General features: G+C 33.7%; 7 protein-coding genes, 1 non-coding gene and 1 pseudogene across 12 annotated transcripts; 6 read left to right on the top strand and 3 right to left on the bottom strand.

Annotated features, from left to right (window-relative positions):
- Positions 1 to 2,663: 2,663 nt before the first annotated feature.
- Positions 2,664 to 5,336, top strand: LOC130811535 (H/ACA ribonucleoprotein complex subunit 4). The gene has a single exon (XM_057677864.1). The coding sequence runs from the start codon at positions 2,767 to 2,769 to the stop codon at positions 4,498 to 4,500; it is 1,734 nt and encodes a 577-aa protein (XP_057533847.1). The 5' UTR covers positions 2,664 to 2,766; the 3' UTR covers positions 4,501 to 5,336.
- Positions 5,337 to 9,298: 3,962 nt separating this feature from the next.
- LOC130811553 (uncharacterized) lies at positions 9,299 to 9,830 on the top strand (annotated as a pseudogene).
- Positions 9,831 to 10,280: 450 nt separating this feature from the next.
- LOC130811545 (katanin p60 ATPase-containing subunit A1) lies at positions 10,281 to 17,337 on the bottom strand. The gene is made up of 7 exons (XM_057677876.1): positions 17,028 to 17,337; positions 14,437 to 14,905; positions 13,291 to 13,485; positions 12,621 to 12,865; positions 12,053 to 12,205; positions 11,843 to 11,930; positions 10,281 to 10,916 (listed from the first exon to the last, which is right to left on the bottom strand). The coding sequence occupies exons 1-7, from the start codon at positions 17,147 to 17,149 to the stop codon at positions 10,635 to 10,637; spliced, it is 1,554 nt and encodes a 517-aa protein (XP_057533859.1). The 5' UTR covers positions 17,150 to 17,337; the 3' UTR covers positions 10,281 to 10,634.
- Positions 17,338 to 18,239: 902 nt separating this feature from the next.
- On the bottom strand, positions 18,240 to 26,828 carry LOC130821590 (aromatic aminotransferase ISS1). 2 transcript variants are annotated; one of them, XM_057687379.1, is made up of 9 exons: positions 26,370 to 26,828; positions 26,158 to 26,205; positions 23,145 to 23,273; positions 21,595 to 21,654; positions 20,864 to 21,020; positions 19,899 to 20,002; positions 19,612 to 19,670; positions 19,037 to 19,145; positions 18,240 to 18,932 (listed from the first exon to the last, which is right to left on the bottom strand). In XM_057687379.1, the coding sequence occupies exons 1-9, from the start codon at positions 26,430 to 26,432 to the stop codon at positions 18,477 to 18,479; spliced, it is 1,185 nt and encodes a 394-aa protein (XP_057543362.1). In that variant the 5' UTR covers positions 26,433 to 26,828; the 3' UTR covers positions 18,240 to 18,476. The 2 variants fall into 2 exon arrangements, with proteins under 2 accessions (XP_057543362.1, XP_057543368.1); XM_057687385.1 differs by having other exon boundaries at positions 23,145 to 23,331; positions 26,370 to 26,773.
- A 3,511-nt stretch (positions 26,829 to 30,339) lies between these two features.
- LOC130818421 (D-glycerate 3-kinase, chloroplastic) lies at positions 30,340 to 39,107 on the top strand. Of its 4 annotated transcripts, none has more exons than XM_057684602.1 (13): positions 30,340 to 30,677; positions 33,956 to 34,344; positions 34,959 to 35,038; positions 35,143 to 35,194; positions 35,293 to 35,334; positions 35,419 to 35,497; positions 35,727 to 35,758; positions 35,836 to 35,904; positions 37,639 to 37,713; positions 37,798 to 37,914; positions 38,003 to 38,053; positions 38,189 to 38,363; positions 38,464 to 39,107. In XM_057684602.1, the coding sequence occupies exons 1-12, from the start codon at positions 30,350 to 30,352 to the stop codon at positions 38,330 to 38,332; spliced, it is 1,458 nt and encodes a 485-aa protein (XP_057540585.1). In that variant the 5' UTR covers positions 30,340 to 30,349; the 3' UTR covers positions 38,333 to 38,363; positions 38,464 to 39,107. The 4 variants fall into 4 exon arrangements, with proteins under 4 accessions (XP_057540585.1, XP_057540580.1, XP_057540576.1 ...); XM_057684597.1 differs by having other exon boundaries at positions 33,947 to 34,344; XM_057684593.1 differs by having other exon boundaries at positions 33,947 to 34,344; positions 35,836 to 35,952.
- A 3,090-nt stretch (positions 39,108 to 42,197) lies between these two features.
- On the top strand, positions 42,198 to 43,527 carry LOC130826047 (protein CDI). Its single transcript, XM_057691531.1, has 2 exons — positions 42,198 to 42,362; positions 42,472 to 43,527. The coding sequence occupies exon 2, from the start codon at positions 42,496 to 42,498 to the stop codon at positions 43,264 to 43,266; it is 771 nt and encodes a 256-aa protein (XP_057547514.1). The 5' UTR covers positions 42,198 to 42,362; positions 42,472 to 42,495; the 3' UTR covers positions 43,267 to 43,527.
- Positions 43,528 to 43,662: 135 nt separating this feature from the next.
- LOC130826039 (zinc transporter 7-like) lies at positions 43,663 to 47,906 on the top strand. Its single transcript, XM_057691518.1, has 3 exons — positions 43,663 to 46,012; positions 46,777 to 46,926; positions 47,508 to 47,906. The coding sequence occupies exons 1-3, from the start codon at positions 45,479 to 45,481 to the stop codon at positions 47,811 to 47,813; spliced, it is 990 nt and encodes a 329-aa protein (XP_057547501.1). The 5' UTR covers positions 43,663 to 45,478; the 3' UTR covers positions 47,814 to 47,906.
- A 931-nt stretch (positions 47,907 to 48,837) lies between these two features.
- TRNAD-GUC (transfer RNA aspartic acid (anticodon GUC)) lies at positions 48,838 to 48,909 on the top strand. The gene has a single exon. It is a non-coding gene; the product is annotated as a tRNA-Asp (tRNA).
- Positions 48,910 to 49,500: 591 nt separating this feature from the next.
- On the bottom strand, positions 49,501 to 59,466 carry LOC130814636 (pleiotropic drug resistance protein 1). Its single transcript, XM_057680767.1, has 21 exons — positions 58,941 to 59,466; positions 58,284 to 58,493; positions 58,030 to 58,114; positions 57,307 to 57,466; positions 57,143 to 57,219; positions 56,333 to 56,386; positions 56,137 to 56,227; positions 55,436 to 55,737; positions 55,077 to 55,355; positions 54,505 to 54,821; positions 54,243 to 54,403; positions 53,876 to 54,133; positions 53,563 to 53,771; positions 53,051 to 53,383; positions 52,675 to 52,965; positions 52,489 to 52,572; positions 51,806 to 51,939; positions 51,485 to 51,712; positions 51,222 to 51,393; positions 50,758 to 51,012; positions 49,501 to 50,027 (listed from the first exon to the last, which is right to left on the bottom strand). The coding sequence occupies exons 1-21, from the start codon at positions 59,264 to 59,266 to the stop codon at positions 49,758 to 49,760; spliced, it is 4,296 nt and encodes a 1,431-aa protein (XP_057536750.1). The 5' UTR covers positions 59,267 to 59,466; the 3' UTR covers positions 49,501 to 49,757.
- Between the last annotated feature and the right edge of the window lie 1,482 nt (positions 59,467 to 60,948).

Below are 60,948 nucleotides of genomic sequence, written 5' to 3'. Positions count from 1 at the left end.
AATTGACCAATTTCTCTAATTGGTTATTTTGAGTTTGTAAGTGGTCATTTTATGGTTATAACTTATAAGCGATCACTATATATGTTATAAGTGATCATTACAAGACTATAAAAAATGATCACTTTAAAATTATGAGTGGTTATAATATCAACTTCAATAGGTCATAACACCAACTTCAAATAGAATTACACAGCACAATCTCAAATAAGAATTAGTGTAAAATTATATTCATAAATAATCACTTTAGAACAATAAATATATATTAATTCTTTCAATCCAATAAAAAATTGTTTCACTATGAAACAATCTTGTTTGAGAATTTTTGATAACTTAACAATGTCCTAAAGTCCGAATCAAACGCAAAAGGGCCATATTTAAGAAGAGCCCACGGAACACCTGCTACCGCCTTTTGGATTTCTGGAGGGTGAAAATTAACGTGATCCAAGAAACATACGAGTACACAAAAGAAAAACACAAAAATTGTTGTGAGAGACGGTCTCTTTAAGAGACTATTTTAATTGGGCCAATTCATTTTATATTTTTTAGAATATTGTAAGTAGATATTAAGAATGATGTAAGTAAACATTTAAAATATTAAAAGTAGGCATTAAGGATAAGGTAAGTAAGCATTACAAATACGATAAGTAGATATTAATCTTTAATAGGCTTTAAAAATACGATAATTAGACATTAATGTTAAATAGGCTGAACTTGAAATAAGTCTCTCAAAAAAATGTTTTATTTCTCAATCAACTTGATTTCCTGATCAATATTTTCGAATTATTAGTTTTTAAATAATTATAACTTTAGTAATCGTACTTGGATGCACTAATAAAAGAAGAATAACTATTCAAAATTGTAAAAATTGTGGTTGCTTGGTTGCATTTTATTTCTATTGACATTTTAAATTTTAGGAAATGGGCTAAATAATGTATGTTTATTGACAAAATAATTAGTAAGTTGTAAAAATTTAATCATCATGATTCATGACACTCTTTTGGTTGTTGAAAATTTATGTATCCATTGTAATTTTTTATGTGCAAACAAAACATAAAAATAGTAATTTCTTAAAAAAATTTTCATTGACAATTAAATTTTAATGTCAACCAAGCGAATTCTAATTTATATTAATTTTTTTTACTTTAACAAAAATTTCCTTGCCGTCAAGGAGACAACAAAGTAAATCAATCAAAACGATGAATTTTTAAGTAACATAGCCTAAAATAAAATCGATCAATCAAAACGATGAATTTATAAACGATGAATAATTCCTTTAGTTTATTTCCTACTATCATTTCTTTTTATTTGACTCTTTTTATCACAGGGGTCGCCCTAATATTGACATATATGTTTCCATACAAATTTGGTAAATTCATTTAAAAATATAACGCCAATATTGTATTACTTTTTATTTTATTATATTTGCAATCAATAGTGACAAGTTAAGTGAGAATGCCACTATTTGTGGTAAGTATAATGGAGTAGAGAAGATATAAGACAATATCATAATCTAAGTTTGTTTATTTTTATAAATAATTGTTAGATTGATTTAACCAGTTGAAAATGATGGATGATTTGTTAAATGTTAAAACAAATATTTTATGGAAATGTTAAATAATAATTGGTTGTAGATTGTTTATAAGAGAAAAAGTGGGCTAAATAGTCAAAAAGCCAATGCAAAATTTATTGGAGGTGTTTGGCAATTGGCTGTTGGTTGTTGGCTATTGACTTTTTTAGTTAGCTTCTTTGATTAGGTGAAAATATTGGTTGTTTTTATTGGCTTTTTAGTTAGCTAAAAAAGCTAGCTATTAGTTGAGATATTTGGTAAATTTAAATATTAGTTGTTAGCTATTTATTAGAGAAAAAGTGGGCCAACAAGCCAAAAGCCAACCAAAAAAGTTAGCTGGATTAGCTTTTTCATTTAGGCTTAAAAACAAACTTTTCAACTGTTTTAAAAGTCATTTACCAAACATGTTTTTTGGCTGTTTGACCAACTAACAAACCAAAAGCCAACTAAAAAGCTAAGAACTAAACACCTCCAATATAAGTAGTTTTTGATTAAGTTAAAAAAGCTTATAAAAATTTTTCAGCTAATTTAAAAATTATTTATCAAAATTTTTTTAACCATTTGAGCAATTATAAACCCAAAAATAAAAAGTCAACCAAAATCTAGGAAAAAAAATATTTAACATCACCGATTCATGACATTACTAAACCTTGAAATATTGAATAAAATGAGTTTTTTTTTTTTTTTAAAAAAAAACAATTATCAAAATAAGCTTAGAAAAATTTTAATTGTCAAATTAATTATTTTCATGTCCGAGCTTAAGGCTAGGGCTTATTCACTCTTACTAACACCAAACAAAAGAAAGACAAAGTTATAAGTTTTAATAGAAGAAAAAAAAAATAGAGTAGTTCATTGTTATAAATAGCAAATCAAGCAATTACTCATTGATTTTTTTTTCCTTTTAAATTATGACTTTGTTTTCCTTTGGGAATTAAAGTTTTCCAAACCTTATTTTGAATTTCTTCTTTAAAAAAAAGTTCATTTTTCAATTTTTTGTGTATCACTAAACCTCACTCTACACTCCAGAGTCCAGCCCATTTTAGCTTTAGCCCAATAGTTAAAACCCTAAAACCCCTTCTTACTTCAACTCAAAAAAATCATAAACCCTAAACTCCCAGTTTTAAGGCCTCCACCATTTCCAGTTTCCCGCAAACCCTGAACAAAACCCTAAATTCGCCTCTCTTCAAGAAACCTCATCAATGGCGGACGTCGAAATTCCTCGTTCCGAGAAGAAGAAGAAGAAGAGTTCCACCAAAACGACGGATTCCGAACCCCAAGCCGAAACTGATACTACGGAATTCTTTATCAAACCCCAATCTGTCACCCCAAAAACCGATTCTTCACAGTGGCCAATCCTCCTAAAAAACTACGATCGTCTCAATGTAAGAACAGCTCATTTCACACCAATTCCAGCAGGTTATTCTCCATTAACTCGTCCTATTGTTGAATACATAAGGTATGGAATTCTTAATTTAGATAAACCTGCAAATCCATCTTCTCATGAAGTTGTTGCTTGGATTAAAAGGATTTTAAGGGTTGAAAAAACGGGTCATTCAGGTACGTTAGACCCAAAAGTTACTGGAAATTTAATTGTTTGTATTGAAAGAGCAACTCGTTTAGTTAAATCTCAACAAGGTGCTGGAAAGGAGTATGTTTGCATTGCTAGATTACATTCTGCTGTTCCTGACGTTGCTAAAGTTTCTAGAGCATTAGAAACTTTAACTGGGTCTTGTTTTCAAAGACCACCGTTGATATCTGCTGTTAAAAGACAACTTAGAATAAGGACAATTTATGAAAGTAAGTTGCTTGAATACGATGCTGATAAACATTTGGTTGTTTTTTGGATTAGTTGTGAGGCGGGTACTTATGTTAGGACATTATGTGTTCATTTAGGGTTGTTGTTGGGTGTTGGTGGACATATGCAAGAGCTTAGGAGAGTGAGGTCTGGGATATTAGGTGAGAAGGATAATATGGTGACAATGCATGATGTGATGGATGCTCAATGGATGTATGATAATTTTAGGGATGAGAGTTATTTGAGGCGAGTTATTATGCCTTTAGAGGTTGTTTTGACTAGTTATAAGAGGCTTGTTGTGAAGGATACAACTGTGAATGCGATCTGTTATGGTGCGAAGTTGATGATTCCAGGGTTGCTTAGATTTGAGAATGATATTGATGTAGGTAATGAGGTTGTTTTGATGACTACTAAAGGGGAGGCGATTGCGTTGGGGATTGCGGAGATGACTACGGCTGTTATGGCTACTTGTGATCACGGGGTGGTTGCGAAGATTAAGAGGGTGATAATGGATAGAGATACTTATCCAAGGAAATGGGGGCTTGGGCCAAGGGCTTCGATGAAGAAGAAGTTGATTGCTTCAGGGATGTTGGATAAGCATGGAAAACCAAATGAGAAGACTCCGGCTGAATGGATGAGAAATGTTCCGATTGTTTCTGATGCTATGATTGCTGGTATTGCTGCTTCAGCTGAGCCTGTGACAAGTGTGGAAGTGGTGGAGGAGAAGAAGGAGAAGAAACATAAAAGGAAATTGGAGGAAGTTGATGCTAGCCCTGCCACCGATGGTGTGAAGAAGTTGAAAGTTAAAGAGGAGGAAGTTGTGGAGGTGAAAGAAAAAGTGAAGGTGAAGGGCGAAGAGGTTGAAGTTGAGAAATCCGAGAAGAAAGAGAAGAAAAAGAAGAAGAAAGAAGCAGAAGAAGCTGCTTCTCCTGATGTAGAGAAATCAAAGTCCAAGAAGGATAAGAAAAAGAAGGAGAAAGCCGAGTCTTTAGATGAGGAGAAGTCCGAGAAGAAGAAAAAGAAGAAGAGCAAGGATGTTGAAAATGGTCTTGCAGATGCTGAGGAGGAACACCGAAGTGAAAAGAAGGAGAAGAAGGATAAGAAGAAAAAGAAGGATAAAGATGCTGCCGAAGAATAAAGGAGTAGTCTCCTTGTTGATTCTATAGCTTGATAGGAAATCGCAGTTAGAATTTGTATGCTGTTGTTCTCTTTAGTTCTCCGAAGCTGGTTGATTTTGTACTCTCTGAATGTTTTTTTTGCGGATCTATGTTGAAGCTTTAGAGTTCTATTCACTTGGCTCTCTGTCAATCCTTTGGCCTTGAGTTGGGATTTCTTTACTTGTTTAGGTCGGTCGTACCAATGGTTGATCCCCGTAATCTTATGGTTAGAGGTTCAACTTCGCGACCATCAATACACCAGGGTAGCTTGGTGAATATTAGCTTTCTTTACTAGTTGAAATGATAATTTTGGATTTTCTTCATGCTCCCTTGTACTAGTACTTTGAAGTAATGGATAAAAATTTTTGAATTTGGTGTGCTTGATGAGATACTTGAAGCAAGTTGCCCTGATCATCTTCACTTCATTGTTACATAAGTAGGTTTCTGGCTTGAGCTTGTCGTGTTCATTACGTTGGTGATATAAGCTCAAGGTGAAGACAGTTGCTTATATATAGGCTTTTGAACTGAGTTTGCTGGATGCAGATAGAGATGAACTGAGCTTGGTTATCTCCTTATGGTCTTGTACTCTTGTATTGGTTGTGATGCCTGTACTTCATATACTGTTTCAATTTGTGTTTTCATCTGTTATTGTATGCTGCCCGCCTGTGCTATTTGCACTATGTACTTGTTTCATTTTATGTTGGCCATTTTTGAAGTTATTATTTGTTCTTTCTTGGGTTATTTGTTGGCACTTGGCAGCAGCTTGATGAAAAACTTAACCCAAAATAAGTGAAGAACCAAAATATCTACTTTGTCAGTTTGAAATTGTCATTCTTTTCATTTTAGTCTGTCATTTAACTTACTAATATTCTTATTTTAAATTGTGTTTTTACTACTTTTAATCTAACTTAACAACCCATTTACCCATATATTTTTGTCATTATTTTTGGATGATGATGGTATTTTGATATCTATAATTCATTTTTTAATACTGTATCAAACCAAAATGGTGCACATTATTACCAAATATTCATATTTTCTCTTAAAAACACTCTATTTTCTCTTTAATGCTAAATTAAAGGGACATGTGTATCCATATATTCTAAAAACACTTATTCTTTCCTTTGATGTTATTTGTTAATTATTTAGACACGAAAGCAGGCTGGCCGTCAAATTTGACTGCTGCACTGGGCATAAGTTGCTGAATGATAAAATTGATGCTGTAACATTAAGACTATCTTAGACAGATTAGGATAAATGTATGGAGAGAAAGGGGAGAAAATTAGAAGGATGAAATATTTCTTGTTTGAATATCAAAGAGGGAGAAGAAAGATTTGAAGAGGAAGAGTTTGAAGGGAAAATATGAATTAATTTTATTAACAATACAATACTCCCTCACTCCCTACCAGCTAGATTGCAATAAATGAATTTTGCACAATAATTGACGGAGAAGCCTTCCAAGAATCTCTGGCCTTTCAACGGTCAATTCTCAGCCCCTCCCCTTCGAATCTCAGGCCCTTTCTTTCGAATCTCTGGCCAGCCTGCAACGGTGACCGGCCATCTCCTTCGAAGCTTCACAGTGCTTGGAAGGATCATTCTGAATGCACGAACATTAGAAGCCTTCCAACGGTCAATTCCTACAAGTTATTTTAGTCTACTGACCACCGTCTACCTACCGACGCGGTTGCTGCCACTCTTCTATACTGCTGCTGCACTGCTGTTGCTTCTTCCATATTTCATTCTTCAAAAATGCATAATTGGTGACGGTGCTACAGTTTTAGTCTTAATTTGATCTTCTTTTACACTTATCCACCAATTTGTCACTGTTTCCTCATCTTTATCCTCTTTTCCTTCAAAGTAAGTAGGTTTTTTTGCAACTGTTTTTGGTTTAGTACTTTATCCTCTTTTCCTGCAAGTAAGTAGGTTTGCAATTTTCTGTATGTGTTATTTTGTGTTGATTTCTGTTAGTGATCTAATTATTTTTGGTGGTGTCCTTATTGTGGGTTCTAGTTTTTGCTGTTGTTTGAAATTGTCTAACTGTGATTATAAGAATAAATAAAAAATAATTAATTAATTACTCAGGAAATATACCTTCAAAATTGAACCTTCTACAAACCTGCTTTTTTGTCTCTTTTGTTATTTGACACAATTAGATAATCGTTTACTATACCGTTTGTTTTTTTCGTGAACTTTGTTGTTTATATTATTTTGTCGAAGTTATTTATATCAGTTTCAGACTTAGTGGTCTTGAGTTGTTTTTTTGATTTGTTGTTGCTTTAGCTAGTGTTCCCTCTCTAAGTTTGTTGATAACTTTTTTTACCTTAATCCTAAGTTGCTGAATATTGAGTTAGGAAGTAATTATGGTAACCTGAGGTCAAGTCCAAGGAAAGGTGGTCAGGGAGGGCAACGTAAGCAGTATCTAGAACTAAGAGTAGGGACTTAGAACATAGGTACTCTAGAAGCCAAGTCGTTGGAGTTGGCCAATGAGCTTTCTAAATACAAGATTCATGTATCATGTGTTCAAGAGACTAGGTGGAAGGGGCAAAAAGCAAAAGGTATAAAGGGATATAAGTTGTGGTATGCAGGTTTGGACGACAAACGTAGCGGGGTTAGCATCCTAGTGTCTAATGATATCCTAAAGCAATTAGTTGAAGTAAGGAGGTGTAATGACAGGATTATGCTAGTTAGGATAGTAGTGGGGGAAGAGATTACATCCATTGTCAGTGTGTACGGGCCCCAAGTTGGGCTTGATGAGCAGGTGAAGCGTGAGTTTTGGGATAACCTAAGAGACCTCATGAGAACTATCTCGGAAGATGAGAAAGTTTTCTTAGGAGGAGACTTTAACCGACATATAGGCAGAGATGCAGGCAACTATAACTCGGTACATAGAAGGTTTTGTTTGGGGGCAAGGAATGAGAGTGGGGAGAATTTGCTGGAGTTTGCACTAGCAAAAGAATTGGTTATAGCAAACTCGATCTTTAGAAAGAAAGATGAGCATTTGATCACATATAAGAGCGGCGGGCATGCAACCCAAATTGACTTTTTCTTAGTGCGCAAGGGAGATCGGGCCTCATGCTTGGATTGTAAGGTGGTGCTGGGTATAGAGATGTCCACCCAACACAGGCTTTTAGTACTGTTTTTTTGGATGAGGAAGAAAATCTTAGAATAGAAGGTCAGTCCAGGAGAAATATCATGTTGGGGAGACTCAAATGGGATATGGTCACAACCCTATCAAGCAAGATAAGTTTATTGGGCTTCCCAAGTCAGTTAGAGGATGCGAATGAAATGTGGACGAACATGGCAAAAACCATTAGAAAAGTGGCAAAAGAGACCTTAGGGGTGTCGTCGGATAAACCAAAAGGTTTCAAAGAGTCATGGTGGTGGAACGAGGAGGTGGAAAAGAAGATAAAGGATAAAAACAAGAGATTTAAAGAACTTATGGCATGCACGGAAGAGGAGGATAGGATAGAAAAGAGAGTGAGCTATAAAGCGGCAAAGAAAGCGGTAGCGGAGGCAAAAAATCGTGGGTATGAGGACTTTTATCGGAAGCTTGATACCAAAGAGGGGGAGAAGCAGATTTTTAAGTTGGCGAGGACTAGGTCCAGGCAGCGGCAAGACTTAGAGACAATGAAACATATCAAGGATGAGGGAGGACGAGTTCTCCTGAGACAAGAGGACATCAAAACCAGATGACTCCAGTATTTCTCTCAGCTACTCAATGAGTATAGGGGGCCAAAGGAGGAGGATAATCAAATTTCTGACGTCCAAATACCACTGGAAGATGGGTCAACAAGTGATATTACTACAAAAGAAGTAGGAGACCACTGGAAGATGGGTCAACAAGTGATATTACTACAAAAGAAGTAGGAGAAGCTCTCAAAAAGATGGGGGAGAACGAAGGCAGTCAGGCCAGATAACATCCCAATTGAGTTGTGGAGGAGTTTAGGAGAAGAGGGCATTCGTTGGCTGACTAACCTCTTTAATACAATTTTGAGGACACATAAGATGTTAGAAGAATGGAGGAACAACGCAATAATACCTCTGTTTAAAAACAAAGGCGATGTGCAAGTATACTGGAGTTATAAAGGTATCAAACTTCTAAGCCACACCATAAAATTGTGGGAAAGAGTGATAGAGAGGAGAATTAGATAGAAAACCGTGATTAGAGAGAATCAATTCGGTTTTATACCAGGAAGGTCAACCATTGAGGCAATTCATGTTTTGAGGAGACTGATGAAGAAATATAGAGAGAGAAAGAAGGATCTGCATATGGTGTTCATTGACTTGGAGAAAGCGTATGATAGCATACCACGACGTGTCATCTGGGATAGCCTCAAGGCTAGAGATATTTCTTCAGTGTACATTGAGGCTATAGGGGATATGTACAACAGAGTGTCGACTAACATTCCAACATCGGTGAGGATAACAGAGCCTTTCCCAGTTAAAGTTGGGCTACATCAGGAATCGGCTCTAAGTCCTTTCATTTTTACTGTCATTATGGAAGATATTTTTAAATCTATTTGGGAGATGGTACCGTGGTGCATGCTATTCGCTGACGACATAGTGTCGGTAGCAGAAACTAGAGAGGAGATTAGTAATAAATTGGATGAGTGGAGGGAAGCTTTAGAAAGTAAAGGGTTGCACATTAGTTGTACGAAGACCGAGTATTTGCGCTGTGACTTTAGTGGGACATCACCGATAGGTGAACCAGAGGTGTCCAATGGTGAAGCAATTGTTAAAGGCACGACCAAGTACAAGTATTTGTGATCGACCATTCAAATGGATGGAGAGATTGACGGAGATGTAAATCATCGTATACATGTGGGTTGGATCAAGTGGCGAACAGCCACCGCGGTGCTATGTGATAGGATATTCCCAAGCAAGTTAAAAGGAAAATTCTACAGGGTGGCAATCAGACCTGCTTTGCTATATGGGATCGAATGTTGGCCCATAAAGAAGATTTTTAAACATAAGATGGAAGTTACAGAAATGCATATGCTGAGGTGGATGTGTGGGCACACATTGATGGATCGAATTAGAAACCAAGAGTTTAGGGAAAAACTAGGTGTAACCCCTATTTCTGGAAAAATACGCGAGAATAGATTGAGGTGGTTTGGATATGTGCAGAGAAAGACTTTCGACGCCCCTGTGAGGAGGGTAGAAAGCATTATAGTAGAGGGTAAGAGGATAAAGACCCAGGAGAACTAGGAATAAGCAAATTAAAGTTGACTTGCATGAGTTAAACCTCTCTAAGGACTTGACTAAGGATAGGGGTAGTTGGAGGCGCCATATCCATGTTTTAGACTACTGATTTCCTCTTAGATTACCTTTTGGTGTTCTTGCCCTCTTACTTCTCTTGTTTCTTTTATTATTAGTATTATTGTTTTCTTTTTATTTTGTAGTGGTTCTAATTATTTATCTTATTTATAGGCATTTAATTTATTTTTCCCGTGTAGATACGTCTTTTTATCTTTCTCGAGCTGGGAGACTCCTTTGGCCGCGCTCTCCTTTATAGGCATGAATTGCCGTCGTCCTTCCTTCCCCAAACCCTGTCCATAGTTTTCTATGAAGAGGATACACTGGGTAAGATGATGATGATGATGATGATAATGAATGATACAATATATTCTAAAGTAAAAAGATAAGGCTTCTATATAAATAAGATGCACTCTCCCTTCTTACTCCTCCCCTTTCTTTCTCTTTCTTTTTCCTTCCTTTCCTTTCATTTCTCTTCTAATTTGCTATCCAAACATAATATAAGTGAAAAGTGAATAACACTAAACTACATATAAGATATCAAGATACAGAAATACACAATGGATGAATCAGGAGATTCGACACAAGGGCTGGAACAATAGAGGATGCAACAAATGTTCAAAGAAACTTCAACGATACAAGCAAGCACACAAAAAAGGTTGGAATTTGCTAAGGCTATCGAATGTTCAGATTTACATAGAGTTGGATCAACAGAAAATACATAACACATGGTGTATGAAATTGTTAGGATTAAGACTCTAGCATAGTTGTATGGTGCACTGAATATGACTACAAATACAAAGAACACAAGTTTCATACTTTCATATATAAAATTTGTGCTTACTACTGTAAACAATTCTTATGCTGAACCGAATTCGGTGAACCATTTTTCATGGCGCTCAATATCGGCAGCAGAGACACTAGGTTGGACTTTCCGTAACGCTTCTTCAAAATCACACATTGCAACAGGGTCATTTGAGATCTCATCCTTCGACATGTTTTTGATCTCATCTCTAGTTTTGCCTGCTATTTTACGCCTCATACCGTTCAATGAAGCGTCCCTGCAAACATTTGTTAGATCATCTCCACTATATCCCTCCGTGCGTCGAGCCACTTCATCAATATCCACATCAGTAGCCACCTAACGAAAATTCCATGGCCTTGTTAGGAATTATAACCCACCAACTAAAGGAATTATAGCCCAGGTTTAGAGCAAAATAATCAAAACAGAAAATAGCATTTTAGAACAGCGGCTCAACAAAAAAAAAGTGATCAAAAACTAAACCAAAAGCTAATAAGCTTCATGAACTTCATTCGCTTACTTCGCTTTCTACCTCATATAGTAGACAACTAGTTTGAGCTGGCTAGGCACATGACATTACTTTTCGAAAAACATAAGCCTTCCTCTTCTCAGATAAAATTAAATGATAAAATAATCAAATAGAATAAGTAGAAATTTTATTATGATAAGGATAAAGGTAAGGGCAAATCAAATATCAACGGTCTTTTACAGTTAAACTTCATGTAAGACTCCACAGTCCCTTAACTTGGTATAACAAGCTGGAACTATCATACAACTTTCCTCATCTTTTTACTAGCACCATAGACCCACCATTTTGCAAGAGAAATTGGTAGATCCATGGTGCAAGTAAATATATAAGAAGGAAGTACATCCCAAGATTCTACACATAGCAAAGATTATATTGTTTGATGGAGAACAAAATATAATACTCGGAATGAAGTGACACAGCAAATGGTAAACTTTAGACGCGTTGTTCTTACACACGAGATTTATTCAATTTTCCACTTTTTCATCACATGCTAGTAAGCTAAATTCGGGAAATCCTTAGAAGTAAAAGTTAACCCAATTGCAGTCTTATCGTGTCAAGGCAAGCAGGAAAATAGTGTGTGCGTCCTGCACAATATAGCTAATCTAAGCTAATAAGGTTTGTTCCCGCACATGCTATACAGATGAGTAAGATAATCCAATATCCCAAATAAACTGCAGAATAGACAATAGAGTAAGTGAGCGTTTAGCAGAAACTAAGAGAGAAGTCTGCTGCTAACCTCAACAGTTCTCAAGTTGATCTTTATAAGCTCTTTTCGGCTCTCAAAATTTGGAAGAGGAATGTATATACGCTTTTCCAATCTCCTCCTGTGTAGCAATCACAACCATCGAGTCAGATAAACTGAGTTTAAATTTTGAATCTTGGACACAAGCTATGCTTGATCAAAGAGAATTTTGAGCAATACACAAAGCCTGTAGTTTAGAAAGACCTGAGTGCCTCATCAATATCCCATGGAAAATTGGTTGCCGCCAGAACCATGACTATCTTCCGGTCTTCACCAGAAGAGCTTACATTGACACCATCAACTTGAACAAGCAACTCAGATTTAACTCTTCTAGATGATTCATGCTCTCCTGAAGCCCTGAAGAACAAGGCAAGAGGAAGTATTAGGGATTATAAAAATGGGCACAAGTGTAAACATCTACATATAGTATAGCTTAAGCCTCAAAAATTACAAAGTCCGAGCCTTATTGATGAAAAAGACAGGAGCAGCAAACTTCACTTCAAATACAAGTGAAGCATAAAAGAGATAAGAAAAGTTCAAAAAATGTACAATGAGCATCCATAAGCAGAAGCATGACGAAACATTGGGGAGTAGTGACGGAAAGGACAGGTAAACGGAGGTCCTAGTTTATGGCTAGATAAAATCCAATGAGCCAAACATTTAGAAGAAATCAATTAAGTTGACACGCAAGATGCATTAAAATATTGAAAGTTAACAAACAACCAAGCAAACATGCAGAATATACTTCCATCAAACAAAGACATGAACCTACCCTCTAGCATTGCAAAGGGAATCAATCTCATCAATGAAGATTGTGCTAGGTGCATAAGCTCTAGCAAGATCAAACAAGCAACGAACCATACGTTCACTCTCTCCACGCCATTTTGAAGCCAACGTAGCAGAGGAGACATTGAAAAAGGTTGTTCCACATTCAGTGGCGACAGCTTTAGCCAGGAGTGTTTTTCCTGTACCAGGGGGTCCGAACATGAGTACACCTTTCCAAGGTCTTCTAATTCCCTGTAGAATAGAATACAGTTTCAAATATTTTTTTATCTTTATCTTGGAACTGAAGGGTACTATAAAGTGCTAAAATACATACTAGATACTACATATAACGTAAATGAACAGGGAAAGGGGAGAAGATTTTAAACTTTGGTTAAAAGAGTTAATCTGAGGTGGGTGTTTAAAGTTTGGCTTCGCAGCAACTAATGGCTTCTTATATATACAAGTACTAACAAAGTGAGGACTGCCTTGGCAACTTGGAAAGGCAATAAAGATCACAAAGGACTCAGTTTACTGGTCAGAAACCCCACACGACCCTAATATCAAATTTTACAGTCACAATAGTGAAACTTAACTATCTAGGGGAAAAAATATAAATTCTGATAAAAAAAATTTCCTTTCAAACTCATACAGGTGTAACAGAAAAAATGGTAACATACTTGAAAATACTCGGGCATCCATAAAGGAAGAACGACAGCTTCCTCAAGAAGTCTCTTAGCCTCAGTTAATCCTGCTACATCATCCCATCTCACTCCCGGGGTAGAGTCTAAGACATCCCTTTCAAGCATAGCAGCCAAGTCCGCATCAGGGCCTTCATATTGCCGTTTTGGTTTTCCATCTTCAGAATCAGCACCCTGGAAATTCTTCAAATTAGCACAGACTGTAAAGTAATATCAAACCTTAATCCAATAACCAAAGTCGGAAAAGATCAAATTGAGGAAGAGAAACTTAGAAAATGATACAGGATACGAGTCTACTATCAAGTACCAATCCAATTGTGAGTTGAAACTTGAATCAAGCAAAGTGGTCAACTTCAAGACGTTGGTATTTAGTACATAAAGAAAAGTGACTCAATCCACAAAGATGATTGAAACTTAATTTTTTCTATTCGAACAAAAAACAGTTATCAAAATGTAATCTTCTTTAAAGTTGAGGCTGAGACCGACATAAGAGAATTCACATGTCCATTGTCCTCTAAAGCAAAATGCATATGAAACATTTCCTCATTGACCAATTTGGTTCAACTTGAATCTTTAAGCAAAATGGAATATGTATTAGTTTCCATAGCTCATGGTAAAAGAATATTTTTTCATGCAGAGCCCCTGTTTAGTAGTTTCAAAGTCCCATAAGGGAAATGAAGTTCTGATTTCAACTCTGTATGTTAAACCAAAGACTTTTCAGTATCCTTCACCAAGTTTACTGCCGAATTATCCACAGCAACGTTTCATTTCTTCAATGCCACAAATTGACTCCCACTAGGCTCTCACCTAGATGGTTTTTGGGAATGTCGGGTATATGTGGTCTTATCCTTGTAAAAACAAAGATGTTCTCATTTTCTCTCACTTTTTATCCTATCCACACAAATTAATTGTCTCCACTATATTTTAAATACTTGTAATTGTCTATTGCATTATCAAATATATATATATATATATATATATATATATATATATATATATATATATATATATATATATATATATATATATATGTATGTATAAAGGTAAAAAAGATGAAAAGTACCAGAAGTTGCAGCTCAATATAGAAAAATGTGAATTGATAGAAAAACATAAATCAAGACTTACTACTGCATCTCCCTTGATTGATTTTCCAGCTCCAACTCCCTTTTTACCATTAGCAGATGAACGAGCTCCAGGCCCAGGCTTTGTAGAACCACCTGGTTTTGACCCACGGCCAGTAGCACCAGGTTTTGCTGGGCCACGACCACCCCAAGACCCGTCTGCAGTTGACTTTCTCATGTTCATTTGACCTGGCCTTGTAGGCCTCCGGTTTGAATCACGGCTTGGGGGTCTCCAAACATCAGGATCATCCATTGAAGCAGCAGAAGATGTAGGATACTCATCCAATGGTTGAAAGACAAAGGATGACTTAGTAGAAATCGGTGGTGAAGCAGGACGCCGACCTACAGGAGTATCCTTGAAAGACTTTCTCTCCGCATCCAACTGCTTTACAACTTCAGTTTCTTCAGTGATAGCTTTCTTTACATTCATCCACTTTGAGCGAAGTAAAGGATCATCAAGGGTGTTCATATGCCTGTAGTTATTCAAAAGTTTTCAAATTATGTCCAGATCCAAAAATCATCGAAATAGAGATTAATATTTCATAAATGAACAACTCTTGAATAAGATTTACTCATGGTGCAACATCCATACAGTTCAAAAATGAGTGTTTTAATATTCAAAGTGTAATTTTAACATCTAAAATGACGTGCTACATTTTATATGTGATCATCAATGTACAAGCTTATAATACCCTAACTAGGATATATGTGATAATCAGTACCTTCACCCCGTCCAATTCTCCAAGACGTCTAGTTTAACCAAATAATTTAGCACAAATCACTTTACGTCGGTCCTTTCCAATGTATCTCGCAAAGATTTCAAATCATCAACTTAACTACTTCGACATGTAGAACAATAGCACAGGATAGTAATTTGTGACTTCCGAAGCTATGCAACAGTTGGACCGCTACTAACTTAATCAGTTGTTGAAAAACTCATACTGTCATATAGTGGAACTTGCAATATCTTAATTGTTAACTCAAATCACCAAGCCTAACAAGTAATATATCAAATATCAAAGTACTAAACCAAAAAAAATGGAATTTTTTAATAAAGCTAGGTAAATGAGATACATAAGGATCCCACATCATGGACTATAAAAAAAATATTCTAGAATATCTTAGAACACAACTTCTTGTCCAATCTTATCTTGATCTTTGTGGATTCCTTGTAATGTTTGAAGTCATTATTACTTTGGAGTAGTTATCTTTGTCCCAAGTTTGTGCGCGCATTGATCACTTTGCATGGGTTTAACTTAACATAGCTTGATTAATAGGGACAGTATAATCATGTTTTGTAGGATGAAGTCAATGAACCAAGAATCAGCATCATGTCATATTGTCATGTTGGTGCGAGCACCTAAAGTTATGTTTCATGTCAGGTAACAGTATCTTATCTTGTCGCATAGATACCCAAATAAATAAAGAACCCTTGCAATGGATGACTAAACCCAAATACTTGAATAATTTCCTCTTTGTTATGTCAAACCAAACAATTGAAGCATACAATGATATCAAACAGACATAAACAAAAGCTACTACCAAATGCCTCCCCCAAGACACCGTAACCTGATCAAGGTTTGCATGCTAAAAGCTTCTTCAGAAAAAATTCTTCAATAAAAACTCATACATTCTTGAAAATTGTTCTCAGCATCAAAGATGCTCTTTAAGTAAATTTTTATTCAATTTGTAACCAACTAGTTTTTTTCTTTTAAATTAGTTTGCAATCAACTTGTTAACCATCCCTACGCTTACGATTTACCATATACAACATTGGTTTACAAGCATCACATCTTATCCTTATGTGTAATTTTTCATCCAACATGATAAATTTCCCTCAAAACTTCATCTTAGAGAAACAACTCTTCCAACAAAGCTTTGTTGCTTTTAGCATGATCTTTCTACACCACACGAAACAATTTTAAGACTCTCCAAAGGTATAAAGCACATCCAACAACAAGATGAACTATACGTCCCATTACAGAGAATAGGAACATAACTGCCTCTCAACTCTGGAACTTCTATCTATAAAACAAAAAGTACACAGCTCTTCCCAATCTTAGGCTTCAAATTCCATCAAATGCATACCACAATCGACATCATCAAATCCTTACACAACTTTTCAAACGCTCATTCTCTCCAATTAATTTGATTTTCAGTCAAATTCAGCTCATTTTTTCCGATATTTCACCCACATTTTCAATTTTTAAAATGTTCAGCTCAGTTGTAGCATAAGTAGGTCAGAACAAACCCTAAGTTGAGGTAGAGATCAAAATCCAGATTAACACGTCATATATACCAGATAAAAAGATTATAGCAAGTAATTATTCGCCTAGCAAAAACGCGTACAAAGATTTCTAAACCTAAATAAACTAAATTGACGAACTTGAGAAACTCATGTTAACTCATCAATCACCATTTCTACAAATAATCAACATTTATAACTAACAATAAGTAAACATGCCCAACACAATACATAATTATAGAGGAAACCTTACTACAACCACTACAAATTCAAACCATCAATGAAAATCAAAGAAAAAAGCCTCAAAATCATATTATTCAAAGCAGAAAAAAGAGAGATATAAAATTTACTTGTTGATTTGAGCAATGGCGCCATCGAAGAAGATAACGGAGGTATCGTAGAGACCTTCAAGCGCATATTCCCTTGCCAATTTCAGATGATCTTGTAGTCCATTCAATGAAGTTTCCACCATTTTTTCTCTACTTTAAACTTAGAATCTTCAATGTTCGGGAAGCTCGGAATTAGGGTTTACTGGATTTGAAGATGAAATTGGGGAGTGGAAAATGGAGGAGAGAGAAATGAGGATGATGGTGGGAGGGCTGTGTGAGTCTGTTAGATTATCTGGGAATTTGAAGAGAAAATGTTAGTATTTGAAAATTGAAATGGTTTAAAAAGGGGATTATGATTTATGATTAGTTTTAATGGTTTATAATTGTGTGGGGCCAAATCCAACTAATGCTACTTGTTCAAGCAATGTTTCAAGTGTTTGAGTAATTAAGGTGGGAATTTGTATTCTTGTTTGGAAATTAATTAATAATAAAGTAATACTTCTACTACTTTTATTTTTGTTATAATTTAAAACTATGGAATAATTGATAATTATTAGTCATGATAAATCTATCACTTTCTTAATTCAACTCAAAATTAATTTGAATTTAATTGAAAAAAAAATAGTCAACATGAGATTATCAAAAAAAAAATGAAAAAAAATTGGTCAATGAGACCATCACTTTCAAGTCATGATCCATCATATTTGAGTTTAATTTTTGTATTATGTGTCTCTATTTTATCCGTTAAGTTTATTTTTTTTAATTAACTGCTTTAACTATAAAACTCTATTTTAAGACTTAAAATTCCCACTTCAAACTTTAAGATTCCTTCACCATGACTCATCTTGCATTAGAATGTCTCGCTATGAAACGAACTCATATAATTAGTCAATTTCTCTGATTGATCACTTTAAAATTATAAATAGTCACTTTAACATACTAAATATACACGAATCTATTTAGAGATGATTTCACCATAAAACCGTCTCATTAAGAAATTTGTAAAACTTAAAAAATTAGAATGCATATTTAAAGACGTAAAAAAAATTTTATTTGTTGTGTGATGAGCTAACCTGGTCACACGTGTAAAGCCGTCTTGCAAGAGACTTGTTGAATCAATTTTGAGATCTTTAAAGTGTAACTTCCCTCTAAAATTTCACTAATTGTAATGAAAAAAAATGCCCTAATACAAATATTAATGCTTATACTCAAACCAGATGTTAGATCTCAATATATCTCAAAAGAAGCTATTATTTCAAGTTGCCTAAACACAGTGTGGTTGCAAAATGGAGTTTTTTTTTCCCAAGAAGGTTAAGTTTTAGTCATTCTATACAAGTCATTACATTTACAGCAATAACTTGCCTTTCTTCATACAAATGTACTACAATGATAATTGTATAATTATTCAATTCAACCTTCCTATAAATTTCAGTTTATCCCCAAAAAAGAGAATAAGCTAGACATCTTCAATCATTCCTCCACCATTCCATCTATCAACAATTCTTCCATGCCCTTTCTAAGCCTCTCGGCAGCAACAGCAGTTTCAGCCTCCGGCAAACCACCAAATGATATCCGAAGGTGTCCAGGGCATCCACAGGCGCTCCCTGGAATCAAGATCAACTTATGTCGACGAGCAAGCCAACGGATAATCTTAAAGTCGTCTTGGAACTCGTCGGGAAGCTTTACCCATAGATAGATAGCACCTTCTCCCCCTTTCACAGCGTTCTTGCCTAGAATGGAAAGTGCATCCTTTATAAGCTCCCGGTTCTTGACTAAGTCCTTAACTTGCTCTTTTACCCAATCTGTTCCTACCTCCATAGAATGAAAGGCTAAGTACTGAGAGATTATGGATGCGCAAATCGGAATATTGTCTTGCACCTTCAGGAGCTGATCTAAGAACCCGTCTACTCCAGCAGGGTATGCTATCTGCATGATTGAGAGCTTTCATCTATTGTTCGACAAATAAAAAAGGAGATTATTTGGATTATTGGGTGTGGATGAAACGCGTGAAAAAACAAGTTGTTGCTTACATATCCAACACGCCATCCCATCATCCCGTAAGCTTTTGAGAAGGAAAAAAGGTTGACGATGTGATCTCCTTCTACACACGAGTGCTTCCGGCCATCATACATGAAATATCTGCATGGGATTATTTTAAGAAATAGTATCGACAATTATAGAACAACAATATTCCATCACCCCAACGCCATCAGATAGCTCCCACCTAGGCAGGGTTTGGATGGTCAGATGTAAGCAACGTTAAACTTGTTTTGTTAACAAAAAAGGTTTTTCTATTTGATCTTTGATAGCACACAACATTTGTAACTTTACATAAAAAAGTAGTGAACGTGATTTTTCTGAGGCATATTATACAGGATTTCAAAGACGGGAAAGCACTGAACATTTTAGTTGGGCATATCACCCTGATTGCCTGATTTAGTAACATGTTACAGCAAATAGCAAAGCTAGGCAAGTAGATTCAAAAGACATTTTGATGCATTCTTGATGGCCACTAATGATTAAAGCACTAAACATTTTACAATTGTTGAGCATAATGAAAGTAGTTCAATAACTGCTAAAAAAAAAGAAAACATAACCAACTTACTCATAGGTATTATCTACAATGAGCCAAGAGCCAGCACCTTTACAAAGATCGGAAATTCTCTAAACGAAAAAGAAGCAGAAACAATCATCAGGACAAAATGAAGTGCTCAAACAAACCAAATCATTCCACTTGAATATCTGTCACGTAGATAAACTAGCATATACTCCGTCTGTCGCATATTTTAGCCAAGTTGAGATAGCATCAAGAGACAGACGGAGTAACTGCTGAAGGAAAAGAATAAAAAAAATTGTGATAGTTAGAGGGGTCATAGAGAGAGAAAAGAGGACCTTGAGGAGAGGTTCGGGTATGTAGGTCCCAGATGGATTACCCGGATTAACAACTGTGACCACCTTCGGTGGAGGGTTTGTCTTGAGAGTATTCTCAAGCCAGTCTGACAAACATAAAAATCAGGCGTCAACTATGATCTCAACTAAAACACTGGGAAACTACTGTTGAGAAACATAACGACTGGAAAAAAAATCTTATATGGTTAAAACCTCCTGTAATGAGAATTACAAACATGATAACAATACCTTAGAATGAATAAATTTGAGAACTTGTATGTTCGCAAGTTAAAACGATGTTTTAGGGATATGTAACCGGCCAAGACCCGCAACCAAAACTGGATAGTAAAAACACATTAATGGGCAATTCGAGTCTGCCCCATAACTCCCAAAAGGATTATTCCTTATTATTCAATATTCAATTGCCCTCTTATTATTACAAAGCTGGCTCTTTATATAGCCTAAGCCCAACAAACAATAAAAATAACAGCTATCCTAACTACCAAAATAGAAAGACTTAACTAATAGTAAAATGTCAATAATGCCCTTGGTCCCTTTGACCCAATTCATAACAGAATTTCGAAGATAATTTCATGTTTAGAATGGAAATGATAGATAAACATGAACAAAGCTACAAGTCCAGATGGAATAAGGTCCAATCACAATAAAGCAAAAACAAGAGCGCCACTGACAAGTCAGAAATCAGACTTAAGCTGCACTTACATGGTACGATAGTTAACTTGCAAAACCGTTAACTGTAAATACAAATATGTAATGATGACATTGAAGTATTTGACCTGAATAACTCCAGTACCCACCAACAAGAAAACTTTTTGTATCAAAACTCCAGCAGTACATAATAAAGACACTAATGGAGTGCCAGTAAAGTCTATAAGTATAGGATGAGCTACAGTACTAGACAACTATAAGCATTTCACTGACAATTCATAGATGATAATCGTTCTAACCTGCATTTGGATACAGCGTCTCTGGATCACCAGGACCAACTAGTATGTTACTAACACCAGTCATTTGGAAAGACATGTATGCATTGAAGTAATATGGTGCAAACATAACCACAGAATCCCCAGCATCGCATAGAGCAAGAACAAGATTCACGAATCCCTGGAATTGAAGAAATGAGGGAAGTCATTAAAAAGCTACAAACATATGCTCGGATATCAATTCAGTGACCTTAACTTCCTGACAAGTGACATGTAAAGTTTCTTAAAAGAAACATGTCACTAAAAAAGAGTCGCCAATAGCCAACTTGAACCTAAATCTAGGTCAGCTCAACTAGTCAAACTTTAATGGTGTTAATCGCAAGTAGTTCTTGAGATTGTTTTTTTCTTCATACATCATCTATTATCTGTCTTGCATTTTGCAATCAGATAATGGAAGACAAATATCAAAATCCTCAAAAAAAATTATGATTGTTCAAAATTGACTTTAAGCCAGCCCAGCAGAATTAGGGGGGGAAAAACAATCATAACTCAGAAAAAATCCAACACTGCGAAATCTGGATGTGTCTAACTTGCTAGTCTAACTTAAGTGATTGATTTTGACAAAAATTGGCGAATGGAAGTGATAGGTGAAACTCAGAAGGAAATATACAATCAAACAAAATTGTGCACTTATTTGTGAGCTTTACAAATCACATATGTTACTCAATATAAAGTACAGAACCAGTTCAACTAACCTGATTTGCACCAGCTGTAACCATGATCTTTGATTTGGTCAACTTGTTCTCTGTTCGTAACTGCAAACAAGAGCATCCCAGAACAGTTTATGTTAAACTCTATAGACAATATGTACAAGAAACAGAATTCCAAATTCCAAAGTTAAGACCTGAATTCTTTATACTGCATATTAATAAAAGGTGAGGATGCAACTAAATCACATAATGAAGACTCATAGAAAATGGGTCACAAAAAAATGCAATAACACAACAGCTTAACAATTACGAACATACGGACAGCAGTCGTTCAAAATCCAGAAAGGGCCCAAAAGGGGGTGAAATTTAAGCATCAAGTTATCAGAAAAAACACACTGCTAAGTGCTAACAGACTGAAAATTATGTAGTTTGGAAGTACCAAATTTTTTTGAAGTTTTTTTAATCCGAAAAGGATATTAGCAAGAAACTAAAAAGCCTAACTTCTTTTCTGTATTTCCCTGTCAGGCAAGGAGGTTATATGTAGATGGTGCTTGACCAAGCACAACACATCTAGGGGTTTGAACATTAATGTCAGGGGAGAGGAAATCAAGGCCCACCTAAATCAAAAGACCTTAACTCCCTGAAAGCATACGTAACAGCAACTAAACCGAGTTTACTAGTGTTGTAATGTGACTTGAGTCAAACTTGTTTGGAATCTTGGTTATGGGGTGATTTCCCATGAAATTGAGAATAGACATTAATTGAACTATGCAATTCTAGATAAATACTTGAAACTATTCTTTATGGTCAAGCTTTTTGTGTATTGGTGATTGAGCTTTGCAATTTAACCAAGCATGGTTTACTTCCCCAAAGCACTCTTGAAGAGCTATTGTCAAAGCTTGGGAATGAAGAAAAGATGCTTGATTTTTCTTGGAGCATTTGGCATTTGGAAAAACATTGGACTCTGAAGCATGTGACGCACCACTTTGCCTTTCCTCTATTGCTCTTATTTCCCTATATATATGGGCACTGGAGTGGATGTAAAAGTAAGCCAAGGAAAGCCAAGCCAAGCTAAAGGCTTTAGCAGCTATTCATATCTTTAGTCTCTTCCTTGCTTATTCCAAGTCCCACTACTTATCTTCCTCACACATTATCTCAATTGATGTAATTCCTTCATTGTATTTGTCTGAGCTTTAAGCTCCATTATCTTTTAAAACCAAAATACAAAACACTAGCCTAGGAAGTAGGAAGAGAATGTAGCCAAGTTGGTGAACCTTATTAGATTTCATGCTATTGTTTGACATTTAATTTCTAGCTAATTTCATTTTATTACTTGCAATATTTGTCATGTTCATTAGTACACCTTCAAACTACAATATTCGACCGTTATTAGGCTTAAGCTCCTAGCTTCAGCTACTTATATATTCATAACTACAAAGCAAAATCATATCCTAAAAATGTAAAGCTAACATATCAGTAGATACTAACTCAAATTAAGCACCATCAAAGTGCCTATACATCAATGAGAACAACGCTAAAGCCTTGATCCCAACAATATAAGTAAAAGCTTCATTTTCCAAATATAAAATTTTTACCTTCTGCATCAGGGCATCTCTTAACTCAGGGATACCTTCATCAGCACCATACCGACTGATTTTAGGGTCAAACACAAGATCCTTTACTTTGGTCAATGCTTGCTTTGGTGGTTGCCAATACACCACGCCCTACACAAAAAGTTAGATGTGAGGGCGGTCAGCACAGGAGCCTTCTACAGAAGCAAAACTACAAAACAAATAAAAAGAGCAAGTGTAACTCTCTCCAGAACCTACACACGAGCATCCAGGAATGAAATTTATTGCACTAAGCTAAAAATATCATGATTTATGTTGCAAAATTAACAAGAAACTTGGGAATTACTTCGGAACTAAAAACAATAAGCTGCAGCCAGAAGGGCAATCATAGATATACACTATAAAAATGACAAGCACTAGAATTCAAAAACCTTTCATGCGATGACACATTTCGTACTTGATTTCGATGGATAGAAACCAAGTTCATCCAGCGACAACATCTTGATTGCAAGAAGTCCAAGAACATTTTACATGGGTTACCAAGCTCATGAGTAATCTCAGGAGTTAGGTCTCAATCTGAAGAGTTAAAGAACACTTTTACTTTTACTACTCAGACCTCTACATACTGTATATGTGTAACCTTTTCCATTATGATTTGCTCTGCTAGAGATGCTTAACAATTTTAAGTCTATGTATCTCAAAACGATATAAACCAACAAACACTTAACCACTAAAGAGGCCGCAGCCATCTACATGTTGACATGAGTTCAATGAATGCAACCCAAGAAAGCAGCAAAGTCTTTCCTATTTTAACACCAGCTTTCAGCTATCTTAAATAACTCTTCAATTCTTTGAGAGGGAAACCACATTCCCATCATACTAAAGACAGATAAAGTCTTTCGTGATAGTTGTAAAATTTCCACAACTCCTCATCAATAAGAAAATAGCACAATGCCACAATCTAACAAGAGAACCCTTTTATAATTGTAGTGTATGAATTCTATAATTTATAATCCTTCAACAACTTAAATACTAGCATATAAGAAATCCAACCATATCTCAATACTATTTTAAAGAGGGCAACAGTCTGGACATCCTTAAGAACGTATTAACAGTTGTAGTTGGAGAAATTAGTCCACTACCATATACACAAAAAATTGTGGACCAAAGAATATTAAATTAAAAAGAAGGGAGCATAATTGATTCCAAGAAACTCCAAGTCAAAGGTAAGGGACAAATTTGGACAAAGTTTGCAACAAGAATAGGTCATTGCATAGAAGAAAATGTGGGAACAACCAACCCCGTTAAGTTATTGCACTAGCTAGATATTATGATCAATATTGCAAACTGACGGGGAAACTTATAATCAGTTTGGAACAATAAATGATTGAGATAGAAGGTATCTGAAAACAATTGAGCAATACAAGAAAAGGTATAACAAGTGTTCATCATTTCAAAGTAGGTAGTCTAGTTTGGGTATGTCTTCGAAAGAAAAGCTTTCACGCCAAGTGCAAGCACGGGTTAATACCTCTAGATACACGTCCATTTTGAATTTGTTGTGCCAAGCACCAAATCTCACAATGGTCAAGCCAAGGCTCGAGGTGATGATGATAACTTGAGCAAGGAAGCAGCAGCACAAATGAAGCAGCAGGTCACTGATCAGTGCTCGTCAAGTCGAGCAACCTGGAACCAGTCGAGCAAGGGTGTCGAGCTGTGATCCAGAAGCAAGACAGTAGAAGCACTCGACTGGTCGAGCAAGCATCAGGGGCCAAAATCTGCGGGTTTCTGTTTTTGTGCCGGTTTGTTTGGGGTTTAAGCCCACTTGTGTTTAGGGCTTCTAATATGTGCTAGGCTATATAAGAGAGGCTTACAAAATTACAAGAAGTAAGTGGTAAGGCTAATACACATTAGAAAGACTAGGGTTTGAGAACCAAGAGAGTTCCTTCTTCTATGTATTAGATTGTTGGTGATCTCCATTGTTGAATGGAATCACTATCTTGAGAGCTTGTTCTCAAGTGTGTTTGGTTTGTCATTAGTGATTGTTGAATATATTAATGAAAGGAATCATCTTTTGAGGGAAGGTATCATTAGATACCTTATAAACACATTGTGTTGATTGTAGTTGTGTCTCTTGTTTATTACTCTGTTTTTCTACTCATTTCTACTCATAGTTCTACCATTATTGGGCCCGAGTTCTTCTCTTTCAGAATTCTAGGGAAGTGTGGAGGAAGTGTGGAGATCATGCTTACTAAGTAGACTTGCACGATGCAAGGACTAGGCCCCTTCCTGTCCTTCCCTTCCAATTCATCCAAACATAGTGTATAATTCCCCAATTAATCTAAAAAATTATTGAGTCTAGAGTTACAGAGAAGATCCTTCTATTAGATACAAACATAATTAATCTTTTAGGATTTCCCAAAACAATATAAACCAATGTACTCTTAGACAGTGTTTGGATTGAGAAAATAGAGGTAAAGGAAGGAGAGAGATTTGAAAGGATGGAGAAACCCTTGTTTGGATAACAAAAAGGGGAGAACGTGGACAAATTTGTTAAGAATACAATCTTTCTGAAATGATTTGGAGGGAAAACACTCTCATTTTCCTACGTTCTCCTACCCTTCTCTTCTAAACAAACAAGAAGCTCTCCCACCTCACCCCTCCCCTTCTTTTCCCTTCCGCCCCTTCCCCTCCCTTCCCTTCCCTTCCCTTCCCTTCCTCCCTTTCCCTACCTCCTCACCAAGAAATAGTATTCCAAAACAAAGCAAGCATCACTGATACAAAGTCAAATTCAATGCACAGACTTTGACAAACTTCACTACAGAAATAATTTATTGTTTAGGAATACATATGGGAAACAACCAACCCACTTAAAAACTATAGCCCCAAATAATAGAATCAGGATAAATTTATCCATCATTTGAATGATCACAAGCTAAATCCTTAAAATAGGACAAATTTCTAAACAATTCTATCAATTTGAATCAATCAATAATCAATCCCCACAAAAATTACAGGAAGTGAAGAACCAAACACAAACCTGAGCCAAAGACACAGCATCTTTGGTAGACCTGTACAATTCTTGTATCTGCAAATCATCAAACAGTAGAAATTTGAGTCAAAATCATGATAATACACCAAAATTATCCCTTTTTCAGATAAAATAACACATACTCATTTCGAAATTTGCAATTTTTGAGAAAATAAAAGTAAATAAAATTAAATAAAAATTAAATCTTCTCGATTTCTTACCTGAACCATAACTGGTGATTCAGTCTCCAAAGCCCTTCTTGCAAGTTTCCCAAAAGAACCCATTATTGTGCCCTCTTTTAGTTTCTCTTTCTCCAATGTATTGTCAACAAAACTCCCAAAATCCCAAGTTCCAAGACTTCAGTTTTCAATGTAGGAAGTATACCTTAAAAATTGGAAACCTTACCAAATACCAACCCACAAAACAGTTTTCAACCAGACAATTTGGACCGAAATGAATTACTACTTCTTAATTAATTTAATTTCTGGTAAAGTGTGAATAAACCAATATAAGAAATTTGTCTTATATTTCTCATGTTTTTTTCTTTTTGTATTGTACTGCCAATAAAATAAGCTAATTCTAATTTAGCAAACGATTCTTTGCATCAACATTTCATTTCTTTATTTTTTGTGGAATTGTATGTATACTCTCCCCTTTCATCTGTTTTCTTAATTTACGGATTTTGTATCAAACCTCGAATATGATTTGATTTTCCATTGATGAAAATATATTTAAGTAAGATTTCAATACATTTAACTTATTTTTTAGAATTTTTTAAAAATCATAATTAAAATTATTTAACTTTTTAGTTTGCATTATAATTTGCGCAAAAAATAAATGAAAAAACAAAAAAACAAAGGAAATATTATTATTACTGTAGTCTTCTTAAGAAATCGTCTCTTTGAAAGACGGCTCTCAAAGTTAGCCCAATTTATAAAAACACTTATTACGCCCAAACTCAGCTCACTACGAAAAGTTCTGTTACACACTCATTTCACATAAACACCTACTATAATTTTAAGTAGGAATTTTGAACTAATTTTAGTAGACATTTAAACTATTGTTAATAGGTATTTTTGCATACTAAAATATGCATTTTGAATAGTTGATAATGGCATTTTAAACTAGTTATAGTAAGCATTTTTGCATACTGAAATATACATATCAAAACCTACGGTACATAATATAAACTCTGATATCAAATAACCTAAACACCTACAGGGGCTACAGCACATGATAAAACTTCTATAGCACATAACATAAATACCTATAACAAATAATCTAAACATCTACAACACATAACAAAAATACGTACAACACATAATAAAAACACATAGAGCAAATAACCTTAACATCTACGGCATATAACCTAAACCCTTGAGTAAATAACCTAAACACCTACCGCACATAACATATACTCCCTCCGTCCCATTGAATTTGCATTATTTTTCATTTTGGTCCGTCCCACTTAATTTACATCGTTTTTATTTTTTGACAAGAGCCCACCACTTTTTTTTAATCTCATCCATTCATTTTAACTCTCTTTTAATTTCATCAACACAATTCATTCTCTCTTTTTATTTATTATCACTTTATTAAAACTTACCCACTTCCTCTGCAATTTAAAGAAGATGGTTGAGTATTTAACAACTTCAACATGTTAAAACACCTACTTGACATATTGTGAACCCCTACTTGACGTATTTTCAATGTCTACTTGAGGTATCTAAACCCTACTGAGTAAATATGTTGTTACGCTATATTTTCCGTTTTTATATTTAAAAAATTTAATAGGCATCCCAATTAAAATCGTCTTTTAACAGACTGTGTCTCACAACATTTATGGTATTTTTACTATTATACTCTAATCCTAAGACTATAATTGAGAAAATGCAAAAAGCTTATTCACTTTTCCTAAAAAGAAAAAGCAAACAGAGAGGTTGCTTTTCTATCAAAAAAATAAAAAGGCGTCGGTTGTTTCTAATAATTTCAGTTTTCAAATTATCAAAAACAAGTATAAAATTTTATATGAGCTGGACCACTCCATCACCCAAACTTGTCAAAATGATCGGCTGGATATCTTTTGAGTCAAATCATTTCATATTCAGATTAACCCAATGGGTCAACTAAATTTAAAATAAAAATTGTCATTAAATTTTTTCCACAAGAAATATATTCTTATGTTTTAAAAGATTATATTTTCTTATAGAAATATTAATATATTGATTTTAAGGATTTGTCAAAGAAATATTAATTCACATTATAATTAGCCCGACGGAAATATAATTATATTTTAAAAGATTATATTTTCTTATAGAAATATTAATATATTGATTACAACCCTTCTTGTATGAGACCGTCTCACCATGACACAAGGCCATACAAAAGGTCCATTATGCTAAAAGTTTATATTATTGGGTTATTTAATTCAAATATGGAGTACGTCTCACGGTGAGACCGTCTCATACAAAAATTTTTGTATTAACTATAATTGAAAAGTCAAAGTCAACTTTAAAGTTAATACGGCATATAAATTTTTGCAGTATTTTTTATACATTTTAATTTATTAAACTTAATACCTCAACAATATCAAACATGAAAACATTTTAATTTATTAAACTTAATACCTCAACAATATCAAACATGAAAACTTGGCAAAAATATGTATGAAGTGACTTTCATTATTGTTTCATAATTATGCTCGATGTTTTTGGTAATTTCCCTATAAAAATATGGACTTTTGTTTAGCATCCGCCTTTCCACACATAGTTGAAATCCATCTGCAATTTTCGCATTTAATAATTCAGCATTAGTCCCACATGATTTATAAGTAAAATTCTAGTGTAGTAAATCATACTCCCTCCGAACCAATTTAAATGTCTCATTTGTTTGGGCACGGTTATTAAGGATGGTGTGGGTCCATTAAAGAGGGTAAATAATAAAGGGTAAGTAATGGAGGGTAAGTAGTGAAGTTAGTTGGGTAAGTAAAGTATATAGGGGTATATTCGTAATTACGTGTGTGAACTAAGGATATTTAGGTAAAAAAAGATAAACAAAAATAGAAATAGGACAACTAAAAAGAATTTGCCAAATAAAAAATAGGACAACAAAATTAGTTCGGAGTAACTATAATTGTCAAATAATTTTAACCTGTTTTGAGTTAGGAGAAATGTTGCACGATTCTTTAGCAATTTTTTCACGTGATTCTCGTTAATTATCAAAGGAACAATTTTGTTATTACTACTCCATAATTTTCATCAAGACTCAATTTACTATTTTAAAATAAAATCTAAAGTTGTGAGGAAAATGTAAAACAAATATAACCTCGAGATATAATATTTAAATGAATATTTCTTCAAATATCATTATTTTTACCATATTAGACATTTTTTTTCATCTTCATGTTTTTTTTTTCTTTTTTTTAATTGTTCAGCATCTCCAATACATAGATTCGAAATATCTATGTGTGTGGTTAATATTTGAAAGTTCACAAACCAAAGTGTTGTATTTTCCATAAATTTTTTAAAAAGATAAGAATGTTAAATAACAATAGTTTTAGTGTAGTTAAGTATATTAAAGAATAGAAAATATGTTAGCAGAAATTTATTTAAAGATATTAATTATACAAACTTACATTTTTACGATATGAAGAAATTTAGCAGAATTTTTTCACGCTCCACTAAGTTGTTGAAAATATATTGAAGGATTGAAATATTATATGTTCGAATGATGAAAATGATTGATGAATATGAGGTATAGATAAGACCTTTTTATAATAATAGTAATGAAAATATATAATTAAAGCTAAAAATCAGCATTGAAAACTCTAAAGTAAATGACAACTGAACAAATAAAGTTGTTGAAATAAAAGCCGTTTCACATAGAAGTAGAAGTAAAAAATAAAACAGAATTAACACTCTAGAGTTAATGATATAATAATTAAGTAAATAAGAAGATAACATTTAATTAAATTGAAGAACATAATTAAAGGAGACACGTGGGAAATAATAATTTTAAATACAAACATTATTATCATAATTAATTTAATTGAACTATCCAACTCGATTTAATGATGTTGAAATCACTATAAGTTATGAATATTTATTATAGTGGGGACAAAATTAAAGGATTGACTAAACAAAACAAAAATGAATCAATTTGATAGGAAATTCAAGATAAGGAAAAAATGAATATAAGCCATATGCCACCAAAATACATACATAAATCCAAACAGAAAAATCAGCTAACCTTTGGAAATTTCTTCTTAGCTTTTTGTAAAAGCTCAGCCTCAGAATTCGCGCTAATACTCGCGGCAACACTTGTAGAAAGAGAGAAGTTAAGAGAAAAGGGAGAGAGAAACTCGAAGAAAAAAGAGAATACGAAAATGGCGAATACTTTGAATATTTTATGCCAAGCTGTGACGCCATGTCCAAATTCCACTTCAATTTGTTCGTCCAATATTAAATTTTCTCTCTCCTCTAAATTGTCAAACAACTTTCCTCTTTCGCCGTCTTCCATTTCATCTTCTGGTAATTTTCGGTTACATTTTACTTTGAATTTGTTTCTGCGTTGTTAGTTTTATTGATTATTGATTGTGTTTAGTTTCTGATTTCGTTTATTAGTGATTTGAAATTTTAGTTTGTTTGCAGTTGAAATTAATCGAATGTTTGATGTTTTTAAATGGAAGGAAAATGTGGACGTTTTATGATATCAGAATTTCATTTTTTTTCTGGTTTTTAGTCGAGATTTTGGTTCATATTTAGAAATTTGAAGTACATGGAGTAATTTTTGTTAATTTGGGAAGATCATAGATAATATATGATTAACTACCACTAGAATATTTCCTAGTTCAATGCTTTAATTTTAATTTGAACAATAAACTTTAGGGTGGTTATGCATGGTATATTGAGCATTATTTGTAGCACTAGACAGCACTCATCAATGAAAAAAGAAAAAATATGCTTTCTAATGTTGAGTATCTATACCCTGCTATACCCTGTTATACCCTGATATACCCTATCGTTACGTTTTAATTAAGCATAGCTTGTAGAAGATAGGATTTATATGCTTTCTGATGTTGAGTTTTTTTTTTTATTATTTTTTTTTAATTTCAACTTCTTCTAATTTTTCCTTTCGTGCATGTAATCAAGTAGCTCATAGTTATAGGCTTGCTCTATGGGCCGCTCCTTATGTGTGTAATGTGGTGTGGCTTGATGATGGTCTGCTGTGAATCTCTGACATTATAATTTTGTATTGGGTTGATTAATAAAGCTTAGCCCACCTTTAAAATAAAAAATTGATGAATAAGGTTTGATATAAGCTTATTTGGAATGAATGTATGTTTAGTCATTGGATACATTATACGAATCATAGTGAAAAATTACGGTTTGAAATGGATTTTGCATTTAATACAGAAAGTTTCGTCTAGGTAAGCTAAAGAAATCTTCACAACACGATCATGATTCTGTGATGTGAACTTGTCATTGATGCATTATGGTACATAACTACATATGCTAATTTTCTTATGAATTATGATAGTAAAAGCGATATCCAGATATATGCTTTAGTGAGATTAAATCTGATATATTGTAATTGTATTGTCATAAGTGGTATGACAATGTGGAGGAAAATGCTAGTAACATAATTGGTTTTAGTGATGAGTCGACGGAGGAATATGATGATGTGGCTGATTTTTATATATTTGTGGCAGTTTTGATGTCTTGTATTAAAATGAAAGCTTATACTTGTATTTTCTTATGATGTTACATTAATATTAATAAGTGTGAGGATGATTGAGGTAAAAATAACCAAGTACAAACTTTAGGTTTTTATGATTGTGCTTGAGGCCTTCCTTGGAGGGTTTAAGGTCTGACTACCAAGTTGTTCTGTCTAGGAAGTAGAAAGTTTGGGGGTATGAGAAAGAAGATAGAAGATAAACCTTCATTAAGTTAGCACTTTGCTAGGTTAACAATTTTATCTTGAAGTTAAGTGTGAAGGTTTATAAGATGTTAATAGCAACCACCCTTTTTTTGTCCTATTTAGCATAAGTAATTTGTATAAAACTGATTTGAAGTGAATGGAGAATAAATTGAAAACTGAGGAGAAAATTAGGGAGAATGGGCTACACTATTTCTTTTCTTAGGAAGCTAATACGTGCTAATGGGATCAATTTACTATAATTGCAATTTGTATCATTAGTCAAATATAAGTTTCTCCCAAGCATATTGCATAATATCGTTCGCATCACCGTCTCACTATCGTATTATAAAGGTTTTTGAGCTTCACTATTAAAATATATAGGTCAAGACAACCATATTGCATAATCCGTTTCTTGACCGTGATCGAAAATATATATTTGCACTATGCTACAAAGGTGTAATAATTAAAAAAATTGATAGTGAATTCTTAGGGATTCACAGATTCAACGTCATTCCTCCACCAACATCCCAATAGAACTAAGTTTGGAGGGATTTGGGTATTAGTCTGTTGCAATGATTTTCAACGAAATTCGAACTTAAACTACATAAGCATGTGAAGGAAGTTCCTTTTTCTTGAAATAGGGGAGCCAGGGGGCTGGATTAAATTGTGGTTACTGTTTACAGAGTGCAAGTATGGACAATTGTTTATGATGACAATAGCCGTGCACCAGTTTTTGTTGGGATGGTTTATCCTACATCGATGAATTAAAGATGATGTGCACACTTTATTAGTTATTGGAGCCCTTTTTCTCTCCTAGCCTTATGGTTTTGGGTTGGTATCATCTTGGCTTATGGTATGTATACCTCGTGTTTCCCTGGTTCTATGCTGGCATTGACAATAAGTTTAGCTTAATTTAACAATTTTCATAGAATTGAGTGCATGATGTTAGTATCAAAACACTAGCTATGAGATTGCTGAAGTTGTTTTTTATGTCCATTTTTCTCTCCTTTGTGTTGGGAATAAAGTATTTTTGATGGAGAATATTTTTTTGGGAAAATATTCTTTGTTCGGTTGCTTGCTAGGGAAGTTAGATAATGGTTGGCACCAATTTTTACTTAAACTAGATAGATTCCCGTGTAAAACACGAATGCTATAAATATTTACTAATATGAATAATGATATTGTTTTATAAAATTGATTCATTTACAACATACACTTAATTATTAAATCTTTGTATTTGTTATGATATTATCATTATCAAAGTGAATAAATAATTTATTATACATCAATATTAAAACATATACTCATAGTAATTATTGATAATATAGACAAATAAACTTTAAAAGTCTTTAACCAAGATAGATAGAGGGAGACTTTAGTTGAAAAAAATAGTCAAATTAGTCTGTTTATTCATTATGTGATAATAATTTATTATTTAAGTTAAAATAAAAATTTACATGTATATATTTTTTTTTGGTTTCTATAAGTAAATATAGTATTTCAATAGATCATCACATATAGTTATGGTCCATCAACAATATTACACCTTTAAGGAGTTAATTGTTTCTTTAAGGAGTTAATTGTTTTCTTAAATATCAAGTAAATATCAAAAGGTCCCCTGTCAATGATAGAAAAAAGGCGGGAAAATTTATAATGACAGTGTGACACGTATCTCAAATCGTTTCTTCATTATTATATTTTATTGATTATTGATTGATTATTAATGATTGATTGATTATTGATAATTATTGATTGATTGATTATTGATTATTGATTGATTGATGATTATTAATTATTGATTAATTTTTGATAATGAAGATACCTGTACAGCTGTACTGTTTAAACAATCCACTGTGAAACTACTGACTTTTTTGATTAGTTGTTCTAGAAGGGTGCAGATTTTCATTGCTGGAAGAGTGTTTTACTAGCCATAGAAACATGTCTAGCAACGGAAGAAGACAAAACCATGTCCAATATGCTCTTCCACCTTCATCTGTGGAAGTTGCCTCAGTAAAAGACCTATTCGATTTCATATGTTCAGGTCCCCTTGTAAATAAATTAGGTCTGACTGCAGAGAAGATTGCAGAGTCTATTGATAAATGGTTACTGTGTGCATCTCAACTTTGTAGAATATTCCAACTCAATGAACTCAAACTAAGTGATGCTCAGAAAGTTAGGCTATATCATTACTATATACCTGTTTTCTTATGGTGTGAAGATCAAATCTCTCAACATGCATCCAAATTCAAAGATGGAGAGGATGTCCCTCCTGTAGTGGTAAAAAATATTTAATCCCTCCTGTTCTTGATTTTTCAGTTTTGTGAATTGGATTGTAAAAGTTTTTGATACACCGCGCTTTTTGTGTTTAATTTAAATTATGATAAGCTTGTTAAATCTAAATCATGGGCAAATCCTTGATTGATAAGTTTACGTAAGGGCTTAAATGAGACAAGATTAAGGGGAAAGAGATCATTGCTCACTGAATTGGGCATGCCAGAATTTTCTTGTTTTTACACCTTTTTACCCCCAAAAGTTAAAATAATGTCCTATAGGTTGAGGATTTAGATGGAATCTAAATAATAGTCAGCTAGACACATGGACTTCAGCTTTTGACTAGAAACTCAAAGAAGAAAAGTGAAATACAGAATTCTGAATTTGTTTTCTAGACCCTGTAATCTGTATTGTACTTTATAATGTTATAGTGCATTTTGCTTTTATTTTACTTTGGCAATTGGTAGACTTTTGGAGTTGGATAATATTATTATTTGGAACTTTGTTGTATTTTATCCTTTGCTTTGATGTACACATGCAATTTTATAATCTTCATGGAAGAGCGTTGCCTTTGAAACATTTGCTGTTTCAATGGTCTGAAATAAAGCCATTTTGTGCAGATAGGATTTAGTGCACCGCAAGGTTGTGGAAAAACGACACTTGTATATGCATTGAACTACCTTTTCGAAATTACTGGCAGGTAGACATTGATAATTTAATGGAACACATTTACTCTATTATGAACTTATGAGTAATTGATGTAATGAGCATGTTTGTTGGACTGATAACATAAAAATCTTCTAGGAAATCTGCTACAATATCCATTGATGATTTCTATTTGACAGCTGAAGGGCAGGTATTTACTCTAATGGCTTCAAAGTGAGCTTCTGATATCAATATTTGTGGTCTATATCAGCGTTATCTTTTCTTGACAGAATATAGTGGTAATTGTAGGCTAAACTTAGAGAAGAGAACTCGGGGAATAGGCTTTTAGAGGTATGAACTTGTTGGTTTTTCATGGTTTCTTTAACGGACATATGAAATGCTTGTGCACTGAGGAAGTCAAATGACTAATTTCAGTTCCGAGGCAATGCTGGTAGCCATGATTTATCACTTTCTGTTGAAACAATTGAGGCCTTGAGCAAACTAACTAAAGAAGGTACCACTTCACATATAATATCCTTGTTATTTCAGGTGCAAGGTCAAGTGCTAGAACACGTTCCACCTTTTGATGTCACATTGCACATGCACATGTCCGTCTTTTTTATCTTGCAATTTGCAACTACACCACAATCTGTAGCTGTTGTTCGTTTTCTGTATTTTCCTTTATGGCATTGCTTTCTTCATTTTGAGATTTCAAAATCATATATAGAAGCTTTTTATTTCAGGTATGAAGATGAAGGTACCACGATATGATAAAGTAAGTATTACACGCTTTGAAGTTACCTCAATTTGTCCATTTTGTTTGATTTCTGAAGTTGATCAGTCTGTGTGCAGTCTGCTTTTAATGGGAGAGGAGATAGGGCAGATCCTTCAATGTGGACAGAGGTTGAAGGACCATTAACAGTGAGGAGTTCTATGTGGTCTTTGATCTTCATACACATGTGCTCAAATGTCAATAAAATGTTCCTTTATTTCTCTGCATAAATCTGTGCTCTCTAAATCATTTTCAGTTGTAGTTATACTGCATCTCCCTAGTGGAGTTGGCCACGTTTTAGAGGTAGGTTTCATCCAGATGGATTCCGCCACGGACCCCAATTGTGGCGGAATCCATACTTAGTGGTGATATTAAATATTTCCTTTTATTTTAAGGGATGTGCAAGTAGATCTTTTTAGTTGGTCATAGACACTCGAGAACAACTAATGCTAAACGATGATCAACAATCTGTGCTTAGTCTCTGTTGTTCCCCCATACACCTGAAGCATGCATTTTGAATGAGAGTGTTGAAATTCTTAACTTATTATTCCTGAAGAGTTCCAACATAGATTAATAGATCAGTTTTGAAGCTGTGATTCCAAAGAGGATCAGTTAATGTTTCAAACAATCGCCAACATAAATGGTCCGAACAATCGCCATCATCTTTGGTGTATTCAACTCTCGTTACTCATCTGATTATGTTTATGCCCTCGACCTTGATCATAACTTCTATGAGCGAGATGCATAGGGTATGATGATGATGATCCAAAGAACAGATTTGCAACTGATTTCATCTATACCCTGTCATACCCTATTGTTACTTTTTAGATACTCCAGCGTATGGAGTCTTCGTTTAGTTATGCTACTTGCGCAGCTATAAAATTATTACTACTCTTTTAACATCACTGCCTTTTGAGGAAAGTGAGTCAAATTGGCACAAGACATTGTTTCTGTGTGACTGTTGACTACAAAGAACTGAAAGCAAGAGTACCATGCTCCACTTCGCATGTTCTGGGATGTGGTTTGTTTCAAGTGTTAGAAATATTCTCACACTGGCATACTGTCATCTGATGGTTAACAACTTATTTGATCCATTTGTCTCTAAGGTGCCAAATGTGTCGTCTGTGTTGTCAATAGATAAGGTGTTAAAATTGAGGGTTGAAATGGTCAAGAGATCTTTTCAAACATTTTGATGAGGCTTTCAGTGGCTCTTACGAAAAAATAACATGCAGATGAAGAATTTTGGTGGCAGCGGAGGCTGTCTTAAGAAAACTTAGCTGTTTTTAAATATATAGGACTTGTTTAGTAGGAGCAAGGTGTGCCCTCCTTCATAGGGAATTGTGTAACTCCAGGATGTAATGTAAGAAAATCTAAGTGAGGGGCCTCTTATAGATCCTTATTTCTGTCCAGTTATACCAGTTACACCATGTATCATTGGTATTTTTCATCTAAAGTCCTTCAGAAGTTATGTACTGATTCCAATTTCCAAGTATTGAGGGGGTTGGCGTACGGGGATATCAAACAGGATTCATTTTGGTGGTTGTATTTTCAAAGGCATGTTTGCAAGGGTTTTTATGTGTCACCACCTTTTGATAAAAGCAAATGCTGTATACAAATATGACCTCAATTTCTGTCAGTAATCGATAAACTTTCATGGGGTCTATGCTTCAGCTGTGTTGTCACATGCCAGTATGGAGAGGCATCCTTCTATATAAACAAAGAGATATCATGCATTTCTTGAGGGAGCTTTGGACGACATTAGACTCACAATCCTATATAATTTAAGCTCATATCGCATAAATTCATTGAACACTGTAAACCTTTTTCTTCTTTGTAATTTATGTGCATTTATTTTTACTAATTTGTGTTGCTGCCCTTTGTAGGTTATCCTGTTTGAAGGCTGGATGTTGGGTTTCAAACCCCTTCCAGATGAAGTTGTTAAAGCTGTTGATCCACAGGTTAGCTCTCTGGCAATATATTAACACAGTGTCTACCATCACATCCTAATTCATTGTTTATCGTGTTAATTCCTGTTCATACAGCTTGAAATAGTAAATAATAATCTACGAGCTTATTACGATGCATGGGACAAGTATATAGACGCATGGGTGGTAATCAAGATCACAGATCCAAGTTGTGTCTATCAGTGGAGACTTCAGGTCTATCCATCTTCTTGTTCTCTGATTCCTGTCGTGTTTTCCTTTTTATGCAAGTAGACTAAGAAATAAGTTTTTTGTGCATTTACAGGCAGAGCAGGCCATGAGGGCAGATGGAAAATCAGGGATGACGGATGAGGAGGTGGGTTTGAATTCATCTTTCAGTACTTTTTCTGTTATCGTTCTTTTTTCTCTATATTGTTGGAGAATTTTGCAAAATATGTCCTTTTAGATTATTAGACTGATAGTAATAAGTTCACGGGGGTGCACTCTGCAGGTTTTCGACTTTGTTTCTCGTTACTTGCCTGCCTACAAAGCATACCTACCTACACTGTACAAGGAAGGACCGAGTGGATGCAATCCAAAACGTACACTCGTCGTTGAAATAGATGAGGGGAGAAACCCTATTCTCTTGGTTTAATGATAGGTTGTACGACTGTATGTAATCCAAGGTTGGTTGATTCTTGATTCATTGTTTCGTCTCATTTTACTATCTTGTACTACTGTACATTAATAATTCATATGAAATGCACACTTTTTTCCCAACTCTAGATAATTCTTTGGGAGACAAGCTCGGCAAATTAATCTTCAAGTTCTGCTATGCAATGTGGACAATTGAAGGGAAATTAATGACACTTTAAAGCACATTAAAATCAGAAAAGAAAATAGTTCCATTTATTTATTTGTAACAATTATACATTTACAGCTCATTTTTTTTTCATTTCCTTTTTCTTTTTCTGTTTGCACACTGTCAGAACATGAAATGTAAAATATGATCAGAAAAGTAGAAATTATTCATTCTTTTTATCATGAGAGTCACAACAGCAGCAGAAAATCTCCAGACAGCCCTCGCACGCTTCGTAACAGCAGAAGCAGCAGCACAGAGTGAATAAGCTGCATTAGAATGAAGTAAACTTAAACAGGTATGAGACCAAAAATTTTAAAAAAACAAAGCAAATAGTGGGTTATGTAAATGTCCAAAAGATAATTTATATGTTATAGATCAAATGGAAAAACTCATCTCATACCTTATAATGACTTTAAATTCATCGCACTAATTCACCAAATTTCATAAAATAGTAGTTTCTCGATTAAAAGTGTTTTCAAACAAAAGGCTTTTTACAAATTAAAATTTGAAAAGAAGTTCAAAAAAACTTCATAAAATTGATTTTGTGTCCTAAAAATTTAGCTACAAACAAGTGGATAAACAAATAATAAAATAAGATTTTAATGTTTTATAATTTTCTTTATATCTCTTTATTTAGTCGATACATTAATATATTTATATTATCCACATATTTTTCATTCACACTGATCAACCAAAATTAATTATATTTTAAAAAACTCAATGTAACAAAGTTAGAGTGGGACATGAGTACATGATACAACTTGAAAAAGGCAAAGAAAGAAAAAAGTGGCAAACCAAGCATAGATCCATCCTTTCTCATGGTGGCGCTTCTTGATGTGATCAGAGTAACTATCCATTGATGAAGTTGACCTTTGGATAACAAATATTTTTCCCAAAAAATGGATAAATAGCTATTTTTATGAGAATTTTAATATATGTTTTGCCAAAAAGGTAAAGAGAACTTGGTTTGCCAATGTTCATATATATAGTGCTTTAATGTTTTCCAAGACATATTCAATAAATTTTAAACTATTTGGTATATCCCATGTTAGTGCATTTCAATAATATTTTTGATATCTTCTTTCAATTGAATATGTAGTAAAATATAGTCCCATCTCTTTCTACTCATCTGTACACAGCTTTCTCTTAGCCGGGAGATTCTACTACCAAGTCTAAGTCAAGTCCATGAAATTTTAGAGTAATTAGCTATATTGGAAAGTGGCTCTTGGCTTTTTTAGTTTGCTTGTTTGATCAGTTAAAAATGTTGACTAGTTTTTTGGCTTTTAAGTTAGCTAAAAAACCAAGTGTTTATAGAGATGTTTGGTAAATTTAAGTATTTACTATCGGCTGTTTATTAGAGAAAAGTAGACCAACAAGCCAAAAGCCTACAAAAAAAGCAAAAAAGCTGACCGGAGTAGCTTTTTATTTTGATTTAAAAGTTAACTTTTTCAGCTGATTTAAAAGCCATTTACCAAACACTTATTTTGGCGGTTTGACTAACTAATAAGTCAAAAGCCAAAAGCCAACCAAAAAACCAATGTAAAAGTCTAAGTACCAAAGGACCCCTGTATACTCTTTCTGTCAATTCCATAGCTTATATAGTTAACACATGTATATAACAAGTTCATACAATTAAGAATATATTAATATTATATTTTAGAAGTTTGTAATACTTTGTTGGAGGATAAAATAAGTCGTTAAAGTTGATTAGTTTTTCTAAAAGAATTACAGTTTCTGAGGGATGATTGAGAAGGTATTACTTTATATAAATACTAACTAGTTGTTCCAAGTAGTTTAATATGAAGTTACATGTGATGTGTCCCCTATTTTTACTTTCTAAAACATTACTCATTACTTTCAAAATCATCATAAACAAACTTTTAAGTACAACTTAAAGAGTACATCACATAGAGCGTTAGTTGTAAACACGCATAATTTGAATAATAGTATAAGGCGAGCTGAAATTATTGTCCTCTTGACTATTATTTTTTATGTGCTATATATCGCACAATTGAATATAAAATAGAATTTTTAATAAAATGATTTAGGCTATGACTTAGGTTGGTTCAAGCCATGATTCCATTGATTATAAAGGAGTTGCTCGGACTTAATCAAAGGGTCTTAATGTTGAGTTATATTTATATAGCAACATTGGTATTTGGTAGAGACTGCAATTTAAATGAGCATAATTGTTAAGCTTATTAAGAGATTCTCTTATTAAAATTATAATAATTTTTCATTATTATTTTCATCAATTATTACCGACAAATTCGCCAAAAATATAATTCTTTAGTATCAAAACAAAATCTATTTTACTTTGTGGAAGTAAAATTTTTGTCTCGATTAAGAGGATAAGAAGAAAGCTTAGAGGAAAATAAAGAAGAAAGCTTAGAGGAAAATAAAGAAAAAACTTTGATGGAAAATTCCATTAAATTTCCATAAAAATAATGAAGAATTATTATGACAAAAGATGCTAACTTTCAATTCTAAATTCCCATCAATATATACTTAAAATTCATTTCAAAAACTATTTAACTCAAAAAAGTCTAGATATAGTGGATCTTGACATGAAACAAAAATACAAATGAGAAATTTAAGAAAATAAGACAAAATAGTAAAGTTCAAATTTGACTTAAATTTTGATATATATATTTGGAACAAATCATTTTCACATTGCCGATCAAAATTTACTAGTTATGACTCAATATTATTTACTTAAATTTTAGATCTAGTTCAAATTAAATAAAATTTTAATACTTGCACAAACTACTACAAAACTAGAGCAACTAGCCGACTCTTATATGAGTCTATTTCATGACAAGTCCATATGAAGAGTCCAAATAAAAAAAATACTTTGTATTTTAATATCTAATATGTCAATTTTATAACAACTAAAATGACACTTTAAATACTTAATAATAAAAAATTAAAAAAATTAAAAAAAATGAAAACTTTAATTAATTTAAGCATTTAACTAAGCTATGTACCCAATTCAAAACTATATCACTATGACAACGTACGCTACCCTTCCGTTTCTTCATTTTCTGTCTAAAACAATTAAAACCAGACATCGTATGCCCAATTAACGTGGGTGGTCCACTGATTTTTCAACTTTATTCAACCCAATCCCAAATTTTGTTAGGTCAATTTACAAGTATTCAAAACAGATCTAATTTAATATTTACCTGATCTTATAATTAAACTTGATTTACCTAATTTCAAAATAAATTCAAAAATATATAAAAATATGGATGCAAAACGTGACTTTAAACTAACTCGAAATATGAATATTTGTTTAAAATCGATCTAATGACTATAATGAACAATTCTAGTCACCATTAACTTTTCAATCTTAACAATTTTTTAATCCCAAAAATCAAACTAATCTCAGCTGAAATAAATACTCCTTTCGTTTTTTTTTGTTTTTGTTTATTTTTTGCACAATTTTAAAAGTAATTTTTGAGTTTTAATATGTCTTAATACGACATGATAAAAGTTTTAAAAAAATAACCAATAAAAAATATACATTAACATAAATCTAACAAGATATAATATAGATATGTTTTATCTTTTAAATATATCTCAAAAATATTAATTAAATTTCTCCTTTTTCATATATAACATTTCAAACGGAAACAATATTTGAGACCAAATATAACTATCACTTTTTTCTTACATTATTCCAAATTGGATTTTCACCCTTTTAACAGCTCACAGCCTCACACTCGCACTTATTCTCCTTCACTCTATTTATACCTTTCACATTTATTTCTCCTCTCTTCATCTCCTCTTTCCACAAAGATCTGTCGGTGCTCTTTTCTTGGTAAATATCTTCTCTTCCAATCAATCCCTATTTTCTCGATTTCTCGATTACCCAATTAAGAATTCCCCCTCAAGATCGCTAATTTCTTTCTGGGCATTTTTCTTTTCAGATCAACCTTTGCAGAAATCCACAAATGGGATCAGTTGCCATGGATTCAAAATCAAGCAATGGTGAATCCCCAATTCCGTTCATGATCTTCATCGGGTATGATCCAAAAGAAGACATTGCATATGAAGTTTGCAAGTATTCAATTCTTAAACGTTCTTCAATTCCTGTTGAAATTCACCCTATTAAACAATCTGAATTAAGGCAAAAAGGGCTTTATTGGAGAGAAAGAGGGAAATTAGAAAGTACTGAGTTTTCTTTCTCCAGATTTTTAACCCCGCATTTGGCTAATTTTGAAGGTTGGGCTATGTTTGTTGATTGTGATTTCCTTTACTTATCTGATATTAAGGAATTAGTTGATTTAATTGATGATAAATTTGCAATTATGTGTGTTCAACATGATTATGCCCCTAAAGAAACCACTAAAATGGATGGTGCTGTTCAAACTGTTTACCCTAGAAAGAATTGGTCTTCAATGGTGTTGTATAATTGTGGGCATTCAAAGAATAAGATTTTAACACCTGAGATTGTCAACACACAAACTGGAGCATTTCTTCATAGATTTCAATGGTTAGAGGATAATGAGATTGGGGAAGTCCCTTTTGTGTGGAATTTTCTTGTGGGTCATAACCGGGCTGTCGAGGGTAAACCAGAGACCGAACCCAAGGCCATCCATTACACTCTTGGCGGGCCTTGGTTCGAGGCGTGGAAGGATTGTGAGTTTGCTGATTTGTGGATCAAAGAGTTGGAGGAATATGAGAAGAGTAAGAAGGTTGAACAAAATGGTGTGACGATTTGAATCCGTCCCATTCAATTTGCTACATTTATACCAATCAGCTCTTGTATTGGATTCCTCAATGTAGCAAATCGAGAGAAATTAGTTGTATTGTTTTTTCCACAATTTGTTGATTGTATTTTTTCACTGCTTAGAGCATATGCTTATTCTTGGTAGTAATGTAGAATACTTTAGAGTATGTATTGGTGTATTTTCTTCATAATTCTTGTTGTGAAAGTGGGAATGTAATACTGCAATGAATTCAGATATGAGTTTAGCAATAAAGATTATGTATTTTGTATGTTTATAATGACTTTAATGTTGGTTTATGCTGGTTGATGATGATCTTTCATTGAATGCCTTGGAAGTGAGTTTTGTCAAGCTGTTGGTGCTGCTTTTTTGACCCTTTTTTAGTCTTATGTGATCCAATTGATGCTCTTTATAGCATGTTATTAAAGTTACCTCTTTCCATCATGCTAATTGCTCGTCTTATGCATGCTTTCTGTCCATTTGAATTTGCTATATACTTAGTTGGGTGATGAGTATCTGATAGCTGTCGGGAAGAGGCATCGTGGAGGGGTAGAAAAACAGAAGCCGAGAGATAATAGAGTATATAACATATTGTGGGGCTACAAGGTGAGACCGTTAATATGTTACTACTCTATCACAAAGTTTTTGTTATAGGCCCTATAATATGTTGTATATTCTATTAAGAAATTCACCATTAGATACGTAATCCAATCTAAGGCCTTGGCTGACATACGATACTGTAAGATTCGTTTTGTTCAGGTTCGACTTGTTCGTTAGAAGATGAATGAGTTGAGGATGTATAATTTTCTCTGGAGAGGGGTGGGTTATCTTCGATTACAATAATAAAGTAAGCTGAAGGTATGACTACATCCTTCTAGTCTGAGTCTGATTATTCCATATTGTTTGGGGTTAGAAGAGGCTAAATGATAATGATGCAGTAGCTTCACAGAGTAGAGGTAAAACTCTACTTTGTATAATTGTATGGGTGGGTGCGTTATGCTCTTTTAAATCTGTACCCACCTAAAAAATTTTCATTTCTACCACCTATTTATTAATGATGACGGATAAAATTTTTATAATCATGTTTGTCCTTTGAAAATGCATTTAAATTCATCCTCACCGACTATGGGCTATGGCCATATGGATATACACATCATGGGTGTATATACCTTAAATCTGCCACACATTCACTCCATATTTGCGTTATATGTGCTCTATACAATCGTGATTCAATATGAATTTAATATGTCTATTTTTATGTAAACGTTGCAATGTAATAAGATAAAATTAATGTTTATAATTTTTGTCAATAGTGTTAAATTGAAGTTTTGCATAATTGATATAAAGTAGTACATTATACATGTGACATATGCAAGAGACATGACACGAGTTGAGTGGGTATGGTGCAGGGTGGGTGCATATAAGGTGGACCTACTCATGCATTATCCAGTGGGTAAGACCTCGTACCCACAACCTACTCATGCATTATCCAGTGGGTAAGACCTCGTACCCACAACCTACTCATGCATTATCCAGTGGGTAAGACCTCGTACCCACAACCTACTCATGCATTATCCAGTGGGTAAGACTTTGCATACTCATCCACTTGCTACCCATCAAATTAATACCGATACCAAGTCCAACTTAAACAGATGTGGTGTGAAATTCATATAATTTTATCTATTTTATATCCTTAATTGACCTGACTTTGTACGCAAATACTATTTTGATGACTAAGACTATAAACAAATAGTAGAATAGATTGTCGTTGATAAGATAGGAAAATGAGAAGACACATTTCAAAAAATAGCATCATAATTCTTATTAATAATCTACTTGTATATCTTATTTATAAAATATATCTTATTTAAATTAAGTAATATTCCAGATCTATTTAAACCAATTTTATAATCTGTCATTATAAATTATATTGATCCAAACTGCTCCATAGCACAAAATTTCCTAAGAATCCCTCCAGGCTAACACAAGCAAAATTACCTCCTCACTAATTAATTACCTTAATTACCAATCAAAGTCTTAATCAAACACACTTTTACACAGACTGCCACACTTCCACAGACTCCCGCCTCTTACTCCGTAAACACCTCCCTGCTTAAATCCCTGTTTATATTGTTTTCTTGGCATTTTACGATCTACCCTTTAATCCAAAAAAAAAACAAAATAATTACGCCATTAATAATTAACAATGATTAAACTCAATAAACATTTTCTAATCATTCTCATAATCACAATCTTGTTCATCTCCAACCTTTTCAGATCGGTGAGGGCGAAATCGGAAGAAGAAGCATCAGAATGTACATCATTAATGATAGGTCCATGCCATAATAGGGCTAAAGCTCAAAAACTAAATTACATAGCCATAGGAACAATATTAATATTTAGCATGGTTGGGGTATCACTGCCCTTAATTTGTAGGGTATACCCTGGTTTTAGTCCTGATAAAAACATTTTCCTTTTAATAAGAGCATTTGCATCTGGGGTTATATTAGCCACAGGATTTATGCATGTAATGCCTGATTCATGGAATGATTTAACTTCACCGTGTTTGCCTCATAATCCTTGGCGGAATTTCCCTTTTACTCCTTTTATTGTTATGATTTCTGCTTATGCTACTATGATGATGGATTCTTTTTTTACTGCTTATTATCAAATAAATAATGGTGATCATAATGGCGATGATGAGAGCTCAAGATTGTTAAAGGATCGTGTCGTAGCTCAGGTAATAATATAACTGTGTAGGTATTATAGAATAGAGGTAATACTAAATAGGGGCGGAGGGGCAAATATATGCCCCTAGTATCATTCGACCCACTTAACTTTTTTGACTCTTAAAAGTTTAGATATTTTTGCTATATATGATAACAAAAAAATAATAATAAAATAACGCTATTGCATAGAACTCAGTTATGACTTAACAATTAGATAACCAGAAAAAATATTAAAAATTGCAAGTAGCATATTATTATATATAGTGACATTTATCAATTAATTTGAATGAATATGATTGTATAATATGATACGATTTTTTCTCTATTGGTTTGCAAAGTAGCTTAATGGTTTGTGGGGAAATATAAATAACTTCTTTTCTAAAAAAAGAAATTTGTAACCCATCTAAATTTCTTAGTCCAATAATAACTATTTGAGTTTTGATATTTTTTTTTGATAGAAAAGGTAGGCTAAGACAAAGAAGAAACCAAATCAAAATACGAAGCGTCCTTGAGCCAGACCGGGACAATATCTCCCAAAACAACATCACTAATACCGGAGATAGCCCAACGAGCTAACCTATGGGCAACCCCATTACACTCACGATAACAAAACTGATATGAAATGGACATAAATTGATAAATTACACGGTGTAATGGCAAAATTTGTAGATATGCAATATCGGCTTATTGTTGACTTTAACAGTAACTTATTTAACGCACCTAATCTAAAACCTGAATCCGTCACTGATTAACTAAATACTATATTATGGTGCAGGTTTTGGAATTAGGAATAGTGGTACACTCAGTAGTAATAGGCCTATCAATGGGCTCATCAGATAATCCATGCACAATTAAGCCACTGATTACAGCCATTTGCTTCCATCAACTCTTTGAAGGAATGGGCCTTGGTGGTTGCATCTTACAGGTTCTACTTTTCACCCTTAATTAATTTATATCTCACTCTGACTTTACTTCCATTCTCATTGTTAAATTCATGACAATTCGTCACATAATTATCTCGAGTATGAACACATACAAGGCACCCGCATGGTTTCGGGCCTACAAATTCACAGATAATGAATGTTGACTTGCATACATTGTACACATTTATGGAGTTCACTCTTTTCTAAAACCATATGGTATTAGGAGGAATACCCACCAAGCATATACTTATATATTTGCATTATATACCTTGACATTAATGTCAAGGAATCAACTCAACAAAAAACTTAAGCCGATGATTGAGGCCTCAGAATATGTTCTATACTCTAACACGCCCCCTCACATAGGAGCCCATTGGACTAGAAGTGGAGATGCGCATAAGCACTGAATATTCCACTTTAAATGAAGGGTGGTTGAGATTCGAACCTGTGACTTCTTGTCACGATAGGTCTGATATCATTTCAAGAAACAACTTAACAAAAAGCTTAAGCTGTTGGTTGTGACCCCAGAATATATTATAAACTCTAACAATTAATTGAATTGAAATGTGGATGAAATTGACAGGCTGAATATGGGATGAAGGTAAAAGCAATAATGGTGTTTTTCTTCTCAGTGACAACACCAATTGGGATAGTGTTGGGGATTGTATTACAGAAAGTATACAACGAGAATAGTCCAACAGCATTGATAGTGGTTGGAGTTCTAAATGCAGTGTCTGCAGGATTACTCATTTATATGGCTTTGGTTGACTTATTGGCTTCAGATTTCAAGGGACCTAAACTTCAAAATAACCTTAAGCTTCAATTTTGCTGTTGTGTGCTTGCTTTTATGGGCACTGCGATTATGTCTTTCTTGGCTAAATGGGCTTAGTTTTGGTGTACTATCTTACTCTGATAATGTATTTACAGCAGCCTCATCTCTTTTCTTTTTCTTTTATCTTTTTCAAAAATTATGTAAAAAAAAAAAAAATCATAGTTATTTTTTGAATTTTTTTTGTGAATTCAGCTCATCTTGTATTAGACCGTTTCACTAAGAGACGAACCCATATCATTAGCTCATCATTTCTTTCATTAATCACTTTAACATACTAAACGTACATAGCTGAGCCAATAGAGATGATTTCACTTTGAAACCGTCTCATTTAAGAATCGGTATTGTGATAATCTACTCATAGATAACCTATTTAGATAACCTATTAGTATATATAACTCCTTATTATAAGATCCTGTAATTAACTAAGAGACAGTCTCTGAGCTCTTTAATTTTAAGTTTTTAGTGAGTGATCTTTTGATAGTTAATTTTTTAGACCTATTTTCATACCATCATCATCACTTTATACTTTTTTCTACATAATATTAAAAACCCACTTACTCTATAAATTCATTTTTTTTATTAATGTGTGATATGTGATACGTGATTATCATAGTTGAAAAATATAGAAACGAAAGGAACATAAATAATAAGTAATACATTTCTATAATCTAACAAAATTTAGATCTTATTAAATATTTTTCTCGTTCTCAAATTAAATTCAATAATTATTTACTTCGATTGAAAAATTACATGATATTTGCTATATACTTCCTTTGTTATTCTTTACTTGCACTCAAAAGTACACTATTTATGCATTACGACTATTATACGAAAAAAATATCACATAATATTAAATTTTTATAATATTTTACCTCTATATAATTCTCAATATAAATGATAAAACAAAATCATTATATTGCACACAAATATATTTGGATGAGATGCATTGAAAATAATGATAAATTGATAATGATGACAGTAATAATCGGGATTCGGGACTATCCAACTGTAATGTTAACTTGCTAATTAGTGTCATTAAAGTAGCAATATGTTTTTACAAGTGAATCATTAGTTCAACAAAGTCGTTGTAGTATAGTGGTAAGTATTCCCGCCTGTCACGCGGGTGACCCGGGTTCGATCCCCGGCAACGGCGTAGATATTATTTTTGCTAACCTTTTTCTTGTATATAATCTGAGCATTTCTCAAGGCCAACACAGTGCCAAAAGCAAAGAAATTGAGAATGTTCTTGTTAAACGCGCGTTAATGATTCCAACTTCAAAGTGCACCATTTCTTCCAATTACGTCATAGTTTTCTGTCAAAAATAGCTGGTTTTTTATAATGAGACTGAAAATTCATAACTGGTTTTTTATAATAAGACAAAGAAAATTCATCAAAAGAACATTTGTGGCAGGAGGTTGAAGATCCTACCCGGATCCAATTGGATCTTACCCTTTTTTAAGGTAAAGGTCTTTTTTTGGAACCCTTGACCCTAAGGGTCTAGGTTTGGATCAGAGCTCAAAAAATACTTTTAAGGGTCAAAATCCGGATAAACACTTATCCAAAAACAAAGATTAGGGATACATACTAAAGTATAAGATGGGCCATTCACGGTCTCACTATGCGCAAGTACTATGTATAAAAGAAAATATTACACTTGCAGTGATCTTTACTAAAATTTATGTAATTAAGACGATAATAACACTAATGTACATTAAAATCATAATATTACCGTTTGCACAAAAGTTCAATGAGAAACTTTAAACTAAAAATTTTATTTCACTTAGCTGTATATTGATAGAATACATGTTGTATAGTACATGTTATATATACATATACACAAAAAATTTATTCAATTAAACAAAAAAAGAATAAACCTATGTTACTATTTTACATAAAAACTGCTTAAGATCAATACAAGAACAAAAACATATGTATGTATACTTGTACAACAAAACCAAAAAAGCTATAGTTAATTGGTTTAGCAGTCCGAAAACGTGACCTCATCGGTGTTGGAAATTGAAGGACTTTACGGCGAAAGCAAAGATGGCAGCAAAGCAAACGGCGAAGGCGACGATGATTCCAGCAACACCTCCTAAGAAGTCATGCTTGAAATCAAAGTAATTTTCTACAAATGTCTGAACTGTTTTAGGCTCGTAGATGCTGTCTGTGACTATATCTTGCAAGTCTCCAAATTGTGATGCTACTAATCCATAAAGTGTCCATGCTACTGGACATATGTAGTAGTACCATCTCCACCATTGAGGAATTTTCTGTTTTTAACAAATAAAGTATGAAGTATACGTTAGAAACCAGTGATAGAAGAGAATTGATCATGTTAATTGTTATGAACAGGGGAGAATTTAAGCCTGAGCTTGCCTAGGTGGCCCCATCATTTGACTAAATACTATTAATGTTATTCTCGGGCCTCCACCTTCAGCTTTAGGTTTTGATTGAGTTGATTTCTTGAAATGGTATTAGAGCCAGCATGACAAGAGGTCATGGGTTCGAATCTCAACCAACCCCATTATACGTGGAATATTTAGCGCCAGGTATGGTAAGGGTCTTTGCTGCATTCACACTTCTAGTCTAAAGGGCTCTTGTGTGAGGGGACATGTTAGAATATATAAGATATCCTGGGCCTCAACCATCAGTTTAAGCTTTTAGTTGAGTTGGTTCAATGACAATTAATATCGAATTGAATAATAATAATTATTAATATATAACATAGAACAATGACAGTCAAGCCGGTTCAGTACGCATGTACAAATTATTGTTTGTCTATTCTATAATAATATCCTGGATTTGCCCCTGGCTATGAGTAATATATAAATGATAGTAAGGCCTTAATGGTCAGTGATTGATGTAACATTGCTGATCTATATTAAGGGTTAGTTGCACAAAACGTTTCAAGTCCGGTTTTGATGGGTGGTCTGAAGTGCGATGAATAGGACTAATTTGTATATGATAGATTATTAGTTACGATTTCAAAGAGTAACTTACAGGTTTGGGGATAATGAATCCAGAGAAGAGGTTCCAAATTCCGTAGAAAGCAGCAGCGACGATGGCAGCAACGTGGTGGTTTGGTGTGACAGCAACGGACATCATGCCGTAGAAGGTGAAGTAAAGGAGTGTGAAGAACATGTAGAACAAGTACCAGAAAAATTTCGCAGCTGTCCATTCGAATCCTATCAGGGCATACACTATAAGACCATATGCAGATGCTTGGATAAAAATGTATGGAATCTCAACCAATGCCTGCAATCAGTAAATCCCAAGTTAGTCCAACTTCTTATTTGTGATAGGAACCAATTCTAGCAAAACTTAACCTAATCAAGCCGTGACAGCTTGTCACATGATTACCCCATGGGCCCACTCGTGTGGATACACCCACAAGCCAGAAGCCCCGGGATATGTTATATATAACATATCATTATTCGATACTGAATGAGACTAAATATAGTTACCTGAGCAAAAGCATAAGGTAATGCTGAGTACATTCCTGCAGCCTTTTCTCTGTAAAAGACTGTTCTTTCAATTGCAACAACTGGTTGAACTGAAGAAGCATTTTGCACACCGAGAAACATGACAGCAGCGTACATTGAACCCATTGCATTGAATAAATTTTTGGTTTTTCCACTGCAGAATAACATAAACACATCATAAATATGATCATAAGTATTATTTAAGTACACTTTTCTAAGGAAATTTTTGGTGAAGTATAACGTACGTTTTGCCTCCGAGTTGCCAGAAGATGGTTCCGAACATGAGAGCAATGCAAATGGTGAAGACTAATCGAACAGCAGTGTAAGGAGTATTACGCCAATACGATAATCTTTGTTTCCACAAACAAGCCAAAGTTTGTGAAAAGAATGATTGGGAAAATTGAGTAGGGAAATAAAGGTCTTGTGAACCAGGTTTAGGTGCACCTAGTTCTTGGATCAATGCCTTGTTTCTCCTGTAAATAAAATTTACCATTATAGTTAGATTATATTGGTGATTATTAATTGGTTGAGTATAGCTTAATGCATGACTTTCATTGATATATTACCTGTATAAATCTGAGTTCTTGTAATATTCTGTAAAATCTACTCCAAGTGCAGTTTCTTGTGCTGGTGTTGAGACTTCCAACATCCACGTTGCTGGGTTATAACCATCTGTGATTTTGTGTACTCCTTGTATACCCTGGAAAACCCGCATGTGTACTTTTAAATACAAGAATTTCGAATAGACTATATATATGTTGTGAGTACAACTATCTACTTAAACATTTGATTGAGTTGATTCCTTAATTTGGTATCAGAGCCAAAGTGACAAAATGATCACGACTTTGAATTTCATCCATCCCTCATTTCAAGTGGAATATTTACCACCATGTATAAAGAGGGCATATGTTGCATCCACACTTCCATGCCAAAGGTCTCTCGTGTAAGAGGCGTGATAGTATATAACATCATGGAGGTTCAAACATGGTCCATGAGCTTAAGTTTTTGAGTTGATTCTTTTACAATTTCATTTTACTAACAAGGGTAAGGTTGCATACATTCAACCCCAAAACCCTACATTGGTGGGAGCCATTTGATGTCATTGGATAATGGAATGGAGTGTGAGTTAGAGAGGACTTTTGATCATATGTTAAGATTAAGGTTTTGACATTGTTGTAATTCTGTAATTCAAAGCCGATTCTATAAGTTGTGAAGGCTAAAGTAATGTTTGTATATAGTTCTAGTTTACCTCAAAGTACTTGATTAATTCACATGAATGATGTCCCAAAGGTCCAACATATATTTCTTGACCTCCTCTTTTCATCAAGAATAGCTGCATTAAATCCACCAATCAAAACAAACCATAAGAATTTATCATAATGATTTCTACAAAAGATTATCATTGCCATATTTTCACTCTTAAAGCTTTCTTTACCTCATCGAAAGCCTCGAAAATGTCAATACTAGGTTGATGAATGGTGCACACGACAGTCCTTCCTGTATCGACTGTGTTTCTGACCGTCCTCATTACAATAGCTGCGGCTCTTGCATCGAGCCCTGAGGTTGGCTCATCCATGAAGATAATCGACGGGTTTGCTACAAGCTCAACCGCGATTGTAAGTCTTTTTCTCTGTTCCGTTGAGAGACCGCTCACACCTGGAAGCCCGACAAGCGCCCCTCTCAATGTAGTTAGCTCTACTAGCTCCATCACTTCTTCGACAAACATCTGAAAACACGAATAAACATTAAGTTCATTGGAAACGAAAATCACGTATCCTAAATTGATGAAAGAATGTTGTATGAATAAGAACCTCTCGTGTTTTAACATCGACATCAGGAGACAAACGAAGCCAGGCCGAGTACAGCAGAGATTCATGGACAGTAACATGAGGAGAATGGATGTCATTTTGCTCACAATATCCTGAAATTCTAGCAAAAGTTTCTTGTTTTTTCGGGTATCCTGAAATCTTAATCTCTCCATCGATATATCCTCCGGTTTTCCTTCCAGCAAGAACATCCATAAGGGTAGTTTTTCCAGCACCACTGACTCCCATTAGAGCAGTTAGAACACCCGGCCTAAAAGCTCCACTTACACCTTTTAGAAGTTCCAATTTATCTTCGGTTACACCTTGATCTTTCATTTCCTGCATACGTTTTATTTTGTTGAAGTCCTTTTCTAGTCGATGGAATATATTGCTTATAGAAGCTATGATCAGGTCTGTCGAAGGTTGGATGACGAGAAACCATACCCTTATAACAAAAGATAAGGAGGCTGCAACCAGTAAGACCCTCAGCTCGAGAATATCATCAAAGGTTTATTTACCTGGGGCATATCAACGGAATACCGAATATTATCAAAGGTGATGGAATGTTGCTCGAAAGGAAGAACCATTCCTCTTTTCGCTCGTTGTGTTGCTTCAACAACCTCACTTTGAGAAGCTCTTTGTTGTGCCAACTCTAAGGCACCTCCACTACCATTTGTGTTCTTGTTCTCATCTTCTTCATCCGGAATCGCTTGAGCTTTTCCAAATGCTATATTTTCAATCAAAATTTTAGCATACTATCTTAAATCAAACAAAAAGGATTATGATTTGACAAATTCGGTATGCGAGAATGAAGTGTTAAGAGACACGTACGATTGAGATGAGCAAGACCAGCAGTGTACATTACGTTGAAAAGGAGAGTAAAACCGACTAATGCACCAGCTCCAATCCAATACCAATATGCGTATGGGAAAAAGCCACTGTTTCTAATGATTTCTACTCCAAGTGATACATTATTTGCAGTTTTCTGACTCCAACTATGTCCAAGGAACTCATTAACAAGAACAGCATTTTGAGCATACATCAAGGGTGAACACCAGTATCCCCAAATCCACCATCCCTTCACATTATCTGCATCATATTGAAAAAAGTTAGCAAGTTTTCTATGAAGATTACGCGTTTAGATATCAAAGTTTACAGCTTAGTTAATCGTAGTTCAAACAAGATATTAGAGTCGTACTTCTTGCAAGAACAAAGCCACCCAAGGCGAAAAGTGTAAGCAATGCAAATGCTCCAAATGTGTTTGCAACAATCATATTTCTTCCGAGTGCTCCAATGGCTCTAAATAGAGAAGAAGCCATCTGATTTACAAGTATCAAGATGAGGTAGAACTTAAACAACCTGAAAAAACACCAATTCATATTCATTATTTTACGTTTTATGTTTTATGTTTAAAGGGCAAGGAAAATGAACATATAAAGCTTATTTATAAGGGTTTATACCTTCCAACATAAGGGTCAAATCCAATGACATAGTATGTTATAAAAACCCAAACAGCACACTCAAAGAAGGCAATTGGGATTTTAAGGAACCAACTAGGAAGTGCATATGCCCAAGCCGGGAAGAAAAGAAGGTCACGATGCTTGTAGAATACCGGAAGTTTAGCAATTGTCATTGACATCTCGGCCATACCATTGAACATAATCATCACCACAGAGAAAAAGAGTGCACCATTAAAGATGTTACCGTCTGTTGTATTTCTTCTGTGCATCTTGGTTCGGAAGAACACAGTCATTGCTATGAAGGCCATTATAGTAAGCTGAATCACACCAAAACAAGAACATAAATACATTGTAAATTTCCTCCTGAATAAGTTGAGATGGTCCCACATCAATGAATTAAGATAAGCGTGCACACTTTATAAGTCATTGGAGTCCTTCCCATTGCCATATGGTTTTGGGATGATATCTTCTTGGCTTATGAAGTATGCACCTCGTGTTTTCCTAATTATATGCTGACATTGACAGTGAGTCCAGCTAAACTTAACAGTGTATAACATGTAACAAAAACAAACCTGAAAGAGTTTAAAGATGTAAACAAAGGAATTCCTCTTCATTAACAACCATTCTCGGTCCATACAAGCTTTGAAAAATTCCTTTTTACTAACACCATATTTGTTGGTTGTTAGAGCAGCTGGGTGACTTTTACTCTTGTCAAATGGTGCACCAAGTTCTTGAGCTAGCTTCCTTCCTACATGAAATGATTGGAATGCTTCTGCAAATTCCTTTGATGGGATAAACCGATATGGCTCCCTTCGTACCCAATATTGTTGCTGATCTTTCTTCGAGGTCACCTGTTATGATTGAACGAGTCATTTTACTATAGATCATTATAACCCAAAACTAAATAATTAACAATCTTTAGCTCTATTACCTCTTGCAAGAAATCCGCAACACCTTTCCTTTCAGGACACTTGAACCCTGTGGATTCGAAGAAGTCGAGCACATGTTCTCGAGGACCTTGGTACACAATAAGTCCATCAGAAAGAAGGATGATATCATCAAAAAGGTTGTATGTTTCAGGTGCTGGTTGTAGCAGAGAAATGACTGCAGTTCCATCAAGAATATGAACTGATTGTCTGATTGCATTCACAATTTGGTATGTTGTAGAACTATCTAAACCAGTTGATATTTCATCCATGAATAGAGCTTTTGCTGGACCCACTAACATTTCACCTGTATTTTGAGCAGGAAACAAAATCATTTTTTGTATAAGATGAAAGATGGCGTTGTGTTTGTATGTTTTCTGTTTTCTGCCTTCTAGCGACCTCATATGTCAGAAGATACTCGAGTTAAGTTTCCCTTCGACAGTGACCTCCTCATGATGAGGGTATTGGTCTGCCTTTTTTCTCATCTCCCCGATCCCTGCTTTGGACGGGACCTATGTTACTAGGACTCTTCATATTGCCTCACATACCCGTGTCCGATCCTTGATGGTCGGACATTGGTTTGGTACTTAGACACATTTTAGGCGTAAAATTGAATATTTAGACATATTCGATATTTTAACACGTACGAGTATCTGACATTAGTAATAGTAATATTATTGTATATAGAGTAAGATTATGTGTTTACCAGTTGTGACACGCTTTCTTTGTCCTCCTGAAATACCTCTGATCATTTCATCTCCAACCATAGTATCAGCACAAACCTCTAATCCTAAAATCTATAACATTTTACATATTTTCATAAGAACACTAAAACAAAAATACTTTTATATTTTTATAATTTTTTTGAATTAGATTTATTAGTTTTAAATTGATGAATTTACCTTTAGGATGTAATCTGTTACCACACTTTCTTCTTGTCCTTCAACTGAGGAAGCCTAAAGAATTTCCAACAATTTTCAAAATTAGCTCACCTCCAAATTTAAACAAAATAATAAAAATAGTCTTGTTAATTTTTTATCTGACCCAGACATTGATTCGAAACCCGACTAAATTGTATTATACTTTTGGAAAGTTGACCTGTAATTCCAAAATAATCCAATAATTTAAAAAAAAAATTATTTGTTGAGTTGACCGAATCTAATTAAATGTTTAATAACTAACACAAAAATGACTCCATCTAAATTCAATTTCAAATACCTTTTAGAAGTTGACTTATAATTTCAAAATGACCCAATAATTTAAAACCTTTAATTTATTAGTTCGACCCGAATTTAATTCAACGTTTAATAACCCTTTTAAAAATGACTCCACCCAAATTCAATTTCAAAATTTTCCTAAAAAGTCGACTTGTAAATTCAAAATAACCCAATAATTTTGAAATTTTTTATTTGTTGGGTTGACCCAAATCTAGTTAAATGTTTAATAAGTCACTTAAAAATAATTCAATCTATAAAATTTGTTTATGCATTTATACACCACAACACCCACACAAGAAAAGAGTTAACTACAGACAAATCCGATGAAATTTCATTTTAAACTAATCGATGATAAGAGTAGTAATTCATTAAACTTATATGTTAATCAACGTCTCTCTAATTTTATTCGATTCGATCACAAGTAATATCCTCTGTTTTTCAGTTTAAAAACAGAGTCCTCTGTTTTGTGCCCTGTTTCTAGGGTTTTGTAAATACCTTCATGAAAAGATCAATATCACGATCAGGCTTAATATTAGCTTCTTTCTCCCTTCTAGATAACTCAGCCAACATCTCTGCGAAATTATACACAATGTGAAATGATCAGACATCAGTAGAATCTTCTAGAAAGATCTAATAGAAATGGAAGAGAAATAACGAACCATAACGATAACCAACACCCTGAAATCTGGCAGCATAAGCAAGAGTTTCTCGAACAGTCATTTCACCAATATGAACATCATGTTGACTTATATATGCTGCTGTTCTTTGCGGTACAAACTCATTCATTTCATGCCCGTTGTATGTTACTTTTCCAGATACCTGTTTTTTATGTGTTCAATATCATTAATTTTTGGGGTAAATTACTTATTACTAATTATTATATTTTATTTGTCGATTAATAATTATATTTTATTTGTCAATTAATAGTTGATAGTTTAGCGGTTTTTTTCCCTCTAATCAATAAAATTTAACGTATAAGACTGCAAGAGGTATATTTTTTAAAGAAGTGAAAAAATATGTAAAAATCAGATAAAAAAAATTAAATGAATACACAAAAATTTAAAAATAAAAAAAATATATAGATTATGATCAAAAATAAAAATGAGATAAATGCAATTAAATGATCTAAAATAAAAATAGGTTTAATTCTTTGACAAGTAGTTGTATTTTAGTACTTTATTGCATATGTAAGCATGGGTCAAAAAACGAAAAGATTGTTTAACAACCTTTTCAAAAATGACATAAATCTAATTATCTAATCATTTCATCTTTTAATTTAACGCATTACACTAATAAGTTTTAGATAATAAATAGTATCTAAAAATTAAAAAATTATAAATTTTTAACTTTCTGGACTAAATTGTTTCGTAAAATAAGTATACCTGAAGATCTTTGTCAAGCTTTCCCGACAAAGCTAGAAGTAAGGTTGTTTTCCCTGAACTTGGAGGACCTAAAAGCAAGGTCATCCTGCAAGTATTACACAAAACTTGTTAGCCATGAATTATAATAAAATTGATTTTATACTTTTTTCCGTCATTTTAAATTTATAAATTCAATTAAAAAAATTACAAACTATATTGATGAATGTTGCAAACTCAAAAAATCAAAAGAATATGAATTAGTTATTTTTCCGTACCTGTTTGGTTTGATTATACCACTAACATCTTGAAGAATAGTTAAATGTTTCTTTCTGGTAGGAAGTACATGCAAAAATCCCAAGAAACCTTCCACAATATTTGTTATAAAATTAACAAATGAAGGCAAAGCTCTACTCCCTACATATACTTCAGCTCCAACATTTAAGTTCTCATATCTCACTTCAATAGTAGGAATGTCAATCCCAACTCTGTAAATTTCAACAAATTCAACTAACCCATTACTTTAAAACCCACAATTAACCAAAATCTAAATAAAATATTATAGAAGATACATAAATATTTTTATATTATATGGATTGATATTTTAGCATTATAAAGAGGAAACCCTAATAAGGTTTCTTTATATATTTATTATAAAATAATAATTTTAATAAAAAATTCCAACATTAACATCATATAGAGTTATAATCCTTTTTTTCAAAACAATAAACTTCTCGACATAGAGGCCAATGATAAGATATAGGCAGACCCATAATTTTAACCAAGGATTATGAAAATTGACTATGATAATTAAGACAAAAGTTACATTTATGATGGGGCATGAGCAACCCCAAGTCTCTATTAACTGTTAAAATCGTAAATATGTTATATATTCTATAAGTTGATAGTTGAAGCTCTCGAAAAAAAAAACATACCTTTCAATTCTATTTTTGAGTTTAAGCAAGAAATTCTCATTATCTTCCTCAGTAACATTGATCAATCTTTGAACCAAATTCTTCTTATCATTAAACCCAAGATTATGAATATCAATGTGATTAGGAACACCATGAGAAGCTGTCAAAATACCTTTCCTTAAACGATCATAAGTAGGAAGCTTTTCAAGAGCAGCCCATTTTAATGCTTCTTCATCATCTTCTTCTCTTGTTGATCTTGAAAATACACTTGTTGATTGACTCCTCCATATTGTTGAATTATTTCTTCTTAAACTCCCCCCAAACTTTGATAAATCAGTCCCATCCATACTTGTATCGACAATTTCTAGTACACTTTAAACTTACTTCTTAACCAAATCTATATATAGAAAGAAATCCCAAATACAAGGAGTATAATTTTATTTAACAAATTAAAGTGTTAATAAAGTGTATGTTAACTTTAAGGTTAAAGGAAAAGTGTTTAAGAAAAGAAATATATGAAATGAATGAATGAATTAATGGGAATGACGAAAGTGGTGATGTTTATATATAGAAAGTGAAAAATAAAGAAGAAAGGTTTATGAAAGGAAGTTTCATAATAAAATTAAAGTTGTTGGGAGGTAAAAGGGCGGCCTTACAACATTCAAAGGAGTTGAAAAAGTTTGATAGATTCAATAAATTGTATTCTCACTTTCCATGGGACCTTCTTTTGCCTAATCTAATGGTGAATTTTTTGACTTCTCATTTCCTACTTTAAAAAATTGAGAAAGGAATATTATGTTGTTCAATAATAATAATAATAAATATAATAATAATAATAATACCCCCAAGATGAACAATTGGGGAAGGAATAAGAATTTTTTACCTAATCATGGTCAGTTTTGGTATGTTCTATACTATAGGTTTACTATTCCCTTGTTTACCGAAGTTAGTCTATGTCCGAGCTGTAATACCCTTAAGATGGACAAATAGAGGGATCATGTTGTTCATTGTTCTAGTGAGGTTAGTGTGAAGTTCCGCCACAATCACGCTGTTATCAAGGATTGCATCATTCTCTTTTAGTAACTCAAGCAGCACCAAGTCCAGAGTATATATTTTTCACAGACTAGTTTTTTGTATTTAAAAGGTTGTGGGTGCTCAGTTTATTGCTTGACTCCCCACCAACTTTTTGTGAAGTCTTTCTCTATGAAATGGAATACAGTTTTATAATAATAATAATAATAATTTGTTGTAATATAATACTTATAGTCTAGTACGATGTTGGTTTGATACAAGTATTAAGAAAATAATTGGTTAGCAGTAAAATATTTTTATTATTATTTATGGGTGGAGCAAAGATTTTAGAGACCCTATTTATTTTTGTGATGTCTTTTAAGATGGGCTCGTTCATTATATCAAAAAATAAAATCTTTTTCTATTTAAGAAAAATAATTCAAAGCAAAATGTATTGTAACATTATATTCTAAAATTGTTTCAAATATAAAAAGTTTACAAACAAATCACTTAAAAATGTTACTTAAAACTGCGCTTGAATAGCACTATTTAATATTATTTCTGGGTCCTAAACGGTCGACTACTTGACTTGTGCTCAGAAGCAACACTGTTATTAGCCTTAAATAATGACCAAAGTGTAAGAGTTTATGGGGGTAAGAAAAAAGAATATACTTCCTCTGGGTTTTAACATTAGCCATAATTCTGTTTTTTACGCTATCCAATGGATTTTAATTTTTAATATTTCTAAATTTATATAACGAAAAATTCTAAAAAGCTAATGAGAATATGCATTAAAAGGAATTAAACAAGATCCTACATGATTATGTTGTACATTATACATAGAAAAATACTCCCTTCGATTCATTGATTTAGGGACATTTCCCTTTTGCACCAAAAATTAGGAAGGGTGGAGGACCACTTAAAAGTGGGTGGAAAACTCCCTTTTTTCATAAAGAGCATTGATATTTATGTGTTCAGCTGGTCGCCTGAGAGACCGTTGAGAGACCGTCTCTTTGAG

The sequence above is a fragment of the Amaranthus tricolor genome, chromosome 1 (genome assembly GCF_026212465.1).
Source record: "Amaranthus tricolor cultivar Red isolate AtriRed21 chromosome 1, ASM2621246v1, whole genome shotgun sequence".
In the NCBI taxonomy this organism is placed as follows: Eukaryota; Viridiplantae; Streptophyta; class Magnoliopsida; order Caryophyllales; family Amaranthaceae; genus Amaranthus; species Amaranthus tricolor.
Note: the sequence above shows the minus strand (reverse complement) of the source record. Positions and strands in the feature narration are given on the sequence as shown.

Excerpts from the sequence above, each read along its gene's own strand:
- LOC130811535 (XM_057677864.1), top strand. The coding sequence starts at position 2,767 with ATGGCGGACGTCGAAATTCCTCGTTCCGAGAAGAAGAAGAAGAAGAGT.
- LOC130811545 (XM_057677876.1), bottom strand. The coding sequence starts at position 17,149 with ATGGTGGAAACTTCATTGAATGGACTACAAGATCATCTGAAATTGGCA. Across the intron at positions 12,866-13,290 it reads GGATGCCCGAGTATTTTCAA|GGAATTAGAAGACCTTGGAA; the intron begins GTATGTTACCAT and ends TCTATTCTACAG. Across the intron at positions 10,917-11,842 it reads TCAACTTGAGAACTGTTGAG|GTGGCTACTGATGTGGATAT; the intron begins GTTAGCAGCAGA and ends AATTTTCGTTAG.
- LOC130821590 (XM_057687379.1), bottom strand. The coding sequence starts at position 26,432 with ATGGGTTCTTTTGGGAAACTTGCAAGAAGGGCTTTGGAGACTGAATCA. Across the intron at positions 26,206-26,369 it reads AATCACCAGTTATGGTTCAG|ATACAAGAATTGTACAGGTC; the intron begins GTAAGAAATCGA and ends GATGATTTGCAG. Across the intron at positions 19,146-19,611 it reads ATTGTAGATAATACCTATGA|ATATTTCATGTATGATGGCC; the intron begins GTAAGTTGGTTA and ends AATCCCATGCAG.
- LOC130818421 (XM_057684593.1), top strand. The coding sequence starts at position 30,350 with ATGCCACCAAAATACATACATAAATCCAAACAGAAAAATCAGCTAACC. Across the intron at positions 30,678-33,946 it reads GTCTTCCATTTCATCTTCTG|TTGTTCTAGAAGGGTGCAGA; the intron begins GTAATTTTCGGT and ends TTTTTTGATTAG. Across the intron at positions 37,714-37,797 it reads TTAAAGCTGTTGATCCACAG|CTTGAAATAGTAAATAATAA; the intron begins GTTAGCTCTCTG and ends CTGTTCATACAG.
- LOC130826047 (XM_057691531.1), top strand. The coding sequence starts at position 42,496 with ATGGGATCAGTTGCCATGGATTCAAAATCAAGCAATGGTGAATCCCCA.
- LOC130826039 (XM_057691518.1), top strand. The coding sequence starts at position 45,479 with ATGATTAAACTCAATAAACATTTTCTAATCATTCTCATAATCACAATC. Across the intron at positions 46,013-46,776 it reads AGGATCGTGTCGTAGCTCAG|GTTTTGGAATTAGGAATAGT; the intron begins GTAATAATATAA and ends ATTATGGTGCAG. Across the intron at positions 46,927-47,507 it reads TTGGTGGTTGCATCTTACAG|GCTGAATATGGGATGAAGGT; the intron begins GTTCTACTTTTC and ends TGAAATTGACAG.
- LOC130814636 (XM_057680767.1), bottom strand. The coding sequence starts at position 59,266 with ATGGATGGGACTGATTTATCAAAGTTTGGGGGGAGTTTAAGAAGAAAT. Across the intron at positions 55,738-56,136 it reads AAGAAAGCGTGTCACAACTG|GTGAAATGTTAGTGGGTCCA; the intron begins GTAAACACATAA and ends CTCAAAATACAG. Across the intron at positions 51,013-51,221 it reads TACCTTATGCTTTTGCTCAG|GCATTGGTTGAGATTCCATA; the intron begins GTAACTATATTT and ends TACTGATTGCAG.